The following is a 72,089-nucleotide window of genomic DNA, read 5'->3' on the forward strand; positions in this document are numbered from 1 at the left end:
AAGTCTTTGGCAAATAATAAATCCCTTAATGCACTGTAAATTAGGTAAGGATTGCAATGGCCTTTATACACAAGAGGCAAAACAGAAGCACCACAATATTAATGGCTTGCCCAAGCTCATACCTTTTACCTCAGCTGTCTGGCACACCAGCAGTGCTCATAGGAGAAAGGCAAAACCTGGGAGTAGGATCCTGGCAGGCAAATAAAAGGGAAAAAGTTTTTTCAATACCTTGTTTTAAAATAAACATGCTTCAAATTTAGGGTGCAAATCTTGTGAGATGAGGGAAAGATGCTGATTGATCTTCCCTGGGGATCTGTCCATTGAAGCCTACCCTCTGCCCTCCCTGGCAAGGTCTGGCAAGCTCCCCAGTAATGGGAGCTCTCAGGCACCCGAGTGAGATTCAGGGTGACTTCTTCCAGGGTTACCCTCGCAGCAAGAGGATTTTCAAAAATCACTACCCTTTATCTCCTGGTATAAACATATCATATCCACCCAAGGTTTCAAAGATGCAGATGGAAATAACGCCACAGTGCAATTGCACCTCACCTAATTGCCAGTCAAGAAACTCAACAGAAAGCTGCTCACGCCACACAAAAATGTCCTGGAGGAAGGTCCATAAACATGCATTGCTGTTATCGCTGTATTACTGACAGCACTAATAATAAAACACCTTTTTGTTTTATTAGTAACCTTCTGCTGTCACTGAATGCCATGATTCCCAGCTGCTGCTGCATGGACCCTAGCTCTGGGAGCCATGCCAGGGGGTAGGTGCAGGAGGGAGGCTGCAACCCTGCCAGTGGGTTTTTTTCGGAAAAGTCCAGGTGCCTAAAGCCCAGGTCTGTCACCTGGGAAAGACCATGATACTGGAGCACTGCCCAACTGCCACGAGACCAAGTGGCTCTGTCCCAGGCACAGAGATGTTGGGGCCGCTCAGCCTCCTGCGCTATGTTAAAACTCCCCTCAAAGTAATGAATCACAGAGCCGCAGTTTTCGCTGTGCAACCTTTTCCAGGCTTCTCCTGCTGTTGACGGGAACTATAAAGGCCAGGACTTTCCGCTGACTGCCTGTGGGTTTCAAGGCCTCTTTTTCCTTTCCTTTTCTGGTGCTTCTTTGCCCTGTCTTACATATTCTAATTAGCTTTCCTGGAGGAGTTTTACAAGATGAAGATAAGAAGAAGCTTATCCTAGGCGGTTGTTTGTCTTCGCATTTTCCCTCAGAAAAAAAGAAAAGGACTTTCAAGGACTGAGTTTCCTATCTGAACCATTATTTGAGGGGCTAGAGGACAGAAATGCTCTGGGCGGTCAAGCAGGGAACTTTAAAAGGAATTCATCCAAAATGCAATAAAGAAAATATTTGCAGGGATTTTTGAGGAATTCCAGCATAACCCACTACTGCCTTTTTATTAGCTTCACCAGTGCTTGATGAGGCAGCGACATTCTCCAGGTGACTGACAAAAGCCACTTTTATACCATTATTTAAGAAGCAATGTATGTGTCTGCATGACTGTGTTAACCCACCAGAGAGAAGCTTTTTGAGCCGTGCCTTGAGCTGACTTTTCCTTTTCCCAATCTCACTTTTTGGGGAAGAGAAATATTTGTTTTCCTTCAACAACTAGCTTTTGGAGTCAGCTGAATGTAGCTGGGAAACAGTATGATAAATATTGTTAAGCCACAGGCTAATTTTTTAATAAAAGAATGTGACCTGTGTCTCTCCTTTAACAGATATCCTGACACTTATTAGCGCTGTATCCTGTGAGTTTGATTTCATAGTCTACAGCTTGGCCCACAAATTGCCAAATCTGAACTTGGCTTCCCCTCATACATTCATTGCAGTCCTGGTTCTAGTGTCATGACGGAGGCCAAGTTTGCACATCTTACTGAAGTGGCTTTTGAGCTCAGGAAAAACTGTGGAACTCTCTCCCGCAGCATGTTGTAGAAGTTAAAATATCAAAGGGCTTTAAAGTACAATTAAACAAATTAATGGAAGTTCACAAGGGGCTATTAAACAGGAAGATACAGACATAACCTCTAGTTCAAAAAGTGCCTAGGCTGCAGACTGCCAGAAAGGAGGTAGAAATATGGGGCAAGTATCACTGTAAGACAGCCCTGGTTTTATGCTAAGATATCCTTTTTGGTGAAGCAATGATGCAGTGTCCACTAAAGAGCTAAGTAACCTAGCAGATGTTGAATGCAAAGTTGAGCCCCAAGAGGAGGAAGCCATTCTTCACAACACTGAGCTACAGCACATATATTTTATTCTGCATATGTCCCTGTTGTCATCTCTTTTTTTGAGTTTTGTTTTGATATGTGCAACTGGTGTTCAACTTATAGAAGCCACCCCAAGAACAAGAGAAAAAGCAGGCACGGGAACAGACGAGAGGACTACAATGTCTGCCAAGGTGGTGTCTAGGTGCAAGGCTGCATAGAGAAGTTTTCTATATAAGGAGGAATGGGAGATCTAGGAGGGGATTTTAAGATGGATTGGGGATTGGATGGCGGAGAATTTGGAGGTGTGAGGATGGCATTTGGAAGCATTGGAGCTAGTGAAAAGAAAGGAGGATATTTGGTTATTGGGTGGGAGGATAATGAAGGAATGAGGGGTAATATGGGCACGCTCTCCCTTCTGTCCACATTGCCATTTCTAATCATGGTCATCTTTCTGAAGGGAAGAGAACCAAGTTTCCTTCTTCCCTTATTCTCTTTCTCACACACACACACACACAGATAAATACACATGCCCCTAACTGTCCAGTACTTACTCCTCCTTTCTATTTTTACTACTGGGAACACAGTATCAGATTTTTATTCTAGATAGAGTTTGGGAGAGTAAGAATGTCTTCACTTCCAACTGTGATCTTGACACACTTCAAACCCACTCTGATTGTTTAGCAGCTTCCCACAAAGGAAAAAACCAACAGACTCCATGGCTTGCTCTTTCCCCCATCCCAATTCATCCTGTCTCCCACCATAATGAAGGGAATGCGTATTTGACTCTCTATCTCTGCTCCTTCTTAACTAGCAGGTAAAGTCTTCAGTCCATAAGAAGAGGCTCTTTTTTTTAGGTCCCAATGTTCAAGGCTGAAGATCTGGGAATGCCCCAGTCAGAGATTATGGTCTGGACACCGCATCCCAGAAGATAATAAATGAATCTGGACTGTGTGGTGTCTCCTGGGAGAGAGACTTGTAGCAGTTTCACGGTAAGTAGCAAGAACACAGTTTTTCAAAGATATCACAGGAGAAGATACTTGCATAACACATGGCTGATCAGAATAATTACATATGTTCAAAGAACTAGAGGAAGAACATAAACTGGGTGCCAGAATACACAGGCAAACACTATTTTAGCATAAATAATATTAACCAGAGTACTTTCTCTGCATTATTATGGATTTTGTAAAAGTTGTACATGGTTTTATAAAGGAAAAAAACCCAACCAACCAACTTCAGGAAAGTTTTATGAAGTACAACACACTTACTGGGATTGCTTTTTTGCATGTCCTTCCTTGGAGGGAGAGGAAACTATTATAATATTTTTGTAGCTCAGGAAAAAATACAGAGTATCTACTTTGAGATATTTACTATGAATTTAAGGTCACCATCAAATTTTCATTATATACAAGCTCTCTCTGTATATATTTATATATATTTTGCTAGTCCTTGTAGTATTATGCATGTCTACCAAGTCTACAGAAAAATAGAACCCAAATGCCTTGAAACACAAGAAAAATCCAGAGCTGGAAACTGTTCCAAACTACACCTCAGTCAAAAATCTACATCCAAACAGTCCCTGAAATGTGAGGCACTAAGTAGTTTAGGCCTATTTCCTCTGCTATGAAATCTTCATTATTAGCTGCCATAGAGGTGCTTTAATTTCTGTCCAAGTCTCCTATGGACAAAGCAGACAACTAATGTGGTAAGTTCTGTATCAGATTCTCCTCTCCTTGTTGCTATGCGTCTTTCCCGTGTGCTGCTGACATAATGCCATTTAATTAACCGGAGACTCTGCTAGCTTTTTTCCTTTCTTTTTTCCTTTTCAAGAAAATGGATGTGTGTCAACATTCTTGTAGGAAATGGTTGCATGGTTTTGAACATACAATATTTTCTCCAGAATCAAAGAAATAGTTTTTCATGGGTTGTGGTTTCTGGGGTCGGCAGGGGGGTTTGACTTGGTCAAAAAATTTTCTTCAGCATTACTGGGAGAGGTGAGGGTATAACTGACCTCTCAATAATTGAGAAGGATTAGGAAAGGAATAGAGGGAATCAATATGGCAATGAATATTCATAATACAGAATGCTGTTCTGGGCTATCTGTCCTTTCCTTTCCTTGGCCCTCCATTCAAAAAAGGATCCAGAAAACAAATAATAAAAAGATGAGGACGGTCAGAAATATGGAGTGGCTTCCAGACAGAGAGGGATTCGATAGACTAGGATTCTTCATCTCTGAGGGGAGATGACTGTGAAAGGCTATGACAGAAACCAATGAAGTAATGGATAGTGTTTATTAACTGCTGTTCTCTGGTTATTGCAGTAAAAGGTAAGAGCTACCCATTGAAACTGGCCCGTGAAGGCACCTGATGAAAAAACAGGTTGAAAGCAAAGCAGAGGAAGTACTTTGTATTTTGCCCTGATTTACACCAAACTACTTATTCTGGGGCATCCACTGTGCCCCTATTTCTCTCTCGCCCTTCATGATTTTTTTTCCTTCATATTCTACATTGTTTTGCACATATTGAGTCTACTTGTGACTTCTTCCCTCCACCATGGACTATGGTCCTCTTCTCCTACCTGTACATCCCCTTGCTAATTGGACTGTCTCCCAGGCTGTTGCCTCGCTTTACATCCTACTTCACACCATGTTCCCACCAAACCATCTGTCAGCCATGCTTTACGCAAAAATGCTGTGGAAGTTTTTGACAGACCAACCCTAGGTCTTCCACGTTTTGCTCTAGATATTTCCTAGGGGTTTTCAGAGTAACCAAGGAGGTTTGCCACACAGTTGGGCTTGAGCCAAAACAACTCTGCTGGGTGATTCTTACACTCTTCTGATGGTCCTTCCACTTCCTTTCAGTTTTAGGCTTTCTGAATCTTACTATTTACCCAAAACAACCTTCATTTTGTTGCCTCTGTAGCTGCAGAGAAAAGCTTCCAAATGCAGAGCTTCTGGGTTTGCAGGTGGGCACATTGGAACTAGCCCTGCAGCAGGCATTAGTCCAGTTAGGACAACAGGCATGAGGGAGATTTAGGGGGGGAAAGTGGACAAGGAGGAGACAGTTTAAGTGCCTGTATCACGCTTTGCACTGCTGACTACTCAGGTAGAAACATCTGGCTATGGTAGGATTGGACACAGAGTGGGAACAGTACTCATCCATTTTCTACACAAGCTTTATTCTTGCTTTCACATAGGTGGTAAGAAAGACAGAATCAATGAAATAAAAAAGGAAGGCTCTGGGGGTCTTTGGCATGATCTTTGTGCTATGGATTTTTCAATTCTCTTACATTCTGCACAGTATTTTTAAAGACCATTCCAATCCATCTGGCTGGTGCAACTTGAAAGTATGGTTGCCAAAAGGAAGAAATAAGTATGTGGATGATAAATATTCATAATGCATGAAATACGAAAAGAAACTGTTCCTTCAGAAAGAGAAAACGAGAGAGTAATACCTAAGGTATGGGAGATATTAACAGATACTGTAGTGGTGGCAAGAACATGTCAAGAATTGGTCCACATATGCTATTAATAACTTTTTAGATATCAACCTTTTTGCTGCTCAAATAGGTTTATAGTATGTTTTTAACCAGCTCAGTAGGGAGATGAAGAAAATGGTTCCGTGTGAGGAAAGGCAAATATTTCCAATTCCTCCACAACAAAAGCACAATAATAAAGGCATTTCCCCCTCCTTTATCCTTAGCTTCTCTGCCATAACAAGCCTCTCACATTGGCTCAAATTGCGCATGAGCCAGACTCAAAATCCAAAGTCAAGTACTTAATTTTCTGAGTTTGGAGGTTTGGATTACTTGGTACTACCTGTCTCTACAACCAAACAAATTAATCCCAGAACTTCAAACTCCCTAGTGGCCCACGTATGCACTCGACATTTGAATACTCCCAAATCCATGCTTTCGTTGTAGGTACTAGTGGCCTATGTTATGGTACAATACGCACCAAATCATCAGGTGCACAGCATTTATACACAGTCATCCAATGGCACAGAGATGTGACCTGAGAGACTGGGTGAAAACAGTTAAAGCCTAAACTATGTTTAGAGTGAAGAAATGCAAGAAATATAAAGTGAGTGCCCACATCAAAGTATCTGTGACTACTCTGAATGGCATTTGCACTTCCAGGCTCCCACAGTATTATTTCCTTCAGCATTTGTGGTTGATCTGCAGTCAGACCAAGCAATATACTTCAGGAGTGCATCTGAGGAGATAATCTGCAAAAACAATGGGCTTTTGCTCTGTTTCCTGAACAGCATCATCATCAAAACTTTCTGAAATCAAAACCAAAAACATAGCAAAACACAAAAGGGTCAAGTCCCGGTCAGGCTGGAGCCTGGAGAGTGGCACATGCTGCTCTCCCTCCAACCAATGCTTTCCTACACCTTCTTTAAATTAGTCACCAGGCAAATCTTTCATTGCCTAAATGAGCTGCTGAAGAAATACAAATTAAGATAAAACAATGGACATGATGTTAGAGGAATTAAGCTGGGGTCAGAAGCTGATTTACAAATTACAGTTAAGCAACAAAAAACCTATTAAATTTCACCTGATGCATGTGAGGTGACCCCAGAGGTTCACCTTGTCCTGGGTCTTCTCCATGGCAGTGATCAGTGCTAGTCACTTTGGGATGGGCTGTCCGAGCCTCTAGTAAATGTGTCACTAGGTATGTGAAGAACAGCTCATGCACCTCCTCTTAGATGTATGCAAAGAATGGAATACATTTGCAAGGCACATAGTATTGCAATATTGAAGCATAGCCCATTTTTGCATATTTTTCATCGGCTCTTACAACCCCCCCCCCCCTCCCCGATTCTTTTGAACTAAGACTTGATGAACCTTATTTGAAAGGAAAGCTTAGAATCACCTGTCATCCTCAGCCTTTTTCATTACTATACCTGCCCTGGGATAGCAAATGGAAATTACTTCCTTTTTAGCTCAGTGCTGAGGCTGGAGGATCTCTGCAGTAGGAGCAATCATTTTACTCCACACAGGTACACCCCCTGGCACACAGAACCCCAAATGAAAGGTGCCACTGACGGTAACACATACGATTCACTGCCACAAATGAATCCATGAAGCATGAGACCTGAAAGTAATTTTAAATTTTATTTTCACAATGTTTTGTAATGTTCTGTCTATACTATGTGGTTTTGATCCATTTTGTTCTTTACTACAAAATGTATTCTTAAGATAGAATAACCTTTTGTAGAACTATTTCTGATATTAACTGTAGGAAATATTGCTGGAGCCAGTAGCACCCTAAAAATTGGAAAGAACTTCTGAGGTTTGAACTTCCAGTACCTACATGTCATCTTGTCATTTGTACCCATGCAGTATAAGTGTAGACTGCTACCAGACCAGAACAACAAAAGGCTGCAGCAGGAGTTCCTGGGGGCCATAGCAGGAGTCTATGATCTACTCTGTATTACATGTTCTGAGTCAGTCTCTCCTCTGTTTCTCAAAAAAAACCCCCAACAACTGTGGCTGAGACAAACTGCCCTGCTCTGTCATCATTTTCCATCCTATTTCAGCTCTTCAGGGCAGAGAATAACCAAAACCCGTGTGCGCTTAACTACCATATCCAACTTTGAAATGCAGAAAAACTTCCAGAGGATAATAATTCACTGAGGACTGTCTTATTTTATGTCTCTTGGGTTATATTCTTAACTGGTGTAAGTGACTGCGCCAAACAGTCACTGAACTCAGCTGAGGTCTGCCTATTGCCTGACAACAGGGCTCATGGCTTTCCTCTTGATTTCATTGTCTTCTGCTTTTTATTGCTAAAAAAGGACAAACTGATGCACCTCACCACTATTTTGTATACTTCTTTCAGAGACCACACTCTCTTTTTTCCCTCAGTGAAATCCGCCCTTTGGCTTAATGGTGGTACAGAAGCTAAGCCCTCAGTAGACAGAAAATCTGAGACTGTCTTTGCCAATGGGCCCTCCTGGGGCACCGTTCTTCAGAAAACCCAGTGGTTTCCAGGCAGTCTCAAGCACACGTTCATGACGGGGCTATGGAGAGATGAAGGTTTTTAGCTGTGTCCTTTCCCTTTGGATAACTTGGAGCACCTCACACAAAAAGGAGGTGCTGTATTCCCTCCCCATAGAAGAGCTGCTCCTTCCTCCATATGCTATTAATATTTCCCTTCCCTGAATTTTTCCGTTTTTTTCTTATTGGTCTGCAGTCACCACATATGGGCACAGTATCCCACATGCTAAGTGAACACATGCCACATAGTTAATTACATAACAGCCTGCTAATATTTTCCATGTTATTTTTCCCTCTGTTCCTAAAGCAAAATTATTCCTTGTTAATGGTTTTGTTTTCTTTTTGAACTACCATTTCATTTTTAGCAGATATAGTTACTGATGTGCTAACATTAAACCTATTGATTTTTCTAAAAGGAAGTAACTACATCAAGCACAAAAATACATAACACTTCTGTAAATAAAGGCAGCAAAATATCTAGGAATTACTGAAAATTTCCCAAAACAAATTATAATTCAATTTTCGATGCAGATATGAGAACTAATGACAACCCAAGGATAATCAATGAATTGAACACCACATCTTAGATACAGCGTTGGGCACTTAAGTCATAGGATGCTGTATTTATTGGCTGACTGAGATTCATAAGAAGTTTCTGCCCAAAAGAAAGGAATTTCATTCTTGCACTTGACTCTGAAATAGCCATGAATATTTGTACAATCAAAATTCTTCCCTTACTGATGTGCCGCAGTGGCAATATAATAAAGGGATAAAGACACGCTGAATCAAAATTAATTTTTAATGTGAGGAAAGCCTTTTCCAAAGGAGTTTTATGGTACTCAGCCACTCGTTACTGGTTCAACAGTCAAGAGTAGCTGCTGTACAAAATTGTTCTTCCAAGAAGCATTATTTTGCACTTCAATATTTTGCTATGAGTTTGAGGACCAGCTTATTGTACAGTTGTCTTAAGTTTGCTATATCATAGGAATTTGGAAATTACAAGATAATACCAGGAGAACAGCAGTGTCCAATCTCCACAGGTTGTTGTAGTAAGTCCACCTTCATACAAACAAAGAAAAACACCAACAATGGGTAATGGTAAAGTGGTCTCTTCATAGGATGAATGTCTTCCTAACACTGAATAAAGGCTGACATGAAACAGTAATTCTCTTGTATTTTTTATTCCCATGTGAAAACATGGTGGATTTTCATCTTATCCACAAACTTGAATCACTTGAAAACAATCCAATTCTTTTTTTAGCTTCTTTGGAAGCCTACAAGCCTTTTCACACAAATCGAGTATTGGCCAAGCAGAGGAAGTTGCAGTTAGCAATGTGCAGTTAGCTTTGTAGTTCACTGTATGTTTATCTGTGCACAATCAGCATACTCACTTCTGAGCATTGCATCCTAAGAGATCTCTCATTCCAGGAAATGTGGTAGGCAGCAGAAAGCAAAATAAAAAGATCCTTATTGGAGAAAACCATGAGAAAGAATGGAAGACAGATGGATCTGACCAGCAGTCCCTTGGGCTTCAACCAGACTGTAATTATCTACCGAAGAGCTCACTGATGTTGCAACACCGGAGCCCATCTCAGCTCTGTGCAGCAACCCCATTATTCACAGACATCCCAAACAACTCACCTCCCAGACAGAGAGGAGCCAGTTGGGGTACACGGTCTTGCATCTTTTGCACATTCCTTCAGGCAAAAAATGTCAAAAATTTTTATATAGTTCTAAAACCTATGCATTTTATAAGGTATGCTTTTATATACACACATATGTTTAGGTGTTAAATAACAGTTTTTCCTTCAGTTATGGACTTCAGATCCCCTCCCCTTTCTTCATCTCCTTTAGTCATTGTAGGAGTTCTCCCTGAATAGATGATTTTTCTTCCCTCTATGTTTTTAAAATTACTTCTAACCAGAAATGAGTAAGCTATTCCTGTGAAACCCATCTCGTGGATTTGTAAGATACTACAGTTAGTTAATCAAAACACTTGTCAAAAAAAAGTATTTTTTATCATATTTTTGAAAAAGAACACAAAATTTTACATTTTACAGGGAGAATTTGTATTGTTTCAGGCCCAGAATTTAAAACAAACTAAAAAAATAACTCCAACCCCCACATGTTAGGGCAAAAGAAATAGAAGAAAAAAATCAGCTCTCCCATAGGGTCCTGATCAGCGAATTATAACCTAGCTCAAAAATGTCAGGAACTCTGGATTTTTAAAATGCTTGAAAAGTTCATGTAGATAAAGTCTGCCAATGGAAAAAGTATTTTTGTTTTAGTAGAGCCTAAGAAGTCTTCTGATTTTTATTAATTTGAAGATTATAAAAGATGATGGAATCCATAAATTAAACAAAAATATTAGTCACAAGTAGTCCAACATGTTTTCTCATATGATACATCCCCTTTACATCAAGGTTATTCTCATGATCCATCTTCATCCAGTTTTATTAGACTAGCATTCAGAGTCTTCTGATTAGTTCATTCTTATAGTAATAGCAGTTAAAAAGCAAAGATGTAATAACGCACGCACAAACTTCATGGGACACCCATAAAGCCAAAGATCACAAAGGGATCAGCAATGGCAGAAGAAACCATCTGGCAGTCAGGATTTGTAAACTGCAAAGTGTATTATTTATTTTTATTACCATAGGGTATTAATCAAGGCTACAGATTATTACCTATTTGTTTCGTATCAGTGCCATTCTTGACAGTCGGTAACGCACTAAGTAAAGGTAGTTTATATCAAGGAAAGATAGCAATCTGAAATCAGATACATGAAGGACAAAACACTCCAGGAAACTCAGAGGTGGAGATTGGCAGCTTTTAAAATATATGATTAATACACTCATTTCTTTTGAGTACTTCTGTTATTAATGAGTTAGTGCAAAGAGCAATAATCAGGATTTGTGGCCCATTTGCTAGGTGCTCTGGAAATCCACAAAAAGTTATCAAGGGAAAACTAATGGAGACAGGATTGTGAGCTGGAAATAAACGGGGTGTTGAGGCCAGATTCATTATTAGCGTTACCGAGAGGGCAATGTGAGGAGACATGATGTGAGACAGGATCTCAGACATCCGTTGGCCTTTCCTTCTCTCCCAGAGGAATGGCAACTCCAGACAAGGAAGAGTAAGTGGAGAAAGAGAAGAAATTACAGGGGAGACTTGTCTCTAACTTGTGTCTAAAGAGTGTCTCATTTGCTCCTCCTGCTTCCCAACAGAAAACATTTCCCACCTCTCCGGGTCCTCTGCTACTTCAGTTGCAGCAGACAGGTAAGTTTGACCCACACACATACCATTATCAAGCCAACATCAAGTTTGAATGTGGTTTTGATAAGCAGGTTGTTCTCTCTCTTTCCACGGCCAGAGAAGAAAGAGCTGTGCCAAGATGGAAGTTATTTTATTAAAGATTAGGATTAGCCCTAATATAAGAAGTATTCACAGGTCTCCTCTACTGCTATCTAACCCTGCTGTCTGTACTCTACCAGTCCCTAAGTCCTGAGTGTTAAATCCAGGCTTGCTCCTTAAAGTTGCACTTTCGCACAGCCTCCGGGGTACCTGTCTTGCCAGGGAAGAGCAGGTGGGTACCTACCTCATGTCTGAGCCTGGCTGAGCTCCCCAGATGTGCATTTCCATGTGCATCTGCCTCGCAGGGTTCACCTGGGCATCAGCAGAGACTTCTGTGACTGAGAACAGACCTGGTCTCCCCACTCCTCCCAGGTGTACCAGCACTCGCGTTGATGACACAGCCTGCTGGAAGTGTGTGGTGACCACAGCTGTGCTCCCACCCTCTTTCTCTTCTTCCTCACTTTCTGCCAGTTCTCAGGGTCCGACATTCAATTCTCACCCCTGCCCAATGAGGTAGAAACTCACACCTGCCTCCTCTCCTCATCCCTCAGATGCAATTGTCTTACAGAGAATAGGCCTTCCACAACACACTGACACAGTCCCAGGACCACGCTCCAGAACTGAGTTCTTCCAGTTCTCAGCCCGGGGCCATAGCACCAGAGTGTGTTCCAGAGCACCCAAGTGCTTGCTTGTCTCTTCTGCTGGGCCGAGTCTTAACCAATTTTCTGCAAAGGCATACAGCTGTAGTGGGAAGAGTGAAGAGTAAAGAGTTTGTCACCCGAAACAGTCTCTAATTTAGTGGTTGAAGTTCTTTATATTTGGCTGGGGTGATGCCAAAAGAAAAAGGAGAGACTTGAACTGAGGGCCTCCACCCAGTAGATCAGTGCTGTATCTGCTAGGGAGCTATAAGATAAGATGCTGACAGAAAGGGATTGTTGGATGACTATGGGGAGGGATCTCTCCTTCAGTTTTGAAAGAAAGAGAAAGGAATCTTTCCCACAAGAGAAAGATTTCAGATTCTGCAGCCTGACTCATATGCTATCCAGCATCTCTGAATAAGCTCTGGAGATGGGCAGACACCCACATCCTCTACTTTTCCCTGGGGCTAGCTCCAAGCACACTGCCTGCTCACAACAGAGTCTGCTTGGGATCACAAACTAATTCTTCCCATTCAGAAAAGGACAACATCCCTGAAGAGGATGGGCTCCTGAAAACTAAGCATTACAAACCCCAGGGTTGCCGCGCTTAGCTCCCTTTTCTCTTTTGCTAGGAACTTCACAGCGGATCTCTTTGAGACTCATCCCTCGTCAGAGTTCTTCTAACATGATCTTAAAGACAGTAAATCTCTTATTTGCATCTATGACTAGACAGGTCTGCATCTAAGGGTGGCAGGCATATTGCCAGTTATAAGACTGACCCCAGCTGTGATCTCAGCACCTGTGTGTAAATCAGCAGGAATTATGTGATATGGAAATGCCATAACATGGAATTACTTAAGCACAAAATGGACAAATGACACAACACTCCTAAACGGACTCATTTCCCCCCATTTTCTCCCTTTATGTATCTGCCGTCCTCCTTGTGCAAAGCTGTAGATCTCCCAGGTACATGCTGAAGCCCTAGGAGCTCTTTCATAGCTGTCACTTGACAGCACTAGGTCACTCCCAGCATGATCCAAGGGGTGCCCTTTGCCTGGGCTTGGAGTAACTGCTTTGCACACTTGACATCATTTATCTGTAAGTTTGTAGCTGGAGTTTGGAGTCTTCTGGTTTTAAACAATACTACCCAGTTCTGTATGTTGGATGATTAAGTAGAAATTTCCTGCAGAAATTTAACAAACATTGCTATGCCATATTGTAGGAACATGGCTTTCTTTAAGCCCTTACTTCTAATATTATCCACAATGGGTGAATCATTGTTACTGTAAACTCAGAGGGAACTGAATTTGAAGATTTGAGGACAAAGAACATAAATCTTAAGGAAATCAGGCTTCATTACTTGCATTGCTTATGGAACAGCTTGTTTCTATCTATATTATTTAAGAGTCATATATAGCACCGTCATTTTATTTTTGAGGACATGATTAGGCATCAGAGAAACATGTGCACTATGTTTATGAAGGTGTATGTTTCCATAGTGCATGTAAGGATATTTTCAATGGGCTTAGAGAGGCAGCTCATGTTTTCCTTACACAGCTAAAACATTAGACTTGAATATGGTACCTCAGATTAATGAAAAACATGAAATAATATGATTAGAAACACTGTAATGAAATTGCAGCAGAGCCCAACTGACGTTATCAAGGCAAAACGTTCATGTCCCAGTTCAATATTTAGTGTGTTTAAACCTCCCTGAATGAAAGCATTGCTTGTCTGTTCACATGACTGCTCACATGTTGCTTTTACTGCCACAATTTTTAGTTTGCAAGATATTAATGTAAGAGTCAACAACAACATACAAATACAGGCTAACTGCTTTTAACATGCACAGTACTAAACCATCTTTTCAGCACTGAGGCACAACTGCAAGATGAAGGAGAAGAAAGCTTTTTGTACTTCTTTGCTATCGGAAAGGCTAGCCATTGTGTTACTTTCGCACTTTGCTGAATAAACTAAAAACAAGACTTCAAAAAAGGTGCAACTGCAAATTACTGAGCTGAGGAGCTGCAATTAGAAAGGAAATGAAGAAAATGGACAGTGGGGTGCCTTAATGTGAAATGTGACATTGATAAATCAAAGGAAACCTGGAATTTGAGCAGTAGATATTTCAACTGATTACCAAAGATAACTTGCATTTTTTGTTAGCACAGTTAATTTTGCATTTGCTCAGAAAGATTAAAAGGCCCAATAGCTGCCACATCATTAGAAACAATATATTCGTATAAATAAATAAATAAGAGTTCCCCTTTAATTCCTGCTAAAGGAGGCAAAGACTCCAGTCGGCTATACACCAGGAGTTGCATGGGACAGGAAACAAGGGATTCTTCATTACTGGAACAGAACACTCATAGTTTCCAGAGTAAAGGTCCTAATTTTTCCATAAAACAGACCATATTTAGGGGAAAATCACAGGTTAGGAAATGAAATGTGCCATAAATGAAAACAGAATTAAGAAATTAAACATATGCTAAGCACAGCTAACACAGTTAGAGATTTCTTTTGCAGTAACAGAAATAGAAGAGTTCTGTACCCTAAATATAACAACTGTATACATTTTCTTTTCATTAGCATATTCTTTTTATTGACTCACTGCATTTTTCCAACTGTCTGATTTTTAGAATACAATGCAGCTTAGGGACAAAAGTCAATAGAATTTGGGGGACATAGTATAGATTACTTTAGTTTTCCTAAAATCACGAATTATGAGTATACGTGGTTGTAAAAACTGGCAAAGCCAACCAGAAACCCCTTTGACTGACAAATATTCTGGTCTGTGGAAACAGTTTCCATTTTTAAGATGTTCACAGTTAGCAGCAGTTGCCCAACCATGGTGCCTGAGAAGGGGAATTACCCTATGTATTTTCTTCATAGCACTCTCCACAGTCAACCATCCCTGTCTCTGTGGCCACAGGCGAGAAGATAGATCCCTGGGATGAACTTAATATGTAAACTTCAGAAGATAAACAACTCTAGCTACCTGCAACTTTCAAAATGTTATTAATCTCAAACTATTTGCAGCAGAACCTTTAAGTGAAACATGGATTTTCTGAAGGGACCTGGTCCTTTTTTTCTATCTGATCATATGCAGAAATGATCCTGGGGACAAGGCAATCTTCTGTCATATGCTCAGCTTGTCTGATAGAGGTCCAAAAACCCACAAGATTTTGCCTTTTACAGTGCCTTTTTTGCAGTAAGATGTAGGTCTCAGACATCACTGTAGAAAAAGGTTGATTCATAGTGAGATGCAGAGCACAGTGAGCTATCCCTATGGGAGGAAAATAATCCATGCAAAATTCAAAAGGAACTTATGCTTACTGGGACATCCCATTCTGCCACATTTCTGCTAAACAAAGCATTAGAGAGGATGGGAATGTCTGCTCAGGAGCAAATACAGAAAAAAGCTCAAAGCAGTTTCACAGGCCTCCTTCAAAAATGCATGGGAACCCTTCCACTAGTGCTGTTGTGGAGTGATTTGCTGAAAGGCAGTCACACACAAGGCTTTCTTCACTAGAAGGTCGGTTTGGATATAATTTATACTCTTGGCTTCTTTAAGATGTATGGATTTAATTAGAAGTACAAAAATAACAACTTCCAGCATCATGATGAAGAATGGGGGATGGAGGCCTGGTGAGATTCAAGAACCCTCATGTTTGGTAGAAAGCATGGCAGAGATCATGCCAGTTTCTCAAATCTCCTCAGGCAAAGACAAAGAAATTAGACAACATGCTTTCAGTGTTGCTTATTGGAAGAGGAAAACCAAAAATGTGCTTGGCTTCCAGTTAGCACAGAGATAGGGAGGATGTATTGAGACTGCTTTCTGATGTGAACAGGACTGAGGAATTAAATATTCACCGGTAGGTTGATACCTTGGCATTCCTACAGGGTGCTGACTTCTACCTATAGCAACCTTCTCACTCATCCTATGACACATTATTTATTAGTCATGTACTAATGGTAAGGAGTCAGAAGAAGATGCATTTTCTTCTAAAACTGATGGAGCAGCCTTATGAGACCAGATGAAATACCTCTACATCATCCTAGCTACAATGTCAAAACAAGAGCAGTAAGTAGCTAGACTTTTTCCTGTCCAGCTTCATGCTACCGATTTGAAAGAAAATACCACATTCTCTAATCTGAAGAATGCTACAAAAGTTGTGTCACATCTCTGAGAAGCAGAGGGGAACTCAGCATCAAGCATCTGCTCTACTTGCTTTATTTTGATGGGTCAAGATCATCAGTGTTCATCTGCCAAATCACTGGATTAGCAAGTAGTTTGCAGCTAAGGCAGTATAGGAAGACCCTCTTTGTTTTCAGAAATATCCATTTAGAAAAAGGATTTATAAATAATACAGAAGGTGTGAAATATAAACTTACCCAGGGACCAGTGAAAGCAGACTCTGTTTGGGATTCTGTAGTGGCTAATCAAAGCTGGCATTGCCTGCAGGTGACAATTTAGTACAGCTTAAAAGTATGCAGACCATCAAGTGATTATATAGATTGTTTTTAGGAAGCTGAAAATAACTATGTTGATTTAGGAATACAGTTAGGAAACACTTTTTGAGCATAACAGAGGGATTTTAACAGCAGTTAAGTATGCTCTGCCACAGACAAAATCACAAGGAAGAAACAATGGCAAAATGATAAGTGTAGTTTCTTATGTATCACAGTGAGCTACACTGGTAGAAGAATCAGTCTTACAAGCTTTTGGTAGGTGTACGAATTGCAGTAAAGCAGCACTGGAAAAATCCATGCATCTGTGAGGAATATTACAGAGGTTCAGACTGCAGACTGAGTTTTTCAAATCAGTTAATTAAAAAAATTATGCATATATTTGCACTATTATATGTAAAATGTATAGCATACAAACTAACTCTCTTCTTCACTACAGGATACAAGCAGGTGGCCTTGGTTTTGACACTATGCAAATGGAACAATTAAATAACAGAAGGCAAAATACATGTGTTTTTAAAAAGATTATCATTTAGGAAGTTCAGGGTCTGATACCAAGAATTTCTACAAGATGTCTTTGAAAAGCCTTGTGCAAGGCAAGCTGTAGTTCCCTCTGATTGCCATTTTGGACTTTTTTCCTTTGAATGCTGGCCATCCACAGAGCTTTTAAAATGTCAGTCATTGCTACAGGCATCCTCTAATGGATATTGCAGGAACACAGGGATTTACATCTCATAGTTATCTTTCTCAGCTGAGACCTACAGACACAACTAAAATGCAAATAATAAATATTAATAACTCTTAGGAAGAGTTAAAGTTATCATTTCAGACAGTTAAATATTATCAAAATAGGCCCCTGATGTGCTTGTCCCTGTCTTATATGTATTTTTCTGCTGAGGTATAAGCTTGGCAATGGTCAGTTTAAGTGCATGCCACATATTCTCATTACATGTTCTTCCTGTGGCACAGGATCACAGCAGTTAGTCAGTGGACCAAGCTCTACTCTTAGTTAAGCAAGGTGACTCTGGAGTAAATCCCTTGGATTCAGTTGAATTACACTGGTATATAACTGAGAGGAATTTCCTCTGATGGATATAATTTCCATGCATGATATACGTACGTTCCTCAACAGTAATTAAGACCAGATGGTGCTTCATATTTATACTGTAAGCGTGTGGCTATTGCTTTTCTCTGATACCTCAGAAAGCAGTTTTCTGCTATTCCCATACATGGACGGTACTTTCCCACACATTTGACAGCTAATAAGTTACAAAGATTCCCCTGAACAAGTATCTAATGCAATTTAAAATTGAAAAACTTGGCAAGGAATTAGGCAACAGGTGCCTGGTATCCATCTATCGTGTATTTACAGCTGGAAGAATTACAAGCCGGGTCTTTCTAAAAAAGGTTTGGAACTCAGTGTCTCCAGAGGAATGCACGCCGAGGGCTTGATGCTGGAGTGGGAACGGCACCCGCTTGATGGGGACTGCAACTACAAAAGGAAGTGGGGTGCATGGGATAGGGGGTGAATCTGAACATACGGGTGCGTGCAGGAAGATGAGGTTAATTTACATTTTTAGACTGGCAATCCTGGTACTTTCCACACATGCTTTAGGCTTGGGAAAACTCCAGAAAAGCCAGCCAGGGTCGCCAAATTATTCAAGCTTTAGAAGAGAAACTCTGAAAAACTTTTGATATATATAAAATATATCGAGATATATATTTTAATATAGATACTTGTAACATATGGGTGTGTACACACACATATATACGTGTTTGTGTATATATATTCAGATACGCATATTTTTCATGCTCACAGTCCTTTAATTGCTGCCTCTGAAACTAAAAGAAAAACATCTTACACTGGCAGAAACATTAGTACCACTACAGGAGATAAATAGGATACTGACTGATAATCGCAGTTACCACCTGTGACTCAATTAATTTCTCAGACATAAACCCTGCATAAACACACAATGAAGGACTGTTTCCGTGGGGTGGAATATCTCCCTAGAGAAATTTGCAGAAGCTACATTGAGGATCTTACAAATTTATTACACTCTTTATTTTGTAAGACAAAACCCTCTAATTGTGTCACTCATAAATAACAGCTGTAGTGCAGGATACAGGTTTTTATCAGTAATCACATTTCTGAAAAGACTAGTCTCCACTGAACTGTTGCACCTCTGAACATGAGTGAAATTTCAGAATTAACTTTGCAAACAAGTTCTTTAAGTATTCTGGGCTGAATGAAAACTATATTTGAATAAGCCTAGATTTTTAAACAAGATCCTTTTTTCCTTTTGATTTCTTCATATATTACAGCCAACTGGAGAAAGTCATAGATGCATAATCGGATAACAAATTCTGTGACTTTCATAAAAGTACAAGTAAGGGTTTCTAGAAGACTAAGGAAATGGGTGACTGGTCTTTACTGTAGTGGGTAAACCACCTTTTTTCCACAGATATATACTCAGAGTATGTACTTGTTATATGCCTGCCCAGTATTTAGCCCAAGGGTGGTTTGGATCTGGACTGCAGTTTATAAATACATCTGCAGTACAAAAATCAGAAAAAGCAACAACCGCTGATGAAGAATATGTATGCTTTTCTTTCTAAAACTTTCTAAGGCATCTGCTGGCTCAGTATGAATATTCTGTTTCAAGTGGATGAAAGTATGGACCAATTTTAGAAAGTATCAGGATGAATTCTTAAAGACCAGAATTGCTCTTTTCTACAACATCTTGAAGCTATCTTCCTCCTCTGTCCATCCCCAGGCACAGGTATCCATATGTACTCTTGGGGCTGTGTATGGTCACGGGGAAGCAGACCAGCTACCAACACAGAGACAGTGCCAATGTCCACATCTCACCATCAGCTACCCTCTGCATCTCCTCCCAGCTGTCTTGGTGTAACTTAAATTATCATCTAGGTGAAGAGTGACTAGTTTTAGCTCAATCCAGCAAGAGAAAGGTTTTGCTAGCAGACAAGAAGGCATTTTGAAGACTTTGCCTTCTCAGTACTGCCAGTTCTCATAATTGTAATTAATGTTTGTTTTGCTCAAGGCTCCAGGTTCTGTAGTTGAGAAAATCTCAGCTTTCATTAAAAGAAAAAGTAGGGTTTGTGCCTGCAGAGACAAGTCTGAAAACATGAACTTAAGGCCTGGGAAAAAAAAAGAAAAAAAAAGACAGAAAATAAAAAGTATTTTAAAAGATATTACTTTAAAAAACATGATTTTAAAAAAAGTTAAACACGTGAATTTTTAGGGCTTCAAGTATCATTTCTAAATGTATGAGGCTAGAAACACTAAACCTTACAGCTAAAAAACTCCTTGCAAAGGAAGATAACTTTACTCTTCAGAGCCCATTTGGCTTCCACGGAGCTCACAGATGATCAAACAGAAAAAAATGGTAAGGAAAGAACAAAGAACTTCACTCCTATGACAATCAAATAAATTGGCCCCTAAACTACCATTCACCTGCTCAGACACGTTGCTGAGTGCAGCATGTCAGGGTACCCCATCACTAGAAACCGTCCAAGAGATGGATAGGAAAGTACCAGACACATCCATATGATTTAGGTGCTGCTACGGCAATATAAGCAGAGCAGGGCTTTGCACCCTGCACAACTACTAACTGGGGGATACATCACAACCTGCCTGCTTTACACTGCCATTCACCCGTGACCCACGTGCTGAACCTGGCTCTCCAGTAAAGGATATGAGAGTACCTCTCCTCTGGCTAACGCCTATGCCTTAGTGCGCTGCCTTTCACAGCAATAGGCGACCTGAAAGCCAAAATGACACAAAGATTCAGCAAAAGATGAGTGTGTTTTCATCTTCACAAGGTCAACAAGGATCCCTCCACATAAGTTTCTTCATGCACCACATAATCTCACCTATTATTTGAGACTAAACAGTCAAGCCATTTTTTTTCCTTTCTTCTTTTTCTCTTACAGGCAAGAAGATCGGTTTGTGTTGTGGCCTCCTTGGTGTGTATGTCATTCCCAGTCCTGCTACATAGTCTCACATAAGGTGTTCCCACCTTTGCAGGCTCCAAATTCACCTTGCTGCAGATGAAAGCGTTTACATACACCAGTCCTTACTTTGGGGATACAACGCTTCACGCATCACTGAATGAAACTACTACATGGTGGGGGTTTTTACCCCAGAAACCAACTTCTTTCACAAAACTTTATGACTTCATTTTCTTTCTGGTCCTGGAAGACCTCAGAGGAGATATTATACATGTATGCTACTGGGGGATTGAACACACTATACAAGCACTAGTAGCTTTCAGAAAAGGAGAACTGGGGATGCCTGATCTCATCTATCCGTAATAACTTGGTAGACATCAGCAGGAGATAGGTGTTGCTCAGAGCAGCAGGGAGCACACAGAAAAAATCCCCAGGACAGGATGGATCAGGAAAATCACAGCGTGACCAGTCCTAGCCAGCCAAGGTGCTCTGTGACTCATAAATGCATCCCCAGGAATTGCTCCTCTGTGCAGCTAGAGATGTATCTGGGGAATACACGCACAACCTTTAGTTTACTGGGGATGAGTGAAACAGATGAGGATGAGAACTCCAGTCCCTTGGAAAGGGAGGATCAAAAGGACATGATGATCTGAGGGCTTCTGGGATTTTGGCAAGAGTCTAGAGTCTAAAAGTAACAAAAAATTGTGCAGCACTCATTTCAAGTAAACGAGGAGGTTCTTCTCATTCAAGAGGCTCCAGATTTCATCATTAAAATATTAACATAAAGGACTCATGTTTTTTAGACTCAGACTGGCAAAAAAGTTTGTGGATCGTATGACATTTTGAAGCTGTAGAAAGGCAACCACCACTTTACAAGAGGATGAAAACATCTGCTTCTTACTGTTCCCCCAGCGCACATTGTCTCCACCACTTCCAAATTGTTCCATTTTATCCACGTTTCCAATCAATAACCTTAATTTTGGCACTTCCCAACTGCTGAGTTCTTGATTTCAGGTCTTTAACATTCTCTTAGCTTCTTTGTACATTATAGCTATAACATAAATGATTGATGACTAATGCAAATCATTCACTGGGAATGTTGGCCTCTCCTCACTGAACCGGTATCAATAAATAAATATGGTTATTATTCCACCAGTTTTCAAAAAACCAACTAACTCTTCATAAAACACCCAATGCAATCCTCTTCCAGAAGACTTATCTTAGTCTCTGCCAGCACCTGAAGTTTTACTTTCTAGATCTGAATCTCTGCTCCCTGTGCCTAATTTCTTCTACCTGTTCAAATGTTCTCTTCTTCCTGTTGCTGTGTAAAAGATTCACACAAACAACAGGGGAGCCACTGCCAACGGTGCATTAACTGTACATAAATGCTTTTGATGCACAGTGTAAATTAACTGCAATAAATGAGAAACTTCCTGTCCCTCAACACTTTCCATTACAGTTACCTTATGTATTATTTGTTACCCCAGATGGTAAAAAAAATTTAAACGGACATTTGTTTTTACTGCCAGTGCTCCTGCAAATGAAAGAGAAGAGATACATTGGGATAGATCAGCAAAGTGGTTATGGCAGTGGCAACAGCTAAAGCAGTTGAAATGCTTCAGGTTAACACACCACTGAGGCATGTGGAGAAGGTTTGCACTTTTCTACATCCAATCTGTGTTTACCTTTGTAAATTACATGAACAGGCTTTCTTCACAGTCAAAAGCAACCAACGCTCAGGACTGCTTTCCACACAGGCTATATACGGATTTCCTTTAACTGGCTTAGCAACCAAATCAATTAAATCAACATGTTCCCCCAGCATGGATTCTTTCATGCCCTGCAGTAAAATAAATGTATAAATCTCCTTATCTAGAATAATTCAATCATCTCCAATTTTGGATGCTTGAGGAAAGCGGGCAGGTGGAAAGTTCCAGAGACAGAAGTTCATTGTTACCCCAAAAAATGGAGAGCATGACCAACATTGGCATTATCTTCTCAATATCCCACAGTCAGGTCTAGCCATTTCCATGCCTGTTCTAGATCCTGCCCTTGCTGCTGTGGAACACCACCATTCCATCCCCACAAGGAAGCTTTTAGATATAGCCAAGGCCCGTTCCCTGGCTCTGAGTCCAGCTGGCATGGTTTGGCCATGTTTATACTATTAATCACTTTCATCCTCTAAATCATAGTTAAAGGAACTACCAGCATCCGAGTTGCAGCCAGACTGCTTTGGGAACCAGCCCTGGCCCATGCTAATTCTTAAAGCATGCTTGGGAGTTGTTTGGGAGAGGGCAGGTTGGTGCAGGCCAAAACCATACCCAGAAGCACACTAACAACAGTGCCAATAACTGAGCTTCGGTGCTCAAGCCTTGGCACTGCTTAATTTACAGCTATTTCTGAGCTAAGAACTCCAGGGACTGGTCTGAATTTTGTTAGTAATCTTTCAACTTAGATCTGATCTATTGCTAATAAACTTAATTCTAGTAGTGACCAGACAGTAAAATCTTTTTTCTCCTGCAACACAGGCTGTTGCAAGTTATCAGCATCCAGAGCCAAAAAGCACTGCATGCCCAATCCAAAGGCAATTCAAGTCAGTGAAAGTCTGAAAAATCAATAAAAAGCAAAACAGGGAACATCATTGTGCCACTGTACAATTCCTTCATTCCCCTCTACCTTCAATACTGTGCCCAACTTGAACTGGAAGAGGGACTCAAAGAAAGGAAACAGGAATGATCAAAGGTGTGAAATGGCTTCACATGAGGGATTGCTGAGTAGTCTCTGAGTCTTCCACCTGGACTTGGTATGATGAAGGTCTATAAAATCCAGAGTAGCAAGGAGTGGCTGGATTGTGAATGACTGTTCACTCCCTCTTCCAATGCAAGAACCAGAGCCACCAGAGGAAGTTAAATGAAGCTGGGTTTGCCACATGGAGAAGTGTTTTTTCACCCAGCAATTAGAGAGCCTGTAGAGCTTTTACCAAAGAGCTATGTGGATGCAAAAAGTTTACACAGGCTTGAGGGGAGACTGGACAAGTGCTTGAAATAGAAATCCCCTGGGTTACAAAACAGACAAACTTCATCAGGGCCAGGAAATCCCCAGAGCTGAAAATAGTTGGAGGCTGAAAGAAGAAATTATCACGTATGCTTGCCCTGCTCTGACCCTTGCCTTCTTAGGGGCACTACTGGGAACAGAGCACTGGGCTAGGCAGTCCAGGGGTCTGAACCACCTTGGCCATTTTTACATCCTCACTGGTGACACAGATGGACTCTGGATGAAATATTGTCTCTTCATCATCAGGGCTGAAATCACACTGACAACGTCCCTATGGGAATTGCTCTGTTTTCTGAAGGGTCCTGGCCCTGCACTGCACCAGAAAGAGGCTGTCCCTCCTGAGCACCCCATATCACTTGCAGTTACACTGCGGGGTGGCCAGGTGTCTAAATCAACTCTACCACATCTAAACAACACTAAATTACAGCACCAAAATAGCCAAAACTTAAGGAACAGGGAAACGATCCTGGTGGTTGCACAGTAGGTCATAACCTTGGGTTAACACAGCAAAAATAAACTCAATGTTGTTTTTGCAGTTAGTTTTTTAATGTCTTTCAGAGATAGCGTGTGGATCCTTGCCAACTGTTTGCACTGCAACTTTGAATCTTCCCTGAAATCCCGCCTGATTCAATTTTCTGTTTAAAATTTTGCTTGTGATATTACACAGGATTTGGGAGTAAGGGAATAGGGAAGGGTGAGCTATCACTGCATGTGGGATTTGAAAGGCCATTTCAGTCAGTTTTCTCTTCTGCCACAGGAAACGGTGATTTATTGGTGAAATGCCTAATGCAGCTGGGAAGCTCTGCTGAAGTCTTGAATTTGTGTGAATATTTCCCACATGAGAAAAGCCCAGATGGGAAATAGTCACACAATGGGAGGGAGAAACCTGGAAAGCGGTAATGTCAACAGAGATTTAATAGTAATAGTGTGCAGCAAATTGGACATGCAGTAAAGAGTAATACAGTAGTGAAACAGACCAAAGCCGTTTTGGGTTGAGTCACCAGAAGCTTCATTTCAGATGCTGGAATGTAGCCTTAATTTCTGGGCATGTCGTTACCTGAAAGACTAACTAGCTGGAATGAATTCTGAGAAGGGCAGCAAAACTACTGCAGAAAGAGAGACCTCTTTCTGTGCTAGTAGCACATCCTGACTGGGCAATGAGTGGGGACGCCCAGACTGCACAAGGAGAGAGAGCACAGCTATCTGCAGGATGTGAACACCAAGCTGAGAGGAGACAGCACAGAGCACAGTGCCATGCCACAAAAGACAAAGAAACGTTGCAAAAAAACATGAGATAAAAGTTACGGAGGAGTTTCCTTACAGTGGGATACGTTAGGCTGTGGAATGGCCACCAGAGCAAAGATGCCAACAACTGAGATGTTTTGGACTGTAAAAGGGAAGTAAAAGCACGGCAGGAACATTCTACATTGGTGAAGAGATGGGTTGGAAATGTTAGGGCTTTCCCAGTGCTGAGCTGTACAGCCTAGAGTCATCATCTACTGAGTGAAGATTACAGGAAACACGCAAAGAGAGACCATTAACAGATTTTCAGTCGGTGTGAAATGGCCCAGGCCTATTCAGATCAACCCATCCCTTATGACCACGTACACCACAGCTGAAAATCTACCCTCAGCACACTGGGGAGGAGGAGAGACAGAAAGTCACATTTCCTGGCTTGAATATGCAAAGCAGATACCACACAGTTTAAAATAGCACAATATCCTTGAACAGATATTGCCTCCAAAGTCTTCTACATGACAAATTATTACATCATGCCTACACTGTTATTTCACTTACAACAAACTGCTGAAATACACTCTTGGTACAGAAGAAAAAAATTTACACTGATATCAGTATTCTGATTAAATACTTCTTCAATAGAGCTTTTGTGCTATTATTTTTTACAAAAACCCCCACCCAAACCCCAGTCTTTAAGATTAAATATTAGGGAGTACCCAAATTAGTCACTCTATTCCCTCACCCTTCAAAGAACAGAAAACCAAAATTAATAGAAACCACTAATACATATAAGATTATTGCCCTGAATCTTTGCCATTAACTTTTTCACAGTAGAGACTACCATATGTCCTTCAGCAAGCTCAGCCTGGGTGAAAAGAGTTAACAAACAGCTCCCACATTATCAGGGATCCTCAAAATCCCTACAGATGTCACCTACCAGAAGCAGAAAGCACAGGGTCTGAAGGACAGGGTTAAAGACAGAGTTTGGGCCTTAACACTGAATTTCTTAGATATTTTTGCCTTCTCAGACCACTAGAGTTATCTCAGTAGGCTGTGTGTATGTCTGATTCTCAGTCTTAAGCAGAGTTTGCAAGGTAAATCTCAGCAGTGTGGCTTTATGATGATCCCCTTTGGAAGGCTGAATGTAAGTAAAGCTAGAAATTTAAGAAGTCTGGATCAGCATCAGACGCTGGTGAACACTGTCAGCATCTACTGCTCCTGTTCAAAGCTGGGATAAGGGTGGCTTGTTATCTCTGAGTTTATTATGCTGCAGATCCACAAACTGTATTATGACAAGAGTTACACTTGAAGCTTCAGGAGACATGATTCTGGATATACTGAACTTTATAAGGCATGTGGGCAACTAGGCCCTAGGCTAGCTTCTGCAACTGTTTTCACTTGCATTTCATCCATATTTAAGGATGCATACCTATTTAGTTTCTTCTAGTAGTTTCCAATGAAGAAGAAAGAAAAGGAGGGGGGGGGGGGGGGAGGGGAGAAAAAAGAAAGGAATGGTTTTCCATCGACATTTAAAGAAAAATCTACCTCTTAAGTATTAAGCACTATTACAGCTCCTTACTCCTCCAGTGGCATTCAGCTCCCACATCATCAAGGTCAGCATTTGCTTTTACACACAGGAATAAACCCCTGACCATTTGAAATAACTTTCTGCTGGATATAGGATGCCACTGGCAACATGCTATGGGTCTCCCGCAGGAACAGTGCAACCTTAAAACTTTACCACTTAACATTTCATATTTTATTCACCTATTTCAGCAAGGCTTAGAGGGCTGGTGAAATGTAGCAAGTGTGCAGACTGCTGTTATCTTTTCTCAGAAGCACTGCCTCTACGGGATCCCTGCAAGTCTCCAGGGAGGACTGAAGCCTTACTGTACAATCTTGCAGATTATTTCTGTTTGTGTACTCGACCCCAAACGGGAGGAAATGAAACATAACAATTTTGTGGGCTGTGAAGGGGGGGGCGGGGGGGGGGGGGGTGAAGCGCAGCCCTGTGCCTCAAGCTCGGCTGGGAGGCAGTGACCCGGGTTGAGTGCCAGCTTTGAGAGATCAGATTCATACCACGGTGCTGCGCACTCATCAGTGAATTGCAGAATTACATCTCCTGCCTTTCATTTTCCTCCAGGTGAAACAAAGATGATATCAGCTGAGAGGCCCTCTGAGGTGAAAAAGCCCCTCAGCCTTACAAATATCGTCAGCTGTAATTTTAACATTTCACTCCATCTTCAAATGAGTCTTGTTCTTATACGGGCAAGGCATTATTCTCCTCTACCCTCCTCTAGAATAAATCAGGAACCCTGACAACAGCTTCAGAGGTTAATGTGACAGCTACTCACATTCACTGCAGAAAATCCAGACATATCTTTGTTAAGCAACTAAGAAAGGATTTCTTTCAAGGCTCTGTGGCTTTTGAGCCTTGAAAAATCTTATTAGTCAGATAGGGAGAAAAAAGTATATATAAGCAACCCATTCTAGGAATCTAGCGGCTTGTAAAGAGAAAGAACACAATTATGCCGAGCTACACAGCCAAAAGTTTAACAGATCAGACCCCATGTGCCCTAACACACTTAGTCTAACTCTGACTTGCTGAGCTGCTTTAAGCTCTTTGTCAAAACGGCATGAGCCACAGCAATTCATTTCACAAGCACAAGACACCACTGTAAGGTAAAGCTGATGCAAGCTGGGAGTAGCTGGATCAGTGAGATATGACTCTCAAGTCTAAACAGGGCTTTGGGCTGAGCAGAGCTGGCTTAAAGCAACTTTCTCATCACAAAACAGAATGGATAAACGGAGCAACTAACACACTTTCTCTGACCCTCTGGTCCTTAGCTGCAAAGGTGACCAGTACACTCCACTGTCATCACAAGGCCCTTTTCATATGTCAGCACAGTCATTGCCGAGAAATATTAGTGGTAAAATTCCTTAATAAACTCTAGAGAATGGAGGCTTCCAAATTTTAAAATTTTATTAGGAAGCTATTTTCTCAAAGACTTCATTTTGAAAATTAACCCCAAGGCTTGGAATAGCTCTAAAACCTCAGTGGCTCTTTTAAAAACTGAGAGGCCCTTCTTTTCCCATTTCTTATTTCTTAAACAAACTATTACACAAAAATTCCCTATTTCTTAAGTACTTAGAATTTAAAATTGAATGTTTTTGTCTCAAGAAGCAGTTATACAAATAGAAAGAAACATTTTGCAATGCAGCAGGTTTGCGGCCAGTTTTGTTATAGTATAACACCTGGGCTAATGCCCTCAATTCAGCGGAGTTACAAAACACTTCTAACAGGTTTTCAGGCCAGAAACCTGCCTGCTCCTTCCCCAGTGAGAACTGCCATTGAATAGCGGCTGGAAAGCTGCTGCATGTTTAAGAAACATGAGAGAAAGTTAGAGATAAGACTTAGGCTTCATATCACATCTCTGAAGAAATCTGGAAACCATTCTTCGTCTTATTTACCCATCTACAACTTGGAGTCAGTCCTCCTCCTGCATTGCACAAGTCCTGCACCGTTGCAGAACAATGCACCACTAACCCCGAGTTACCTGTTAACACCAAAACTGTGGCCCGTATATCCTTCCTTTCCCGTCAGTCCCATGGCAGGGTTTTGCTAGTGATGGGAAAACGAAAGCTAACTCCTGCTTGAAAACCCTCCCCAAATCTTCTCGGCTCTTCCGAAACAACCACTGCCTCCTCGTCTCCCTTGTGCAGGATCACACACCCTCCTCCCCCCACGCTGGGCAGTGGATACAGCAGTACGCTTTGCTCTCTGCCCTGGTCCCCTGGGTATTCTTGCAATATAACGATTTATAAGGAGGAGGGTGGTTGTTTCTCTCCTACGTGCCAGGCTGAGGGCTCCGTGGGCTTCCCTCTGGCCGCTCTGAGTCCTGCTGATTTCAGTGGGAGGTGGAAATGCCCTGCACCTTTTTCAAAAGACACAGAAGGTTTCCCCTGGCAAACGATCTCATGAAACATGCACTTTTTACCATTGCAAAATGGTCCAAAATTAACCTTTAAAAGCCATAAATTACCACAGTAAGCCAAGGAATTTGCATTTGTAAAGTACACGCCTGAGGTGCAAAACACATTAACAAAATACACAAATAAACAAAGCTGTTCAAAACCAAATGCAATTATACATTCAGGGCAAGATGCCATGGAAATCCGCGTCAGTTGTGCATGTACGTTTGAAGGCAAAGTTCTGCCCTGAGTCCAAACTATTTTGTTTCCCCCGTAGGGAAAATATACTAGAAAATAGCGGGGCTACCATATTATTTACAGGGCAGCAGTAGCTAAGGAAATGAATAGCTCAAAATACATTTTGCACTGGACATGGCTAGTACGTAAAGGCACACATCTGAGAACTACTTCTTTGCCTGAGAGATGGGTGCTTAAGCGCACACCTCGTCTGTGACCATATTAAATACTGTGTTACTTAAGCAAGGAGGATGCTGGCAGGCACCTTGAGGCAATTTAGGTACTGAACCTCCCATTTTCTTGGGAGGCCTTCCAGCCTGCTCAGGCATTTAGAGTAATTCAACGCATCTGTACAGCTATTATGTACCAGCACCACCCAACCTCCCTGTAGCGGCATTTCTAGAACTCCGAGAAGCTAGTGATGGTCTAAGAACATTGTAATGACATGGAGATTCATTTTAGTAATCTTCTCCGGCAAGCATCCTGGAGACTGACCTGTGGATGGAAGTGTGACCTTGGAGCAGGATAATTTTTCAGATATATATCCTGATATATCAAGGGTGGCTTTGACTACCATACAGCTCAGCCACTCACAACATTTCACTCTCGTGCCTTTCCAGCAAGGACTGTGGGGCCTTCCTGAAGGTAATGGAAAAATGAAACTTTACAGCTGCTGCACGAAGTGCATTCTTCTCCAGCATTGCACCAGTATGTCCTTCAGTGAACCTCATTGCCTTTAGCTTCTGTCGTTAGACACCCATAGCCAGCTTTTACTTCCACATGTCTAACTCTTGTGTTTGGTGTCATTCAGTGCAATTCAGTGATTTTTAACAAATGCTTTGCAAGGCCCGTGGGGGATGGCTTCCACCCTTGTGGACAAGTCCTAGGGGTCTCCAAAAGGTAACTCAGTTTTCAGCTATGCAGCTGAGTCCCCTGAAGCTCCCTGCTCAAGTAATACAGCCTTCCTTATGCCTGAACAAGTGTAGAGACCAGACCCCAGTGCACACTGCCTTCCTACTTTGTATTTGGTCTCCCCAGCCAGGGAATCATTTAATGAACCTAAGGGTGCAATGCAGCTGCAGATGTGTATGAAGCATGAACAAGCTGGAAATTACAACCCCTGGGGAACACCTGCATGAAATATAAATATGCTTTTCAGAAAGCCACTGTCACCGGGCTTGATGACCCTACACAGGGGCCCACACCTACATGGGAAACCTTCTACAGGTCCACAAATCAAAAGTGGCTGGAGGCAAACATTCAGAGAGGGGTGGTGGGAGGGCATCCCAGGCAGGTGTTTGTGTCACACAGCTGCAAGACATGTTTCCAAGTGTGAATTTTGAGGGTCTCTTCTATGAAAATTTGTCTTCTGAAAAGGACTACTAGACCTTTTCAGAGAAAGAAATCCCAGTTTGTTCTCTGTTTAAGCCATGGCTGTAGGAATTGCCTGTGTTTTGAATATGACCCTTTTTCCTGGGGGCTGTCACAAGTAACATAACACCAAGAAGGTAGGTTAGGCTGATTCAAACCCAATGGAGAGAAGCCTAAAATAGTTTTCCTGGCTGGATCAATAGACATTTAGTGCTAACTCTGGTGGGCTTTTCTGGGCCTTGTTTTGGGATTTTTGGGGGGAGGAACAGAAAACATACTGAATTAATTCAACAGACAGAACCACAAATTAAAAAGATTTTTACAAAAGCAGACAGCATCTCACTAGTATGTCTTTGTTTCATACTGTAAACTCCAGGCAGCCATCCTGGTTTGACCATTCAGTTAAAAAAGCTTTACATTTCATCATAACAATGTCCTACATATACTTGTTGTTGCACTTGCTTGGTTGCAGGATAGCTGAAGCTATGTTCCTTTTATCTTTTGCCAGAGTTTACCTCGCCCTCTTCCAGTTGTGAAGGCTGCACCTCCCCTTGGATAGGACTGCTTTCTTTTCTAGGCTGGGATCTAACTGTGATGCCCTCTGTAAGGGCAGATCCAATCTGAGTCTCTGTGGCTACTGGCCTAAGTGTGATCACAGGCATAACGTGGCCCAGCCATCACCCTACAAGTAAAAGTGTACTGAAAAAACTAAACTTTTACAAAAATAGATTTTAAAGAAACAAATAATCTACATGCATGTCCATCTGTCTAGGAAATTATCTCCAGGGGACAACCTGGTGAATCTTCAAGCATCCCCACAGCTCCTTTGGCTCCATTTTGTTTCCTCCTGGCAACTGTCAGCTATTTCTTGAGAAAGCATCTCCCCTGAGCTGTGCCGAGTTCTCCTGCGTATCTGGGATTCAGTCCTCTGATCAAACTGCAATCCCAGGCTGAATGGCAGTTTCAAGGCCAGTGACTGTCTCCTAAGATCTCTCAAATCTTTCAGGAGGAGTGGCTTATTGTAGTACAGTTTTCCTTATGTCTGCTTTTTCCAGAAACCTTTTACTAATGATATTAACAAAATACAGCTCAATAATCCACGCAAAAGGCATGGCCTGTCTCAAAACACAATAAGATGGCAAAAGTCTCTATAGAACTGTTTTTTTCACTGAGGAACCAAAATACATGAGGCTTATCTTAAGGCCCATATGCTTCATCTGGACTTGATTTAGGTGACTAAGTGGGCACAGTATCTTATCAAAACACAGTGCCCAGTTGTGGATGTTGAGCACATAATAACCTGGGACAGTGACAGTGAAAATCAGCTTTGGTGCGTTTTCAGTTGGGCACTAAACACAGAGAGCGCCAAAATTTATAGATTCTTTTGAAAAGCCTGATCTAAATAACTTGGTCAAAACCAAGTGAGTTAATAGCTAAGCTGCAAAAAACATACGCTGCTGGGTTATATACTTTTATTTCTAGCTCAAATTGCTATTTGAATTTGAATTCAAAATGTCTGGCTAGCCTATTTCTCATTTCTACACAGCTTCTTTACTACTGAGGTGGAGACAGGAGAAATTAAAATTCTGACATACCATAAGAGATCCTGTTATGCTGATGTAAAATTGATCAGAAAAAGCCCAGTTCTGGAATTTTCCAGCAAAAATTTGAAGCTTTGGGAGGTAAAGATAATGAGCAGACATGTACTTGTTTATGGGAACTGCAAATAGTGAAATTTGCTTATCAGTGGCAAAAAGGGCAGAATTTGGCCTTACCCTGCATGAAAATAACAGGAAAACACAACAAAACCCATCACAGGAAGTTTAGATTAGATGGGAACTGCAAGCTGCATAGCTCAGATCAGGAATCCCAAACTTCCCAAGAATACAGAGGACCTCGCTTCAAGGGTGTGTGTTCAACCTCTCCTGTGTCACATGACTCAGGGTTATTTGGACCTGGTACTTTGCAGCAAGGCCACAGTAATTTTAAATCAGATTGTACAGAGAATACAACTTCCTGATGGAACTAATACAAACCTGTCGTAGATAATGAAGCACAAATACCCTAGTATTTTCCATTTTTCATAGTATAGTAGAGAGTGAATAAATATAATAGGTCTCCTCCTCCTGGGAACACTGCAGTAAGTTTTCCTTTGAATTTTTTCTGTGTCATTATACACGCATATATGCATTGTACCTTGTAAAGACAGTCATGATGTTTTTACTCTGGGATGGATATAGATGTAGATGACATAGATTTGCAAGGGGTAAATAATCAACTGTGTGATTATATGACTATATGTCCATTCTGTGATCATCTTTAGTACATTGCAGAATGAACCCCTATAGAGCTAACGTTTGTAAAACCGCTTTGTAGTCCTCAGATGAAAGACACTACAGGAGTGCAAGACATTATTATCATTATTCAAACAGTAAGCCTGAAATAAAGCATGAAACTACTGCCAGAGTGACTGTGGGGAGGTGGGAGCAGGGCAGGGGTGCGAGAGAGGGTGAAACAGCAGCTGGCATTCTCATTTGCTGCCATTAGCACGGATCACATATCTCTACGTGGAGAATCATTTTCTAATTCTACCTTGGGAGAGGAGAGGGGGAAAGAGAGGGGCATTCATTCCATGTCATTCAGAAAGGACCTTAAAGACCTATTTATTATGCTGCTTCCTTCAGGGAGTTTGCTATAGGGTTTTGATTTCAGCTACGATATACTGCCTGCTGGAGGAGAAAAAAAACCTTACTGAACCAGTGGTCTCTTTTCCTCCTCTCAACCCTGAATTTCACATCAAGTTATATTGTTCTCTTTCCCCTTTCTGTTTGTAATGTCAAAACATATATGCTCATACACACATACACAGCAAGAAGATCGCAAAGAGCTATGAATATTCCTGCCTCAAGAACCAGGATAGTGGAAGACAGCCTTGATCCTGTCTAGAAAGGCCTGAGAGGAATTTGTTTAACTCTCTCAGCTGGGATTCTCATTTATTTAGATCAGAATTCAGTTTGATTTGTTCAGTCCTTTAAAGCTGAACAGTAGAGTTAAAATGGGACATGATTTTCATTTAATAACACAGTCATCAGAGGTCCCATTCTTTAACATGCACCTCCTGCTCCTAATTGCAGATATCCTTCTTTACAATGGAGCAACAGTTTTAAATATCAATTAATTGTGTCTACAGCTCTTATCCAATAAGGGGTTTAGCAACACATAAGCATTATTCATATATGATAAAGTCAGAGCGAGCAGGAATAATCAGCTTTTGGAGCATCCCCCAAACATTGACAGCAGACATGTTTTGGTATGACCACATGAGAAAGCATCAAAGTTTCAGCCGTGTTTGCCTAACCTTCCTTCTTCATAATGTTGGGAGTGGTGCAAGCCAGGGGTCCTTACACATTTATCCACTGATGCAGTCCTCTACTTTTATATGTTTCCTTTAGGTCACCAGACACTGAGTAGCTGTTGTAAACCCAGGAAATCTAGTGGAGTATTGGGGGGGGTGGGGGGTGGGTGGAGAACAAAATTTCATGACAGACTAAATCCTTATGTGGTTCAAACTGGGTAGCTTCATCTTAAGTCAGTGGAATTGTGCCAGTTTACTTCAGTGAGAAGCTGTGCCCATTTTTTCCAAGCATCTTGCAACTGAATCATGTGCAAGTACAACTCAAGACCGTATCTATATTTAATCACGTGTTAATATTTGACAGAAGTGGATTGTCCCTCATTCAGTGATTCCTCTGTGCTCCTGAATGCAAAAGCCTCAGCCACCTAATCTGTATCAAAGATGCAGGTAAAAATTCCAGGTTGCCATCATAAATTACCAGTGAATACACCAATAGAAGAAATTCTCCTTACAAGTGGGGCAAATACACTCCAGTTAGATATACATTTGCATTGCACCAAATGTCAGAGCCCCTTTGTGGACCTACACAGATGATGCTGAGGTAGGTAAATTACGAACTGTCACTTTTACCATCTCTTTCAACTCACTTGGCCGTGCTGTCTTATCGCTGCACATGGTTTGGCTGCCACATGTTGCGGGATTTCACAGGTCTAACAACCACAGGCTGGACCTCTGATAAGTATTGCAAGAGTTTGTCATACTGGGATTTTACTCCTGTATCTGCCAAAGAAAGAAGGAAAGAGCAAGGAAAAGACTGAGACATCCCAACTTACTGCTTTACATTTTTCCTCCTTCTCTCACTGTATTATTTTTCTTTAAAAGCTGGCTGCAAATAGAAAATGATGTGCTACATCAACAGGATCACAGTTACTGCAAAATGGCTGTTTTGCCTAAATTCTCCGTTTCCTACGCTGTCTCCACTGTCCTGCACCTTTGCACAAGCATAAAGCAAGAAATAGAGTTGCATTTAAAATATAGGCAGTAAGGGGAAATGCAACAGAAGTATCAGGAGAAAGAGAAGGGTTTAATGTAATATGAGATATAAATCAGTTCTACAGGGTTTGCCCTTAAAAGTCCATTATAGGATGTTAATTGTGATTTTATACACTAAGTGACAGGGTGTACTCCTCCTCGGTACTGAATTTATGAATAAAAGACGATCGCCAGCCTGCGTTAAATGCTGGTGAAGGCGTTTCACTGAAGCCCTTGGCTACAGAATTCCATTTCTGCAGCTTCATTCACATTCAAATGTTCACACTGATAACTCAGTTCTCCTCAGCCAGGGGAATAAAGGGGGCTCTGATGCCTGATTCCACTTTCAATTATGCTGCTACAACTCCAGAGTAACTCTGCGGAAGTCAAGTTTCACACCAGTATGAAAATCAGTACAAGAGCGGATTTGGTCCAAAGGCTGCTCTGACAACGTGTCAATCAAGGGGTTTTCTGTCAGACTGGATGGGTCTGAGATGATAGTGTAAAAAAGCAGTGCCCTGGATGGCACTGCAGGATCTCATTAAAAAAAGTGAAACAAACAGGCCTGACCCAATATTTGAGCAAGTGCAAAGAGTTCCCTGGCCCCAACGGGCTGCACACAGCTAAAGCTGACTGGGTGCTTCTGGCAGTGACAGGGGCGAGGAGGGCAACAAGGAGCTCAGAGGGGAGAGGCGGGGGCGGCACTCGGTCTGCTGTCACATCCACCACCCTTCCCCCGAGAGCCAGCTCTGGAAACCTTGGTGAAATGCACGCAGCCTTGAATCATCCAGCACTCTTGCAAACATAAACCCCACAACAGGCCTGAAGTCTGTCTTCAGCCTCACAGCACGGGGCCAGAGTACTGCCCAGAGTTTATAGCCAGATGTCAGCTTTGTAAGCCTTGAAAATATTCCCATTCAAGGTTGTTTTCTTGTACTCAGGCCCTTTTCCAACTTGGGTGTGTAGCTCAAAGACCTCTAAAAGTCTATCTAAAAATTTACCGTCTGTTTGCAAAAATTGGGAGACACTGTTAATGGAAGCCTTCAAGATACTCTATCTGCTCTGATCTATCTGAACAAAAGTTGTGATTATTGTAAGATTTTTCTGTTTCCAGGCTTGGTGTGAAAATTCCATGCAAACTTCAAGGTGACTGAAAGTGACTTTCTAAACCAGAAACTGAAAATTTGGATTCATATTGAGACAATTTGAAAAAGTGGCTGTGTATTAGATGTTTTGATCACTGAAGAACTTCGGCATTAAGAACAATTCACCCTTTCCAGAAAAATCTTTGATCAGCCCTGGCCAAGGGAAGGTCATGTCCCAAATCTGTACTCATGTCTACTCACTGAACTTGATTCTGCATGGGCCAGTCACTTATTACCATTTTTAGTATAAACTATGAAGGATGTGTGTATCCCAGATGCAAGAAACTCCATCAGAGAAGAAAGGTTAAAACAATAAAGTGGGTCTTTAGGTGGGTCTTTATCAAAGTGTCTGCATAAAAGATGGTCTTTCTATGATAAGGTCTGTTTTCTTAAGATTTTCCCAGAAAATTGCCCCAAGCCTGCAAATTCCAAGGAACAAATATTAATCTAAAGTGTAATTAAAGTGGAAATCATGAATTTGGAGACCCATTATCCCACAGCCGGCTGTACTCTTATAATGCAGGCTATAATGCAGCATGATGCATTGTTGTGTCAAATAAGCAAAATCCTATATCTAAATCCATCCAAAATACCTGCTTTTTAGCAGAAATTTCCGACTAACTCAGGGTTTATTCATTTCCCTCCTGTGTAATTAGCTATCAAATTACTTTAGTTCAGAGCAGTTAATGCTATTCTACTTGCAGTTATTGTGTACTCAGAATAATCAGATACTATGTATTTAATAATAATACATTGGAAGAGACTGAGCACAGAGTAAAAATTAATCTATATCCAGTGTTGTAACATACACAGGAGAAAAAGCAGACATGCTAGTGGCCTTGCCTGCACTGTCCAGGAAAACAAGAGCTTTCCAGCTGACTTCAGGGGACTTAGGTCACTGATCAGTTCTATGGAAAGCTTACACAGGAGTTATTGTCACAAACAGCTAAAACAGGAAAGATTTGTGGTGTTTACATGTCCCTCAGTATCAGGAGCATGTATCAAAACTGAATATGTCACTGTATTATAAGGCTAAACTTTCAGCCTCTTTATATATCCAGGCCTAAAGGAGAAAGTGGGACAGAGAAGCTGTCAATCTCCCATTGGCACTTACACCTCTTCTAGTGCTCCACTTTGCCTACATTGCCCTGGCTCGCACCAGTCAGCCAGGACTCTTCCCTTGGCACTCCTGAGCAAGGCAGCAGGGAGAAGCAGCAGCTCTCCCTCCTCTCCTGCCCGTTGGTGATGTAGAGCAGCCCTGTTCCATCCCAGGGTGTAGGCAGCTGGTTATTCAGCAAGATGGTCACAACCCTTTTGGAATTTGGAAGAAAGCATGTGGAGTGTGGATGGGAAGGGGTCAGAGGAGTGATTGGAAACCAGTCTGTGTCTGTTCAGGCCTAGCGCTTCGGTGACCAATTGTTTTAATAAAAGCCTATTTCACTTTACGTACTGTAGATAGGGTTTTTCAGTGAAAAGCACTATCAAAGCCACAGACTTTGGCAAATTCCAATTGCTTTTCTTCTGCATATGTTTAGTTCATGCTAGCTTCCCACCATAAATAAAGTACATTAAATATTGTGGCAGTGGTTATTTCAGTGAATCCAATAGTAAACAAAAATATGTGTTTGTAAGGTAAATCATACAGTACATAAAAAGGAGGCAAGCAGGTAGCATGGAGAGACAGATCACCAAAGAGATTAATTTCTAGCCAGGTATCACTGTACAAGCCCTGAAGAAGAGTAACCTGAATCTGTAAACAGGGTGGATCACAGAAGATAAGAAAAAGAAAGCAAAGCCTCTGACTGTCTCCTTTCCGAAAAAGAACAAGACATGAGTGAAATACTGCTGCCATGAGCAGTCCTGAGAGCCCTGTGGCAGCTGGGAAAGGGATTAGTGGGCTGTCACCCCAGGAGGAATGAGACCATGCAAAGACAGTGGTCCTCTCTCATTCCCCTCCTGCCAGTCTTCTTCCTACTCATCAAGATAATGAGGAGTGAATAGATACTGCTATTACAGATTGAGAATAATGGTATCCACACGTGAATCTGGATTCCCTCATGAAGACCGTGGTTTTGTGTGAGATGTGAGATTCAAATATCCCAAGGAGGCTATTGAGGAAAAACGGTCTAATCCAGAGAAATGCTTCCAGGTAGCAAGAATAGCTGAAAGAAATGAGAAATAACCAACCCAGCCAAGGATGTAAAGGCAAAATGCTACAGTAGGGAAAAAATATATACAAGTGGGGGGGGGGGGGGGGGAGGGGGTACACTTACTATATATCTGTACAGAAAAAAAAAAAAAGAGATGTCATTGTAGGTTGTAAATGGCAAGTCATGGTTTCATGCCAGCTTTAATTTTGCTAGCTGTACAAACACACACAGCATAGACCTCCAAAGGGCTGTACAAGCCACTGCACACCTTGTGTTCACTTATGCTGCATTTTGTGTGTCCGGGCCTTCACTGGTATTGTTTCTTGTGCAATCTTTACATAGTCATCCTCTCATTTTCTGGGTAGATACGTTCTTAGGAGCTTTGCAGCAAGATCTTTGCAGACATTACAGATAATCAGTACGCACACATTGCAGAAGGAGGTAGCTAAGCATTTAACTTTCCATATTTGCAAGTGTGCTGTTAAACCAATTGCTTTCACCTGGAAAGTGGAATCAGCTGCAATGCAATCCTATGAACACAGATAAGGAACAATTCCTGACTGAAGATGCATAACCATACCTTAGCCATGCACAGGGAAAACACTGAAAGGCCAGTGGGCAAATTCTGGCTGTTGTGAGAAACCCACCAAGCAGGAGATGTTATCACTTGGGGTTTACAGAAGGAAATGTAGGCAGGGCAGGACAAGCCTCGGATAGGACTGTAGTTCCATGCCAGATATTCTCAGCACGAAAGGGAAGGGAAAACGGTCCCTCATGCAGCTTTGCTGCTGAATATACAGACGTATGTCAAGGACAGACACATTGAATAAACTAAGGTTAAAAACAGATCCCCATTGGCAACCTGAGCCTGCTGAAATGTGGAGCTCCATTAGCCATGATGGAGTCTCTAAGGAAAGAGCTGGCAAAACTACATCTTTATTCCCACTATAACTTCCAGCCTAGCAGTGACAAGGAAGACTTCAGGTATGCCAGACTCGCACCATTACACAGTCTGAAAACCAGTGTCATTATAAAAGTACTCCACAAGGTCTTTGGGGAAAGCATTCCCGCTAGCGATGACAAAAAGTGAACCCAAACATACCATGTTAGAGGAACTCTCCTGACAACCCCTGCTATACCTTTTGGCAAGTACACAAGTCCTCTGGCTGGTCACAAATGCCTCTGGCATCAGCCCAGCCTGCTGGGTAAACTGAACCATTCATTACAGCAACTCCCAGCCACCAAGGCTCTAACTAATGACATTGCTATTACACAAGGAGCTGACAACAGAGAAGCAATTCAGGATTATGATATCAAAACATCCTGAGAAACCGGAAAACATTAAGGAAATCACCAGAGCAGGGGTTATGAAAGAAATCCTGGGATATAGAAAGAGGGAGCCATCTTTCCAGAGGCTGCATAATAGACAGAAGACTGAGAGCCATGGGGCAGCGGTATAGCCAGAGTAGGTGCAGAACCTCATCCTATGGGAAACTTAAGAGAAATAGTAAGCATGCACTGACCTGATGTCAGCACACATGGGAAACTACTGCATGGGATTTCAGACTGAGACTTAGGAGCCATGCACGTGTCCACGACACATGTGGGTGAGAATCCAGCTTTAGCATATGAAATATCAATATCCCCTAGAAACACCCCTCCTGGTTTTGATGTCCCCGAACCTTTCTGAGAACAGCATCGAGGCATTTCTCCATAGGGGATCAAAGCTGCTGTGCGCCATGGCATGAGGGAGCAGCAACACCTTTGCTTCTTTGCTAAAGGGGCCGCAATGGAGGCAAATCCCAGGGCTGATCAGATCACATGAAACAACTCATACAAGAGGTAACCCCGTGCTTCCAGCTAAATTGGGAAAAGTAACATTACCTCAGGGTGACTGGCAGTCATCCCAGGATATTGGGAATTATCTCATGAGGCTGGTATGTGTTTCACACCTGGGGCTGGAGTCTCATGTGAGATGATCCAAGCAGTATGCTGTTCATGAAAACAGAATTTGGAGTATAAAGCCATATTTTCAAATTTTCAGATCCTACAGCTTCAAAAAACTCAAACCTAAACCTAGGGAAGTGCTGACAGGTGGCTTTTCACTGTCAGTAACCGGACTATATGGTCACAGAATATCACTGCTCTTATATCCATGAGGAAGGTCTTCTGGGGTGCACGAGGGCAAGAGGCAAGCTCAGGGACCTGACGCCATATTCTGTAGGGGGTCATAACCTAACACCCTTTGTTCAACCAACCATCCACTGTGCCCTGCAGCAGCATTTGTGTAATTCAGTGCCAAAAGGGAATGCAAGTGCAATGCATCTTCCCTTGGATGCCTGAGAAAGTAACATCAGCAGCAGAGATAGCCCAGAGATTTATGTCAAAGACACAGAAGACAGAAGTATGTTGCTTATCAAACAGCATGGACCATCACATGCCAACATGAGGCATTTTCCCAAGGACTAGATAGTTACTCAGCATCGACTGAAGGGACAGGGAAACATGATAGCTTCCTGTGAAAAGCCCAGAGAAGGAGCAGTGCAAGGCATACAGGGAAAGGGAACAGAGTGAGAGCCAGCAGCCTCCTTGTCACAAAAAAGCAAAAGACCTGGGATCACAGTGCAAATGGATTTTTACCTTGCTGTCAAATAGCTACATAAAATAAGGGCAAAAGGCAATGTCCAAGTTGCACTGGAATACTTGTTATATGAGGTAGCTACAGATCCAGAATGGCAAGACAAAAGGCAACTGCAAACAGAAGACATCCAGCACGGGAGGACAAATAAAACCAAGGCTAGGGGACATGGGATGAGCCTCAGCCTACAACGCTGGATTCAGAAAAATAGGTTTATGTCACAGCATTTTGGACTGGTAAGTCATGACTTGAGAGTCAAGCCGGCAACATGAGAGGAGCAAGTCTGCTCCCAGCAGCTTTTATATGAAGCTGCTTTAGCCACCTGAGTACCCATCGGCTGCAGTGGCACATGACATAGGCAGACCACATCGTTCTTTGCCCCAATAGCTAGGGGAAAAAAACCCAACAAAACACAGCTGGAAGAAAGAAGGCTCCAGAAGCTGGAAAAGGTGACCACAGAAGTTCTCTACCAGGCCTAATTTTTGTATTATATGTAGCAACCTGCATGGAGGTGGAACAGAGGGGCAGGAATTGTCACCTGGAGGAGCTCATGGGGAGCACCTGGAAGCCAGTCTGTCTGCACCTGGCCAGAGCACCTGTGGCATCTCACATGTAACGAGTTTCAAGCCTGTTTAATATTCTGAGCTTGGAGCGTACTCCCCCTCAGCTAGAATGCAAAATGAGGTGCAATAGCTTATTTCCCTTAAAGAGGTAAGAGGTACTTACTTTCTGCTAGATCGCAAGGGGGAGGAGATAGATGGGGCACAAGGTCTGTGCAGCTCATTGCTTGCACAGGTCTGGGACAGCCAAGCACCATGCATTGCTCAAGGGAGGCTGTAAAGTTACAGTCCTGTTACGGTGTTAAGGAGTGCTGTGATATGAGGGGCTGTTTTTTGAAGAGGACATTAAAGCAATTTCTTGAACACTTGCTCATTAAAAATTCTACTGCTGTTTTAACAAGAGTAGGATGCCATGTCAAGCACTGTGAGCTTTTATTAGGAAATGCAAAATCATGCCAAACATTCCAGGCCTGAGTCTCATATCAAGCCTAAAGATCAGTTTCCTTGATTTGTCAGAAGATCCTGGACCTAGCTTTTAAACCTGTGTTGCCAGTTCAGATCATTTATATAAACAATCTTTGTCTCCAACTTTACCATGTCTCTGCAGAGAAAAAGCCCCACAAATTCAATCTGTAATTCCTTTTACCCTTCACTTCCCAGTCCTACTTAATTTTCTATCCTACTAGCTTTGCTTCTGCTGGGTTTTCTGGTTCTTCTCTTTTCTTTATTACTTCCACAGTCAGTGTACTCCGTCTGCCCCTTTCACGGCCCTGCTGTGAATGCCTGCAAGCAAGGATGAAGACTTTTCCCCCTACATGTCAGGCTTGAAACTGTTGCTGTTGCTGACCTCCTGCTGTTACAGTACACACCTTTCCACTGTAAAGGCAGCAATATGATTGTCTGTCTCAGCCTTTCAGCTGACCAGCAGCTGGGGTTTGAGGTTACTGGAGAAGGAGAAGATGTGCTTGGCCACATAGGCATGCTGCTAGAATGGAGAAGATAGTTGGGAAAGCCCTTGGGAAATCCCAGTGTTTTATTGAAATCAGGACAGACCTCAGTTTCAGCAAATCAGCTGGGAGCCCAAGAATGCCTTGCATGGCTAAGACGATCCCAGTAACACAGCACATCTGGTAACCCTATGGACAGAGTTAAAAAGAAATAAAACTTCCCAGGGAAAAGGTCAGAACTTTGATTAATATCTCCTAGAAAAGCAAAGTGCTTGATGCCAATCTCACAACAGTTTTGCATTACTGCAACTCCATTAATTTTACTGGAGTCACCACAGACTTTCACCACTGCTTGAGCAGTGCTTTCCAATGGGTAAACTTTAGTACTTCATTCCTTGCTCCCCCAACTTTCAAGACATTCACACTCCACAGGTCTGGGAATTTCTCCGGAATAGCTGTCAGGGGGCTTCATAAGTGTATCTTAGTGTGTTTATTCCCAGCTGCTCCACGTCTCATGTACTTTAGTCTCCAGCTCTGGCAGGCATGATCCCGGCAGATGGGTATGCATGGACAGCTCAATATACAGCCCATATCAAATGCCCTATTTATTTATAGATATATAAATACCCATATATTTTTATTTACGCACTGTTGTTTATACGCTTTGATTTGGTCACCCAGACATTAGAAGAGTTCCTACTCCAGAGCCTAGGTACCGTAGCAGATTAGTCATATAATGAAACCAAGATGAGAAGAGCAGTAGCAAGCCAAATGGCTTCTCTTTGCAGTAAAACAGCCTAGGTATTCACCCCAAACCTAATCACACCCCAAATTACTACAGAAAGCTAATTCCTCCAGCTAAAATACTGATGTTCCCAGCTGAAGCTCTCTGCATCCAGCATCTTACCATAAGACATGCTTTCTCTTGCATGCTTCAAAATCACCACCTAGGCTGTGGCTACACAAGAGCTAACTAAGAGTATATAAGAATGACATACCCCTCTGACCTCCTGAGAACGCATGGGTGCTGCACAGGTAGGCTGCAGGCTTGGGTCCAAGGTTTTCTGTGCACCCTAGAGGTTAGGTTCCCATGGAAGTGTGGCAGAATGGCCCCCATACCCAAGATAAAAGTACCTATTTGGTTGTGCCGTACTGTAAGGGAGGGAATAAGCTGCCAAGCTGGGGATTCCCAGAATGAACACCTCATAAGCAATTTTCACGTGTGTTTTCTTTCCTCAGCTCCACGTACAGGAGCACAAAACCAAAAAGTGCATCACTGCAGGCCTGGCTGATAAGTCTTTTCATAACTCATGCTCAGACATTTTGCAGTGGAAGTAGGCAGGGGCTCCAAAGCCAAACTGCAAAGCCAAACTGGAGAAGGAGTGATTCTACAGCTGGGGGTTCAGGTTGGGACCTCAGCACCATCAAACCCTGACAAACATGCAGCTCTAGGGCTCTGTGTCAGACCCTGGGTGGAAGAGAGCACCGTTGCAAGCACTGCAGTCGGGTCAGGCTAGACTTCTCACAGGGAAGCTTGATGGCCCTTTAACACTTGCTGCATGGGAGTAAAACTGCAATCCAGAAGGAAGAACAAAATATTATCCAATTCACAAATTGTGTGTGTTTGGTTTGTTTACTGAACTTTACATTTCCTGCATACTGTACATTGAGCAGCAGAGCTATTGCAGTGGCATATGTATCCAAAGAGCAGGAAACAGACTGCCAACGACCTTCTCAGGGTATCAGCAAAATAAACAAACATAACATGCACATCAGGTGGTCTGAGTGCCAGTGCTGGGATAAACTGAATCTGCAGAGAAAGTGCCGTTGGAATTTCCCTTTAAACCACACCAAGCTGTAAAGCCGCTTGGGTGCAGGGAGCAGTCAAAATCAGATCAGCGTGTGAATGTTTTAAAAAGGGTAGATTAATTCATGTGAGCCAGGCAGCTCAGCTGGAACTGCTGCTCGGCTGCCAGCTTCAGCTGCCTGCCTCCTATAAGCGTGCTTTTCCTTCTCCTGCAAAAGACTTTCTCTGGTGAGAAGGCAAGTGTCCCCAGGAGGCACACTCATGGTGCCGCTGCTGGGCAATGACCTACCAGCGTTAACTCCATAGCTAGTGGAAGCAGATGCAGAGGGTCTGTCCCCGGGGAGCAGAGAAAGGGGATCTGCCCAGCAAGGGTGCTTTTGACCCAGAGCTCGAGTGTGTGATGTTCTCCCCAGGGCTGACCGCTCACAGGCAGGAGAGCTCTTCGGGGCAATCACTTCTCTCAGGGAAGTGAACCTGGCTCTGAGTAAGGGACTCCAGAGGAGTAACACACATACATACATGTGTGTGTATATATATATATATATATATATAATGCGTACATATGGCTAGCGGCTTGAAGTGATTGACTTCTGGGAAAGATGAAAAATGTTACTGAACCCTTGTGGAAAGCCTGAAAGAATTTAATAGAAAATTACAGCCTTTCTCAAGAATTTAATATAGAATTATATAGGACAGTTAAAAACAGCAATAGAAAGGATATTACTCTCTATTAAACTCTATAGGTTTCAGAGAAGTTTAAATAGGGCCTTTTAATGTTTCTGCAGAGATTCCTATTACATCCTGTAGGGCTTTCCCACACGGACCCTAGCAGCCGTCAGGGAAAACCTGGTGCCAGTGAGCTCCTAAGCAAACAAGTCAAGTAATTCTGATAATCTACATTAGACCGAGCTCTGCAACTCTGCTGCAGCTCCATGAACCTCTATGACATTAGAAATGGCTCAGGGAAACTGAGGCTTTGGAAGAGACTTTCCATTCCGGTGCCCAGGTAGCATGTGGTCATCACTACATAACAACCTTTCCTCTTTGCACTGACTGGACCTTACAGGGATGTATAGATGCAATATCTAAACACAAAGAATAACCTTAATTTTGGACTGAAATATGATAATAAACATAGTTGCATGAAGTAGGACAAAGTATCTAGGGATACCAGTGGCTGGGACACCCTCTGGAAAGCAGTCTCTGAGGCATGTGGGCACTAACCTCTGTCTTCAGCCAAAATGCTACCTCTGGCCAAAGCTTTCATTTCAGATTTATTTTTCTCACAGAATAATATGTGTGTACTGGCTTAAGCACTTTAAGTGTGTTGAATTAGATATTTTATGAAAGGTATCCATGTTCATAGCCCTATCTTGATCCATTATAAGAACAGTGGACAAACTATTTTGGGTTACACCACCCCTTTAAAACACCATTACACAGTAAACTACACATATAGTAAAATATATGATTAATTTACCTCTTTTTGCCCATGGAAGATCCATTCTGTGTGTGTTCCATTGCCTTCAGTTTAGTGGTGTTTAAAATTACTAAATAAATATTGCACATTTCCCTCTCAGCAAAGCCATCCTAAAACCTACCTCTCGTCACTCATAGCAACTTGAAAAACTGTTGCCCATCTTCTTCAGTCTGCACAGTCTGACAGTACCTCACAGCTTAAAAGACCGAATGCAAAACCCAGCAGTGCTTACACTAACAGCTGAACACATCAAAGCTTTGCACGAAACCACTCCCTGACCCAGACAGTGGCATATGTCTATGGCAAAGTACTGTTCTGTATAACAACTATTTTTGTTAATCAGGGGGATAGCAAGGGTGGGAAGCAAAGTAGTGAGTTTGCTTAATGCATAGTATTGCAGTTTGGTGATCCTATCATAGTCCAGATAGGTTTTTGTACTATTGTTTGAACCCTGCTAGACTCCTGTCACTGGAATGAACCACAGTATTATATGACTGTGAGTTTCATATGCTCAGATGTTGAAAGGCCCTTCAGTTTCATTGAATGTCTTCTGTTCATAATGTTTTAAACTATCAGAATATAAAAAAGCCCTAATGCTGTACTTCATTGTAAAGTTTTTTATAATCTCTTGATATATTTGTCTTCCCTATCTAATGACAGCCCCAAACCAACTCACCTGGTATTGATTTTCTCTTAGATTGTATGAATTTGGCTTTCTCAGCAATAATGTAATTTTCAAAAGATGCTCATCCCTTCAAGTTTGAAATTCAGTTATTTTTGAAAGTAAAAATCATTTGCTTATGATACCTCAGCGGGCTAACAACAGCAAGATTTAGTGCACAGGCCGCAAATATTTTGCATAATTCACCCAACTCTACATATACCTCACTTGAGAGGTATCTAAACAGAGTGGGTGGAAGCAAAGTATGTAACTGAGCTGTCCTCATACACCAACAGGAGCCAGAGACAAAACTCACCTTAATATCTATGGCAGAGTCTCAAGATGCTTCAAGGATTTACACAGTCATAGAAAATTATTCATGTGAAGCTATTTATTTGCATAAACATGTCTGCAAGATGAGGTTCCAAAAGCTGGAGGAGAGAGGAGATACTGAAGGACCCATTAGACAGACTTGTCTCTGAAACCATGTTTTCCAGATTTATCTGTGGAAGAGCTCTCAGTGTGACTTGCTGGCTAATGCTGTAAAACCAGTTGAAACATTAGCTGTGTCTGAATCTAGTTTTTCTCTGGTTGTCATTCTTTAAAGTCCTACCAAATTCAAATGCTCATTGGAAGTACAACTGCAAGGAGGGGAAAATCCCTCTGCCTGGTGAGAGAACCAGAAGCAAGAGTTCTTCCAGGGGCAGCCTTATCAGCAAATCCATGGAGACTTATCAGAAGATATACATCCAGAGGTTTTCAAGCTGCCTTTTTGTACTTCTCCTTAGGCCTGAAGTTTGATATCATTATGGGACATTTCCAAGGCAGCAGCAGCAGCAGCCACCGCCTAATCTTTTCACAAGATGTAAATCAGTTTCAGTAATTATCATAATAGATGGTTTGCTCATGTTTTCTTGCTGGGCAAAAATACCATGTCTTATAAATTCCTCAGTGCTGTAACATCAAAGCAGCAGGGTCGGCATGCATATCCAGAGGGGAGGGGAGACTAATTTGATGAGGATGTATACGTGATAGACAGAGATTTCATTTAAGAGACCATCCTGAATGGTGTATGCCAGACTGAGCCCTGAAATCCTATAATTGTGCAAGAAAAGCATGTAGACTAGAGGTGCTCGCCCTGGAAGAACTGGAGCGATACCTCATAACCAAACACAGTTAGGAAGAGACAAAACATTTTGAAACAGCACATTAGGGAATTAGAGGGAAGTCAGGAAGATCCTACACTGCTGGCAGCACACAGAGGGAAAGAAGGCTGGCTGAAACTAGGTTTCTGAGGGTCAGAGGGCTCCTTTGGGACTGACAGGGGCACAGGGATGCCATATCTCTCTCCCTTGGGCTGCCACCCTGCAGCCAGGATCAGCAACAGTTAGGCCAAAATGCTCCAGGTCTCCCCATCAGAAGGGTCCCTCCTGGTAGTTTTGTGCAGCTGGATGTAAATTCCAAGAGCCAAACTAGGTCATTAGCCTGTTTCCCATGAATGCAAAAGTGGTGCTAAGTGAATCTGGCATCCCAGCCCCCAGTCCTTCTGTACCTCTCTCTGCAGAAATGGCTTGCAGGTGTAACACCCATGCTGCTTCACACCATTACTTTTGCTCTCTTCAAATTTTACTCCCTTTGACTGAAACTGAGAGAATCCAGGAGACCTGCAGGGATCAGGGCACAGACTCTGCCTTCAGACAGGCAGAGTAGCCTTTCCAAAAGAAATGAACAGCATCACTTCTTCGTTCAGGAAAAACAGCTCTGTGTGTTATACCCCAATGAGCAATAGGTTCACAGCACAGAGAAATGGTAGGAGCAGAGGAAATGAAATTTAACACGAGAGAGGAAAACAAGTAAACATTACATATTTTTTTCAAGGGAGTCCATGTGCAAGTGATTAACTTTTGCTATCGAGGGAGTATAAAGAGGGAGCCAAGATCCTCTGTAACCATTACAAGAACCGAACACAGCAGCAAATATGGAAAATTTCACCAGTTTGGCAGATGCCGTAAAATATTTTTAGCTCAAACACCTTATGTTTGTGGTCCTAACACTGTCCCCAGCCTAGCAATCTGTAATCTCAGGAAACATTGCATTAACTTTCACAGAATCTTACTTGTGACCAACTCTCACAAAGCTGCACCTCTCAAGGAAAATTTACAGCCCGTGAACTGGGTATGTGCCACGGTGCAATGACAAACACTAGCTCGTCTGCAAAGATAGAATGTTCCCATTCTCAGCATCCTTGGGATCGAAGGAGACAGGCTGTTGTTGTTGAGCAGCTGAAGAACGCACACTGCTCAAAGCTCAAGAATGTGGAAATGGCAGAGGTTTTTTATAAGGCCATTAAAAATGACATCTTAACAACATCTGCAATTAAAAATGCTCAGAGTTGGAAGAGATATTAAAAAAAAAACATGTGGATCATAGAACTCATTCCGTTCTTATGACTTATAAATTTGACAGCATAAGCCTAGAAAAATGAGAGAAGTGCCTCTTCCCCTGTCTGTTGTTTAAGCAGCTTCCTCAATTCCAAATTGCAGTGTCAAATGATGGTGCACTGACCCTAGGGTGTCCTCCAGCCCTGTGCAGCAGTCCACTGCTACAGATTTTATTGCAGGAGAAGGGCATCACTTGTTGTATGTCACAATTCTATATGTCATGAATACGATTCATATTCTGCGTAGCCAAATATACCTAAAGAATAACACCAAAAAGTTTTAAAGGGGACTGGATAACTCAAGGGTTTGGTGGAGTACCCGCACTTTTCATTTTCCTGTTGTCAGCTCAGGTACATCCATCAAAAAGCAGTGGGATTTCTGCGAAATGAGGTCTTGGCTCTTCTGGTCTGGGTCTGAGCAGAGCAGGGGCCTCTTCTTAAGACCTGCCATGGTTATTAGCACTATCAAGACCCATTTGTTAGTGATCTGGGCAAACATAGCTTCAATGGGCCATCAGGACACAAAAGCTCAGCTCAAGCCTTCCATCTGATGTGAGGGGACCTCCTACTACCACAGGTTGTGATTTATGTGCTCTATAGCTGAACAGGCATCTTCCTACTCCAAGGCTGGCAGGATGCCACCCTTGTCAGGACTCAAATTCATGCTAAAAACAAAACAAAATAAAAAGAATAATGGCAAAGAGTAAAGGAAAGGGAGTCCTTGGTGGGCTTCCTGGGAGCTACCTGGCAAGTAGGATAAAATGGCAGCTATAAAAAGAACATTCAGATTAAAGAAATGTTGGGATAGGGTTAATACAAGTTTGTTAATTATCTGGTAAGGACCTGCTCAGATGTACTTTGTCTCTGCATGTGCACGCACACAAACACTTGCTTCAGTGCCCTGCTTGAATAATAAGGCACAACAGGGCAATCATTGTTGTACCATAATTGCACTCCTCGGGTGTATGCCAGCCACGAACCCGAAGGAGGAGTGCTATCAGCAGCCTGAGAAGTATGATTATGGCCCAACAAGGCATGCCCTGTTGTGACTTATTACAATTAGAAAAGCTATCTGCGGTGTTGCAAACATTGAGGTGAAGGCGACTAGAAATGCTTTTTAAAAGCCTGTGTTCTGGTAGTGCATATTTAAAATGTTGTACCTGCTGCTAGGACTCCCCATTAGCCAATCATATTGCTCAAGTATCCTTTGAATGACATACTTCATGCCCCATCTCAACTCTATGCTGAAAGATTAGAGGAATTAGCAACATTTTTCAAGTCTCTTTGAGCTCTCAAGAGACCTGCAAAGCAGTAAGTGGTATACAGCCACTGAAAGTACATGCCCCTTGCCAACACCGAAAAGCATTGTCAATATCTGGGGACAATTAACTGCTTTCCTCCCAAACAGATATATTTTTAACAAACAGGTTTCAAGTATAGTTAAGAGACACTAACTGAAAGGAAGAAAATGCTTTTTTTTGCCACATGCTTTCATGGGTGCACATCTATCCATACTTCAGCTTTCAAATGAGGGCCAAATGGGAATGAGGAGACCTACATATTTTACAGAACAGTTGTGAAGATTGATTAGCACCTATAATCATCTCGAGATGTTCAACTGGCAGGCATTACAGGCATGCAAAAGAAAGTATCAGGGAAAGCACAGAAAAGATGTACAATAAGCTGCAAAATAGCCAAGTGGAAGAAATCGTTCACCCTAATGTGACAGAAATTGTTAAAACAAAGACAGTGCCTTTCCTGTGTAGGGTCCCACGCAGAAGCTTTGTAGGGAGTGTTTGTTTAGTAATGCTAAACTTAACTAGGGACTGTGGCAAGGATGCAGGACTAAAACCAGAAATGTAAGGCTCACCAGCTGATGCAGGAGCAGAATGCGTCCTGCATGTTCAGAAGGCTCTTTCACCTTGAATGAGAAGGATAGCTTCAAACAAATGAAGTGATTGTGCACAGGTTTTGATGAAATCTGAGCTCCCTCCAAACCACATTGGAGTAATAGCTGCCTCAAAACAGTCCTCGTAAGAAAACAGAGCTAACACAGACATTGCAGCTTCAGCCAGTTTGGGGAAAAATAATAAAAAAGGGGGGGGGGGACGGGACGACTTCATACGATATTAAATTCAGAGAGCTTTACAGCCAACATCTGGACATTGGGACAGCTGGACCAGTGTTGTGTAATGCCTGCGAAGTGCAGAATAAAAAAAAAAGTAAGAAGTTGCCCTGTGATACCTCATCATCAGCCAGTCAAAACACGTTGGAGCTAATGTATATTAATCACTGGAAACCTTAGATAAGTTCAGTAAACATTGCCTATTACAATATGTTTTTAAAAAAGTCTTTGAAATGGCACCGTGCTCAGGAGTCTTATCCAGAGCTCACTGAAATATGCTGGAATGTTTCCATTCACCTCAGTAAGTTTTGTGCATTGAGCTTTTTCAAGCTCAGGCAACAGTTCAAAAATAACTTTACAGCATTATTCCAATTGTTTATTTGTGTACGAACAGCATTGAAAGAGTACACATGGCCAAGGAGAAAAAGAACACTAAGGAATATTTTTAAATTGCCATCACCAAAACCACTGACAATATAAAAATTCAACTATTTATGATGTTGTAACACTGGCTTTAATAGGGCTAGTGTTGGAGAAACTATGTATAATATAATCAACAAACTAACAAACCCCAAGGCTCTCCTGAGGATTTTAATATGCAGAATTTTTAAAATATTAAACAAACAATAATAGTAAAAATGAGGATATGATTAAATAGTTTTACCAATCATTCCTGAAAGTTTCCCTCCAAGATTTGTTCAAACTGTTTTGTAGTCAGTGCACAAGCTGCAGAAAACATGACATATATTTTAATGGGACCTACTAGGATAAAAATAAAGCTGTTTGTCCACTGTTGCCTGACTTTGGGTTCATTGAGTTAGGCTGAGTAGATTTGAAATGAATCAAGATGTTTAACATCTGCCTCCTGTTATTAGGATATTATCTTCCTATTTATAAACAAATGCTTTGTCGGGGTTAGGCTGCAGATTCCATTACTCTGTGGACTCATGTTTCCTTAGCAATCTGAATTTCAGGCCACGAGTAAAAGGTGCATTATAAGTCTTCTGAAATCTATCAATGAATGCGGGAAAAAATAACTAATTAACAGACAGTACAGTCTGTTTGCTTGGTGTTACACAGTAGCATCTGACCATATGCTACAAGACACCATGTTAATGCAAAACCAGATTTTTGATTAAAATTAGCTCATGAAAAGTATTTCGCTGTGTTTTAGTTAGAACAAATGATCTTATGTTTGTGTGCATGGTCATCACATCTTGTCAAGGCTCTCATGCTTTTAAGCTCATATATCTCTCTAGCTACTGACATATGTGCTTGGAAATCCCAGCACTTCCATAAACACGGTAAATACAAAACACCTCCTTTGTTCTCCTAGTTCCTCTGTCTTTACTCCCTTTCCATGGTAGCTTATGTTAATCTCTTCTTCAATCTACTTCCAGTCTGTGTGTTAGCTTGGATTCCTCCTTTCTTCTTTACAATCAGTCTCTTGCTCTACTCTGCTCTTTTCCAGTTAATATATTGAAACTGGACCCCTTTTCTCCACCTTTACTGACAGCCTGGTTTGTGTCTCTGTTCTCTCTCACTCACCCTAATGTAACACTTTCCTCTCTGGCCTTCCTGACTGCATGTCTTTTGCTCCCTGTTACCCTGCATTCTGCAGAAAAATAATCTTCCCTAGCATACCACCCCACCCCCCCCCCCCCGCAAAAGCTAGCACTGCTTCCCTCCTTTGAAACTTTCTTCCAGAACAGACTTCTGCCCCTTCCAGCTATGTTCTGTGTCCTGTCTCCATCTTAACCTGCTTTAGTCAGTACTTAACAGTACCCGAATGCCTATGATTGATATAGCTTTATGGCTCACATTTATAGTTTTTCTGTTAGTGTCCAGAGTATGTTCATGGTCAAAAACCTTAAAATACATGACTTCACAGCGTAATACTGCACAACATACAGGTAAGAATTTATACGGATACATTTGCCCCCTACTTCATTACAAAGAATCAGGATCTTAGAAAATAAGGATTTCAAAAAGAGAAATATTTTTTTGAGAATGGGCTTTTATGAGATCACCTATGCCAACCAGAAGGGATCATGATTAAAGCAGAAATAAGAAATATCTACATCAACCCAGACATTTTCTAACCTGTTCCTAAAACATGTAATTCCGCCATCTCCATTCCAGAGACCAGCATTGGCACCTCCTCCAAAGTCATAACCAAACTGTCCTTGCTCCAGTGTCAGCCCGTCAATTCTTGCTGTACCAGAGAGGACACAGAGAGCTGTTTATTCCCATTCACTTCTGGAGCAACTTTTAATGTACTGAAAGGCTGTGATCATCTTTCTCTCTAAGTCTTCTCTTCTTTAGACTAAATAAACCCAAATCTTTCAGTCTTTCCTCAGGAGGTCATGCTTTCTAGGCCTCTGAATATTCATGATTTTTCTTCTTTGGGCTATCACTAATTGGTTCCCTTCCTTCTTAAAGCTGAAACTAAAGCCAATTTAGCAATGAATAGAAATAATTTCAGAGCTGATTTACTCTATTACAGTAAATGAAAGATACTTCTTCAAACAACTTGCATCCCCCACTTGATTACTGAAGTATTACTTGATATAAAGCTGGAGTGAGCACCTTAATACCAAAGGTAACGTTACTAAACATGATAATGCAGGTGCAGTAACAAAGCAATAATTCATAGCCAATACTTAATTTTTTTCCTTTTCCCTCTTTTTTCCCACATTTTACATTGTTAAAAAGATTTATTCATTACCTGAAGTTATCCACCATTAAAATTTCAAATGCAAAGAGATTTTGGCTTACAGATTCAATGGGAGTGGTTCTATGTGTTTCATTAATGAAGCTAAATTGAATTTAATTCACTGATTTCGTGCATAAACCATCTTGGTATATCCTTGGATTTTTAATTCAAAGAATAATTGCAGAGCTTATTTCTTAGCCAATGTAAGAAATGTTAATGCAAACCTTGTATATATAAAATTAATATTTTCTGATGATTATTTAATTCAATTGAGCAATGGAAAACTTACAAATCTGGTGTTGATTACCTCATGTCCTAAGCAGGAAAAATATATAACACATTCAACCTAATATATGGCTATAAACATGATTAATGTATTTTCAGAATATCCCACACAAGCATTATTTTCCCAAGATGACATTTTAATGATATTCAACATGCAGTATGTTGCACATGTTGAAAATCTGTCATGTCTCTTTAAATATCTTGATGTATGCACATACATGCATACACTCCCCATGGCATGTATTCTCTCACTGAATTAATTTACATACCTAGGAGGGCCATGTCTATACCTGTTTTCACAGCCAGGGAGTTCAGCAAATGCATTTCCCTAAGTTTGGTTAATCACTCAAAGTTTTGAGACACTTTTGAGTTAATCATCCAAGTGTCTTCAGCACAGCTTAGGTACTAAACGATCCTGTGTGTGTAACCCATGCTTCTCTTGGCAATGCCACTCAAAATGTTTTGATTTTGGCCCTCCTCATCACAAAACAAGCAGCACATCGGTTGTGTGGTTCCCTCAAGGCTACTGTTCCTGTAGTGCTGGCCTGGCCGAAGTTCACACCAAGTTTTGAACACAGTCTTTGGGCCACTTTCGTCTCTTTCTCGGTGCCATTTAATACTATTTAACTACTCAGCACGTTCTCAAAAGGATCTGGTTCCTTCTTTTAATCAGAATGGTCAAAAACAAGGGCTAAAAACTAAGTCATCTCTTGGACACAAGCACAGAGCCTCTGATCTGCCTTTGGCTGAGACTAACTTCCACCTGCCCTGTGTCTGTACAGGAGACATGAGCCCAGGAAGATCTCTCCTGCCTGGCATGCTTGGTGCCCCACGGGTGTTTATTTTAAAATGCAAAGTGGTTAGGCCTCTGCCTGGCGGAAAGCAGTACAAAAGCAGCAGAAGTGCTGAGCTGCTTTACATACCAAGACAGAGTGACGGGGGAAAAAAGCTGCCAAACATCATTTAACCTACGCCTACTTTACCTCTACGTATTCCAGCTTCTGAATTATGACTCTCTTGGCAACAGTGGGCGATGCCATGATGCAAACGCAGAAATACAAAGGTGGTACAGTGAAACAAGGACTACTGTCCCTCTTAGCAACTTCGCACTGTTACACCATTTGGCCCAGCAAGGCTCTCCCCCCATCAGAGATGGTGTTAAACTCTGACCAAGCGGAGCATGGGTTTGGTTCATGGAAATCACACTCAAAACTCACGAGCTGCTTGGTTTTTTTGCAAGGCAGTCACCTCAGCCGGCCGATGCCCCGGGAGACCGTGTGTCATCACCAGATTGCTGTGCTGGCACAAAAGGTTAAAACTGCCCAACTGCCACCCGCTGCCCGAACTCGGGGGAAACAAACCCAAACGGGGCTTGGAGGCAACGAGGCCAGTAACCAAGTTCTCCTGCTGGCTGGCTGAGTGGGTGGTTTTTTGGCACTCCCAGGCCGTTCGTAGAAGATGTATCCCCTCCTGAAGGGTGGGAAGGATCCCTGTCCCAGGAAATAACTCAGGGAGCGAATCCGATGCGTGGAGGTTATTTCCTGCCTTGGAGAGATAGCAAAGGGAAGCTGCTCCAGACCAGTGGCTGGAGGGGTGCGCTGGCGTTTGTGCCAGATGGAGCCAACCATGGGGTAGTTTAACTCCACAGCAAGATTTACACCACTGAGTCCATTTCTCAATGCAACAGAAACAGGAAGGAGAGCTTCAGTTTACTAGGAAATGGTCTTATTCAGGCAGTGGCATAAACCATTTGATCTCTTTGTTGTCAAAGTTTACTTGCTCAGGAACTCGATTATCACCTAATCAAACGCCATCTGATTCTCTTATTACTTAGAAAATGAAGGAGAGCATTTTTCTCCTAACAAAAGTTTGACTCGTTATAAGACATGAATAATCTTTTACGAAAACTTCAAGCTTGTTTATGACACAGAAACATTAAAAGCAGGTGGGGAAGTAGAGTATAACCAGCCAAAAGCCACTGATGTCTGAATGTGTCATGTAAAATCTCTATAGGAAGACAAAAATAAATAAAAAATCATACATGTATCACAATCACAGATGCATAACTGATGTGGTGTAACTATATTCAGTGCGGCCCATTTTTAGCCCCAGATGGGCCTAAAATGCACAACCTAGATTTGGTGGAGAGGAGATGGATGTGAAGAAGATACCAACTATCAAGACATAAAGAAGGATGGCCCCTATGCCATCAAAGTACCCAGTCCCAGGAAAACCCACAACAGCATTTTGCCCAGTTCATGCTGTAGAGAAAATAGAGAAGTACCTGGGAGCACCTGGGAATTGGAGGGTCACTGAACACTGGGACAGGTTTCCCAGGGAAGTTATGGAGTCTCTACACTTGAGATATTCAAAACCAAAACCAGGCACAACCCTGAGCCACCCACTGCAGATGACCCTGCTTTGAGCAGAGGGGTTGGACTAGGCAACCTCCAGAAGCCCCTTCTGACCTCTGTGGTTCTGTGAAAGAGCCATCAAAGAAAACTGGACTTATATTCAACACCTGATCTTAAGGACTGTGTGTGGAGGTAGGTGCAAAATGCAAGCCATGTACAGCTTAGCAAAGGAAGGGAAGGACCTCCCTTGTTGATGGTGTGAGGTGCTGGGAAGGATAAGAAGGTGAAGGAAGCCTGGCCCATCATAGCCACTGGCTCTGCAGAGGTGGCAAATAAAGGTGTGGATAGGACAGTCTTCACAAAGGTGTTCCAGGTGCACACAAGTCATTCTAGTGAAGCTGCAAATGGCTGCCGTGGGGGACTAGTGGAGCCCAGTGCTGGCTATCAGGCAGAAATCCCTTCTGGCAGGCAGAAAGGAGCAATTTTCCTGCAAGGAGTGAGCAGCCGAGAGAAATTTTGCAGCTCTGGGCGAACCTCAACCATTGCCAAGCTGCTCCCTCCCGTCAGCCCACTGCTTCCCCCCTCCTCACTTTCTCCTGTACTTCAACCACCTGGAGCTGCAGCCCTTCCCTTGGGGTCCTCCCCAGCCTTGGAAATGGGGTGCTGTTTGGCTTGGCAAGGGCAGTTTTACTATCAGTCAGACTCATTACCAAGGAGGGTGTTCACTCCCTGACTTGTGAAGGTCACAACAGGCGGCCGTATGGGCTCCAGATTGGGGTTCACACAAGACCCCGTCACACATCGCTCAGCTCTGCTCCCTCCTGTCGCCCCCACTTCTCCCTCCCATGCGTCCTGCTCCCTCCTCCCCCAGCACAGCCATGCTGCACAGACAGCTGCCCGTTACTACTCAGTAGTTGCTTGAATCCCACTAAATGCTTGTCAAAGTGCCCAGAGAGCTGAAAGTGAGCTCTTTAAATTACATTTGTTGAAAGATCCCTGGTGCCTGTTCCTGCTTTTCGTTTTCAGCAACTCTCTGAAATCATAGTTTGTTTTACAGTGATGTTTTGTTTTTCTTTTCCTGCATCCAACCTATAAGTCATGGATGATGCATATTAAACACATTAAATGGGTTTCAGTGGGGCTGCGCACCATGTGTGTGTAACGCTGAGGTCTGGGACAACAGCATTTTCATGTTTACTTTCTACATGGGAAGCTGTATGGTGGGCTGCTCCCTCATGCACAACACTGGATAGACATTTGGCCCCATTTTAAACCTAAGAAAGAGGTTGCATGGGGGGAGGCAAAAAAACACTAAGGACACTGCTGAGGAGGAGGAGGAAGAACCATAGTCTACTTGACAGGTTAGAGCAAAGCCTGGAAATCAGGACTGCTTGGATTGGTGCCTGACCACAGCTGACAACGGGCAAGTCTCTTCACTTCTGTGCTTCTGCTTCCCCATCTGTGAAATGAGGAGAATAAACAAATTCGGTACCCTTTCCTCAGGGAAGGTATACAGAGTTTGGAAAGTGTTTTGAGCTCCCCACACAGAACCACTTCTTTGTATGCAAGGAGCTGTCATATATTTTTAGAAGAGTTTTTTAATTAGAAGAAGAATAGCTCCCTTCCTTTAAGAAAAACTGAGATATTTTTTTCTTATTAAACATTTATGACCATGCACCATTTTTTTTTTAATCCTGTTCCTTTCCAGTTTTGCTATTAATATGTCATAAGAAAATCAGGGATTGTGTCCAAATCCCAATTCATGAGATTGGAATTAATATCTCCATTAAAATGAAAAAGGGGGAGCAATGGGGGGAAGTCTCGGAAGCCCTGGCGGGTGGTAATAGTTGGACTCAGCTCTCCCATCCCAGTGACTCATTCTGGGAATGCATAGTGCCTCTGTCGTCTTCAGACATTTAACACCTCCCTAACAAGATTTAGCATCAGTTGGGATGTGTGAACAAATAATATTAAGCAACTTGAGACTTCCTAGAACATCTGTCTCTAAGCCGTGTTAGGGCCTGATTCTGTCAGAGGCGGGTGGGAGTAGGAGTGGCTACATGTTGGGCTTTTTGTTATTAATACCAGCAGTGGGGAATTTCGGTTACAAGTCATCCCTCCCAGATCATGTTTCTGAAGATGTAAAGAAGAAAACAAGGTTCAGAAGACAGCACCCTGCCAAAAGGAAGAATATTTTAGGAAGATCTTTCTGACTCTATCCAGATTATGTGTAAATTTAAGTTACTAAGAGAAAATGAGAACCATTTGTTTAAAGTTCAAATCCTGTCTGGCCTTTACTAGGCTAGGTTTCAAGCATCCTGTTTTGCCTAATCTCTGTTTCTCAATCCATCACCTTGATGCAACTTCCCCATGAGAGATCTCCATAGCTCTACACAAGCAGTTGGACTTCAGAACAAAAACATCAGTGCTGGAGCTCTCTTCTGGCAACTTTTGTGTGTTGTCAAGTGTTTAAGCACAAGCAGAGTATGAGATACCCCTAAGCTGTGTGGTTTCAAGTATCTCAGGCTGAGTAGGTGTCAGAAAATTGAGTTCAAACCAAACCCTTTTTTCAAACTTTTCTGACTTTTATCTTCAAGGGAGTCCCATAGGCTGAGTTTGGGCTGTGGATTCCAAAAATCTGATGGTGCCTCAGCTCGCCTTTGTAATTTGGCTGTCGTGGCTCTACCACAGTGTAAATTTACAGCAGTCCCACCTCGACTGTGTTGAGACAGAAATCTCATATTCAAGAGTACACGGGACAGGTTGGAAACAAGTATTGACTATACATTTTTAAAAAAAATCCAAATTTTTCAACAGTTTTTCTCCTGGATATTGTAAGTAGTTTCCAGATCTGAATTGCATAAAAGCAATCCAGAATTTATATGTAGGTAATAAAATGGTTCTGAAGGTTAGCTGTTGATTGGGAAAACTTGAGGATCCTATAACAAAAACCTAATGAAAGCAGTGTGGTTTCCTGACATTTCCAGTGTACTATAATTCATTCTGCGTAATTTATAAGCCCTCAATTTATTTTTCAAAGTTCTGAAAGCTCAACATTGCATTGATATATTCCCCATGAAACTTGCTTCAACATATCTTTGGCTTTTTGATAGGGACCTCTAAAAGGTTAGCCAGACTATAGGCACTGAAGGAAAGTCCATGCTTCTAATAATCCCTACTCCTGCTTTCTGGGGAAAGCCTTGCCTGCCCTTTTTTTTTTTTGGCCATCAGCCCAAATGCAGTCTTGCCCATGGGCCTCCTGTATGGACCTTCAGGGAGAAAGCAGACATACCACCCCCCTTAACAAATTACAAGGAGCAGCACACATCCTTTTTTAAACAACAGCCTTTAAGGCAACTTTGGTTGGGCACGCACAATGCAGCCACACTCAAAAAAATCAGTCAGCTATCTTCTGGTGACACTCACAATAACAAGAAGCACGCCCAGCCAGTCAGAGAAGCAAGGTATACGAGAGATACTGATGAAACAACTCCCACCCATCAGACAAGGTCAGAATCAAAAGGGAAATTATTAAGGACTGCAGCCATTGTCAGTCACCTACCAGGTGAAGAGATGAACATACTCATGAACTTGTTTGCCATTGCTAATGATTTTTTTTCACAACATATACCCTCTTTCATTTCACAAATATGAAATCAGACCCATTTCATTTGAGAAAACCTTTGCTGCCAGCATTTTGTCAAGTTAGATGGTAGCCTGTAGGAACACTGATATTTTTACAGGCTATGGAGATTTAGGAAGACAAACTGTTGCAGCCTCTGATAATCAAACGGTCTTGTAGTGATGAGAAGATGGGACAATAAATCAGTGGCTTCCACTATCAACTGCCATGCTGAGGGGAAAAATGTCTGTCTTTCCAACGTGGTTTTACAAACCAGAACATGAAAGGGAGGACACAGTCCAGTCTAAATAATGGGAGCTGAGCAGCCATTTGGTAAACTCCAAAAGCCTGCATCTGTGCTGACGGGTGGGGAGTACTTGCTGCCTCCCTCCATGCCTGGGCTTTTCTTCATCCCTTCACTGAAAGCACAGTACACCTCATGGTGCATCTGCTGTGCCTATGCTGGGTGACTGGTGTTGCTGTAAACACATGCCCACCCTTCACTGAAACACCCCTCCCTCACCCGTGGAGCACCGAGAGGAGAAAGCCTTCTGATTACTCGTGAGCACCCTCATCTCACGCCATCAGCCCACAGATGAGACTGATGGACTTACCTACCCCATGGTCCTGCTGAAATGCTTTTAATTGACTTAGAGGTCTTTGAGGTCCTGAATGCTACTGACCGTTGCTGATGATCACTGAGTGATTACTGAGATGGGTGAGGTTTTCCTGAAAGCCCTGACTCCTGAAGTCATCTGGTTACATGAGGATTCCAGTTTTCATTTTAAAAGAAAAGATTTCTAGCCCTGGTAGGTGCAGAAAAGTCCTCAAAATGTGGTATCTAAGGGATCCAAACACATTATCCAACACAAAGAAATGAAATTATTTCAAGTCTTACTTTTTAAAATCTTACTATTTTACTATCAGACTTACAATTAATTTTTTAAACTCCTGACATAATATGCTCAGGAGTGGAAGTATTTGCTCCTTGACCTCAGAAAAGGCTTGTAATAATGACAAGTTATTTCATTAAGATATAGCAGCCATTGTACTACAGCAGCCACCTCTAAAATCTTTTCAATTGCCTGAGGTAACTAAATAAAGATACTTCATTATTCACAGATTGCTTAAGTATTCTCTATATTAAGTGCAGGGAAGTTTAGATAACATCTAATTGCAAAGAGAAGCACTGGAAAGTTTCTGAGGGTGGCAGCTGCATACCTAAATGACATTTATTTATTTAGAAGTGCTTAAGACATGCCTTTCACTTATCCTAGGCAGACGCAGAGCCTTGAAATCAAAACGCATGCAATATCATTTGGCCCAGTGCCTGTACTTGGAAGAACTTTTTCAGCACACCCAAACTAAGATACTCCTTTCCCAGTTTCTATCACTTAATCATTCTTCTTCTGCAGACACCACCCAGAGTAAAAAACTGGGATAAGCAGAGAAAACCTTGCTTAACTACAAGGCTGCAGATGATTCTATTAAACATGTTACCAAAATAATAAGAAAAAACTAAAAATTAATTCCCTGAGTTTTGTCTGCCATGATTAATTTCAGAGGTAATTGTTCTGCAGCTGTATAGAACTCTGGACATGGGGATTCTTGACTGAAACACTGACACAACTCTAGCAATGGCAATGAGGCTGTGATGTAGAAACATTATGAGCAAGGCAACGGGGTAGCCCACAACTTACTGTCGAGAATCCTTAGCAAAACTCTGTGGCCACAAGACTTAGCTTCAGAATTAACACTTAGAGCACAGGAAAGCATGTTATGGTCATTGAACTGGGATGACCCACTAAATGCAAGCCACAGAATCAGTGATTTTTGTGCTTTCTATCACACACTTCATGCTGAGCTGGATTTTTTCAGTGGTGAACATGCTAATACAGGCAAGGCCATACCCACAAAGTTCTCTATCATCCCACCCTTATTACACAAATAGGTTTGAGGCCTCTTTCAAAAGCGCCTCTAACAATGCCTTTTAAAAATCTCTTCCCTTCCCCCAACCCCAGAGAAGCGTATATCAAAAGAAGATTTTCAATACTGCAACCCTAACCCTCTCTCTCAGAAGGAGGCACTTTGTGTTTCAGATAAGCTGGACCACATTTGGCATTGCTTCAGCCCTACTTGGAATATGCACATTTAGTGGTAGTTTGTTAAGTATAGAAATCTTTACCATTACTCATTTTCGGTAAGGCACCTTTCCAAGGGAAGGGAGTTTGCACTGCTCCCTGCCCGTTTACAAGGAGTCAAGGAGCGCTGTATTCAGCAGCGTACAAAGCAAAGCCTTTCGCTCCAGGCAGGCACACACACATGATTCCAATATCCTCGCTCTGAATTTGGAAGCCACAGCTGCTACTTTAGAACACAGCAACTGAAAACACCCCAGGGCGAGAGCAAGCAAGAGGCCGAGATCCTGTATGTAGAGCCATGACAACGGCATGGTTCGGAGTCCTGCTGCAACCAGCAGCCATTGGTGTAGCACACCATATGGTGCTGGGAGAGCTCTCTAAGACAAGTGGACATGCAGCGAGTAAAAAGAAAATTAAATCAGCCTAATTCTCATCAAGGGGAGCAGTAAGGAGAAGAAGCCATGGCAGAGGGCCACCCTTATCAAGTGATTGACTCTGGACAGGAAAGCGATACTTCTCTATAAAGGAAGCACTGCAGGAGATTTATGCTGCTGAGCAGTTGGTTCTCAAAGAAATGTCCCCCATAGCACCAGAGAAAACACATAGCTAGTTGCAGAATCAGGCTCTTAACAAGTAAGGACAAATAAGGGCAGCACCAGAGCATCGTTTCCCACTTATCATCTCCTGCTTCTCCAGACCTTACTGACTTCTGTGGAGCCTCTCTACTCAGTTCATTTGGTGTCTTTGCTAAACCACTCAGTGATACTGCAGGGAGAGAAGAGTCTACAACATCAGGACGTGTTCAGGCAAGCCCAATGTGAGCTTGTTTGGCCTGATACTCTGTAAAACACTAAATGTACTGGAAGTCCTTCAAAATAGTTGTGCACTTTATTCATAACCAAGAGTGTATGGCTTTAATAAGTTCTGCTTTGGAGCACTTTCTGGTGTGCTGTGGGTCTGAGAATTCTCTGTGGTTTGTGGTCACTTGTTTTTCTAATATTTTGGTCAGTGTCCAAACTCACTAGTGTTGCTGGCTATACCCATGTAATTTCTGCTACAATTGAATTTTCCACACAGCGCAACTTTATAGCCCTCTGGTGTTCCCTGACACACGAAAAGAGGTTACTGCCAGTTTGACCAACTTCTGTGTATTCATGCTTTCAAAAGGCAGAATAACATTAACTGAGTCTCTTCAAAATCCTGTAAAAGTGCTTCAGAGTGGTTTAGTCTTCCCAACAGGAACCAAATTTTTTCATCTGCTCCTTTTTGACAGCACGTTTTCTAAGGTGTGGTGGAGCTCACAGGGAAAGTTGGGATGTGACACTCAAGAGTCTCATTTTAAGGGACGTAACTACAGTTGATCAAACCCCAAAGGCCTTCCTCCGAAGGATGCTGGGCGGAGGGGCTGCGCGGGGGGGGCCCCGTCACCCCGGTGTCACAGTGCCAGCAGCCGGCAGTGCAGCAGTCACAATGCCCCGGGGCAGTATAAAAGGGGCAGCCTCCCGCGCCCCGCTGCCAGAGATGGCCCGGGGACAGACCGAAGACATGCGAGAGGACGTCCTTGAGGAGCCGGTGGAATTACTTGGCGGGGGCTGAGGGAGGAAGACTGGAGACTGGAACAGGCTGCTGGAGGGTCTCTACCGCAACACCATTTCTCAGCAGGGCCACGTTCAAAGCCCATCTGATGGATGGAAATCCTGCTTCAGCCTTCGGGGAACAGACGCAAGCCCCTCAGGAGATGAGAAGAACCACCGAGCCCCGGTGCTGCCCGAGGTTGCCGGTTGCCTTTTCAGCTGGATCAGCAGCGGCAAGACCATGGGAATGCCTTCTTGAGGAGCACTGCAGAGCTCACCATCCTCATCCCCTGCGGAGCCAGGGGCAGCAGCCGTAAGAAATGGGATGCAGAGATGTTGCCAGGGGTCGCAGTCCTTTGGAGCACCCACTGGTGGCCCAAAGGCGCAGAAAGGATTCTTGCCCCCAAGGCTGATCAGGCTGGGGGCGTTTGGCCACTTTCAGAAGCCCCCGAGATGGCTCCAGGTTGAGGGAGAACAGGGCTTGGGCATCTTCCGGCAGGCGTGACCAGCCTGTGGGACGAGGAGGCGGGTCTTGCTCATGTGCTCAGGGAATAGCCGATCGCCACCTCTGGGGTCAGGAAGGAATTTTCCCCCGGGGCAGATTGGCACTGGTCCCCGGGGGTTTTTTGCCTTCCTCTGCAGCACTGAGCATGACCACTTGTCAGGGCTCCTCCGGTCCGTTGTGGCTAGGTTACTGCCTGCTGCTCGTGCACCGCGAAGATGGCCTCTCGTGCCCTGCAGCTGGGGGGAGGAAGGCTTTTTTTCCCCCACGGTGGCCTAGCAAGTGCCCCCAGGGGTTTTTTGCCTTCCTCTGCAGCACTGAGCACGGCTGCTTTGGGCCATTGTGGCTAGGTGCCCGCTGCTCATGCTCCACGAAGGTGGCCCTCGTGCCCCGCATCCGGGGGGAGGAAGCTTTCTGACTCCCGGGTGGGCTCCAAGGGATGCTCCCGGGGGTTGCTTCTTGTCCTCTGTAGCACTGAGCACAGCCCCTTGTCCGGGCTCCTCTGGGCCCTTTTGGCTAGCTCCTTGCCTGCTGCTCCTGCACCTCCAAGGCACCGCTCGTGCCCTGCCTCTCTCGGGCTCTCTTGTCCAGTGCCAGTCTGTAAACGGGAGCGAGCTCTGCTCCTCCCTTGGCTCCATTTCCCCAGGGCTTCTTGCTTCTGCAGAACAGCCTGTGCTCGGAAGGGCTCCAGGCTTGCTGCCCCATCAGGAGCTGCCGCTGTTCAGCTCTCCCGGCGTGCAATACAAGCGCAGGGCAGGTGTGAGAGTGCTTTTCAAGCATCACTGCCCAAGAAGCACAGCAGCGGAGCAAGTTCTGGAAGGCAAAAAAATATGCTTGTCATCGCTACGTGTCATACTTTGGCAAATACCCCACGGTACGACACACCTCTCCTGCTGCTGCTTCTGCTGCTTCTGCTTCTTCTTCTGCGTGTGTGGTCAGTCCTGACCCTCATTCTTCACGTTCTCGCTCTTCAGGACACAGGGACTGCTTGGCCTGTATTCTTGCTGCTACTTTCTGTAGCTCTGTGACTTGCCTTTGCCACTTTGCAAAGGATGTTTTTTCAAGCTCACCTGAAGAGCGCGTCAGCCTGCTCCTGGCTGCACGTGCATGTTGAGTTAATGCTTGTGAGCATCAGCTCTGAAACAGAGTCAGAAAATAAAAATAACGTCCTGTTTCCACATGTAATCTTTGTGTTATGTGTCCTCAAAAGGGTTTTTTGGAGCTGAAACCCTCTGGCATTTCAGGGAAATAACAGTCTCGTCGTCATTCGACTCATGGTGAGTGCAGGCAATAAACGGAACAGAACAGAACAGAACCGTTATGCTGTGCTGTGCCCAGAGTTCCGCATGAGAAGCTCGGACCTAGGTCGGAGGGCTCCATCCAGGAGAGCCGCTCTCTGCAGCGCAGGTGCCAGGCCCATCCAGGAGACAGGGGCAGGGACGGGCACACCTACAACATGGCTCAGGCAGGGACTGAAGGCCCCAGGCTGAGCTGAGACATGTCCCCTGGGCCCTTGGCAGGAGACAGGCAGGGTGGGGGTCCCAGGGGAGGCCGGGCCCAGCCATTGAGGCCTATGAGCACCCCCAGGACCCTGACGGAAGCAGACTTGCACGGCTCATACGCCCTCCTTTAGACAGGGATGGTTGGCCACCTGGGAGACAGAGTTTTGGGCCAGGTGGACCTTTGCTCTGGTGGAGTACTGTTGTTCTCAGGCTCGTGTGTTTTAGCATGTTTTTGCACAGGAAACAGGTCAGACGCTTCTAAAAATGAGTCCAAGGAGCAAAAATAAAAGCCAGGGGTAATGAACAGGTATTGCTCACCTCCAAAAGGTTTGCAACCCTTTCGTTGAGGAGCATGTCCTGCTTCAGACTGAGGCCTTGATCTCTGAGCCTCACGAGTGTCAGAGATGCGGGGGGTTGCCATCCTGTGGCAACCCAGCTAAACTGGATGAACACAGAAGACTTTCAAAAACCACACTTCACACTTGCTTTCTGCAGATTTGTGTGGATGGTCCACTTATCTCGGGACGATCCACAGCTCTCACCCCCATCAGAACACGTGACAGAGGCCATGCCTAGGATGGGTCATGACTGCCCATTCAGTGCCTTCTGCTAGTGCAGGGCTGGGCAGAAACATCATCAGAGATTTCCTCAGCATATACTGGTAGGGAAAGGAGGAGGTAGGAAGAAGAATATACTAGACTATTTCAGCTGGAAGGGACCTACAATAACCATCTAGTCCAACTGCCTGACCACTTCAGGACTGACCAAAAGTTAAAGCATGATATTAAGGGCACTGTCAAAATAAATGCCTCTTCAACACTGACAGGCATGGGGCATCAACCACCTCTCCAGGAAGCCTGTCGAGGGTTTGATGGCCCTCTCAATAAAGAAATGTTTCATCATGACAAGTCCAAACCTCCCCTGATGGACACAGCTTTGAGCCATTCCTACGCATGCTGGCAGTGGGTACCAGGGAGAAGAGATCAGCACCTCCCTCTCCACATCCCCTCCTCCGGAAGCTGTCGAGAGCAGTGAGGTCGCCCCTCAGCCTCCTTCTCTCCAAACTAGACAAACCCCATGTCCTTAGTTACTCCTTAGAGGACATGCCTTCCAGCCCCTTCCCAGCTTTGTTGCCCTCCTCTGGATGCACTTAAATACCTTAACATCCTTTTAAAATTGTGTAGCTTAATCCCTCACAGTACAGCTATTAGTACAGCTAAGTTAATTATTTCAGGATGTGCTACTTCAGCATTCATTTGCCTTGCACGGCCCTTTGCAAAGAGGAAAGCATGGTCTTAAAATGCACTGGCTACCAGTTTGTTTTCAAGCATAAATCAAAGCATAGGTTTTAGCTCATAAATCCCATGTTGTTTGAAATCCTTGCTACTTAAAGACTGTCTTTCTCCTCAAAGACCTCTGGACGGAGTGCACTCCTGGCAAGGGAATTAATGTCTAGCCTTGCTCTGCCTGCTCATCTCTCAGATCCATGTTTGGACACATGCAAGGGCCTGTCCCGTCATACTGAACTTGCATCACAACGTGGAGATTCTATAACTGAGCAGACATAGTCTGGCAGATTTCTGCACTCACTGTACCAGTTTTGCAAAGTAATTACCATGTGTGTGCTAGAAGACTCTTTTTCATAGGTTTTTTATTAATTAAAGAAAAAAAAGAAGTTCCTTTTTATCTGAATGACATCATCAGTAATTTCACCACACCGACATTCTCAGGTGGTTTCAAGTGGGCATATAAAAAAAGCAAAATCTTCAGTTCTTCTTGGCAGCTACTTTGCCAGGGTGTAGGGCCTCTTAAAGAGAGGCAGTTGCCTCTTAGCATCGGATGGCCACCTGGCCAGCCTCCTCTACTTGTATCAGCATTACCAGCAACAACCTTCCTCTTCACTAAAGGCCTGCAGAATTCATTTTAAAAGTCATCAGCAACCTTTGTTCACACTCTGGGAGAGTAAAGCATGTCCCCACAGACAGCAGTGCCACAAACTGCATTGCACTGACCCACCAGCATTCCATCCCTTGCAGCTTTTTCAGCATCTGGGCTGATTTGGCATTTTGTCCCATGAAACTTCTAAAATAGAAGCTCAGTTAATGTCAGCTGTGGATAATTTCTTCCCTAGGAGGCAGACATCCATTCTGAAAGTGACTGGACTGACACCACCAGCTTCATGTTCAGAGCCCACCCACACAGGTCAACCGGTGCTCAGCTAGCCAGCAGAGTTCTGGATCTGCTGATGGTGACTGTGTGGAGCTGGAGTCCTGCAGCCTGCCGATTGGTGAAAGCCCCCTTAACACAACTCTCGGGCTCCACCCTTCATGCTTTGCTGTCATCAAATGTAGGAAACAGCAAAGTTCATGGTCAGATCTTTTAAATTTAGTTGCAGAAAATCATCATTCAAGGTATGTATGTTTCCTTGTCTACATCATCTGGATTTCATGGCAACCATAAGGCAGAAAAAAGATCTATCTCATGGTTCTACACCCCCATCCTCCCTCCCAGCTGAAGCTCTGGCAGAAGAAATATCCCCTACATCAATAAACCCTGTGTGAAGAACTGCAGGGTAGAAATAGGTAACACGACTTCAGGTGGAGTGCCATGAGCTTCTGCTATGGTTTGGAAACATCAGAATAGGCAAATGTTCCTGGACGCACGAGTAGATCACAAGGTGACTATGAGTTACGAAATGTGATGCAGGCAAATGCATCCTTATGTGTCAGGCAAGGAAGGCAAGCATTGTGCAAAGCCCTGGTGACAACTCACTCATACCACTATGGACATTTCTCATTCCTTGTGTTCAAGAAAGACAAATTCTGTCTGGAATGAAGGCAAACACAGACAGAGCAGTTGATTAGAGGCATGGAGGGCCTACAGAAGATGACGATGACTGGAAGGAGCAAGAGAAAGGCTGAGAGGGCTACCATTACTTTCAAGGATGATCTCAAGGATGAAGGCCAAACGACGAATAGAGCTATTGAAGTGTAAGGAAAAATATGGTAAAGAACACAAAACAATTGAGGACTTCTTTCCAAGAAGAAGACCTCAACATAAACAGTGCAGTAGCAAATGTCCCTTGGTGTATTGGTAAGGAACAGTGAGGAAATCATGCATGCTCTCTACATCTCTGCAAAGTTCATGCAGAGAGGACCAAACCCCTTGCTTTTGCCTCTGGCATCACCACAACCAAATGAATATCTATGCTATAAATACCTTTATTTACGTAGTCTGAATATACATATGAATTTTGGCACCAATATATAAAATTACAAGAATAGTACCTTCCTTACTGTTTCAGTACTCAAAATACCAAATCCTAAAGGAAAAGTATATTTGCTAGGCTTTAGCTTTAAGCTAAGATCTGAAGATCTTCCCACAAAGCGAGGTAGGCAAATAACTCTCAGAAAGGCTAAAGTCACAAATGAGCTGTGGAAGTTTTACCCCAGGGCTGAAGTGCATTATGGTGGCTGGCTGCCAGGTGCCCATCAAGCTGCTCTATCACTCCCCCCTCCCCAACAAAACAAGGGGAGAAAATACAATGAAAGGCTTGTGGGCTGAGGGAGATCACTCAGCAATTACCATCACAGCTAAACCAGACTAGACTTGGAGAAATTAATTTAATTTATTGCCAGTCAAATCAGAGTAGGATAATGAGAAATAAGAACATACCTAAAAACACCTTCCCCCTACCCCTCCCTTCTTCCCAGGCTCAACCTCACTCTCGACTTCTCTATCTCCTCCCCTCATACAGCACAGGGGGACAAGGAAAGGGGGTTGCGGTCAGTTCATAGCATGTTGTCTCTGCCACTCCTTCCTCCTCATGCTCTTCCCCTTCTCCAGCATGGAGTCCCTCCCACAGGAGACAGTGCGTCATGATAGTCTCCAATGTGGGTCCTTCCCATGGGCTGCAGTTCTTGGAAGAACTGCTCCAGCATGGGTCCTTTCTATGGGCTACGGTCCTTCAGGAACAAACTAGCGTGGGTCCCTTGCAGGGCTACAGGTTCTGCTAGAAAACCTGCTCTAGCATGGGCTCCTCTCCATGGGGCTGCAGTTCCTGCCAGAAGCCTGCTCCGGCACAGGGTCACAACTTCCTTCAGGGCACATCCACCTGCTCTGGCGTGGGGTCCTCTACAGGCTGCAGGATGGATATCTGCTCCACCGTGGACCTCCATGGGCTGCAGGGGAACAGCCTGCCTCACCATGGTCTTCATGACGGGCTTCAGGGTAATGTCTACTTTGCCACCTGGAGCCCCTCTTCCCCCTCCTTCTTCACTGACCTTGGTGTCTGCATAGTTGTTTCTCTCACGTATTCTTGCTCCTCTCCTCCAGCTGCTGTTGTGTGGCATTTTTTTATCCTTTCTTAAATACGTTATCATACAGAGCCACTAGCAATGTTGCTGATGGGTTCAGCTTTGGCTAGTGGCAGGTCTGTCTTGGAGCTGGCTGGAACTAGCTCTGTCCAACATGGGAGCAGCTTCTGGCATCTTCTCACAGAAGCCACCCCTGCAGTCCTCCCTGTTACCAAAACCTTGCCATGGAAACCCAATACATCAAGCTTCCACACAGTGCCATGTAGATAAGGCAATGCTACTGCCAGCTGCACAGCAGGCTTGACCAGCAACATTTCAAGCCCTGCTGCAGCACACTGGTTAGTGACTGGTGCTCAACTGTGAGGAACATGGTAGCTCATGAGGTCCTAGGAGCTATTCCTCCACAACTCCTAAAATAGCCTTTGCTAATCCTCACATGAGTGTTCTCTGTTTCACCAATTCATTCAAAAAAAACCAAAGAAACTGCAGCTCTTTGTAGCAAGAGAGGTCCTCTCCATCTGCTTGTAACTGCTTTACTCAACAGAACTTTACACCCAAATATAGCAAATGATAAAGGAGACCCACATTATTTCTGCCAAAACTTTCATATCCCTTCACCTTGCATGTGGCTGGAAGAGCTTCAATCTCTGTACAAATTTGTCCACCTGTGAACAGCTCCTCTAGAACCCTAAATCAACAAACCATTCCTGTATGAATGCTGAGTTCAGTGGTGTTAGATGCTCTCAGTCCAAGGGTTTTTAGCTGCTTTATTAAAACACTGGCTTTTGTTATTTGGGTTGGGTTTTTTAAATGCCCACAGAGCCCCAAAGACTGCATTCCAACACATTAAAATGTATTATATTATTGCAATATTTGTAGTAGCACTTATTAAAACTGTGTTCAGGGAGTTGGGATCATAAATCCTCCTGGTCTGCATCCATACCTGAGCTGGAGTATGTTTATGTTTGATAGATGGGCTGTAAAATGAGTGCACATTCTCACGTGTGAAGTGTGAATAGTTTCTCCACTTATTTATTGCAGCTGATGCTATGTGGGGCCTGGGACAGATCCTGTGTTCCAGACAGAAATGACAGAAGGGGAAATGACGGTGAAAAAAAAGTGCGTTGTCAGAGCGCCTGAATAAACATCAATTAAATCTTCCAATTTATTTCCTTGGACTTTGAATCAAGTAAACAGTTCTAAAAACCATTCTTGATCTCCATGCATTCAATTACTGTAGCTGCTAGACTATTTTGGCACCAAAAACTTCCCAGTGCTGGACCCCATTCTGAAGGGCTGAAAAGATGCATAAAATAGTGCTCAGTTAAACCCAACCCACATGCCCAGAAAACAGAAACAGGGAGATGTGGAAAAGATTAGGCTTGAACAAACGTGCAAAATATACTATGCTCTCTGTGCTAGAAATTTTCACTCTGAAGCTACTGTTCTTATTACAGCTGGAGAACAGTACAAGTGATGATTAGAGGGAGCTTTTAACCTCAAACTATTGCCCCTTCTGTAAGGCTGGGCTTTCATTCTTACACAAGGGCATCTTCAAGGACCGTGCTTGGTTAAGCTCTCTGAAGTTAAGTAAACCAGCATCTTTCATAAACATTAAAATCCTTCACTCTCTTATAAAGCAAAGGAAGACAAACAAGGCAGTGACATGAGATGATGATAATCAGGAAGGCAGTTGAGGGAGATCTCACTATCTGCAACTTGCTTGTAAATGTGTTGTTCAATCTTACCAACATCAAGTGTGTTGCATTTTGGCTGAAGTAAGCAAGCACGGAGAAATGAGTAGGATGAAACAAGACTCTTCATCGAAGCAAATCACAATAAGAGAGTGTTTTACCTCCTTCAAAATAAGATAGGGAAAACACACCACAATTTAAGAATGTTCCCTGCCTTTCAGAAACGAAGGTGCAGTAAGCAAGAACCAGCCATTTTAGAGTTACAACTCTTCTGTCAAATTTCAAAGGACAGACTTTAAATGGCACTGCCACAAGGGCATGTGGCTGGAAAGGTACATGAAAAATAGAGGGGAGCTGATGCCTTGGGAGCAGATGATGACACAGGAATGTAGTGTAGGCAAGAGAGGATGGCTTCCAGGTTGTGCCTACATATTTTCATTTCATTTGAAAATCATTAGGGCTCTATACATTTATCTCTTACTTCCTCCTCTAAGCTCCCTCTGAGTAAATAGTATATTTACAA

The sequence above is a fragment of the Accipiter gentilis genome, chromosome 14 (genome assembly GCF_929443795.1).
Source record: "Accipiter gentilis chromosome 14, bAccGen1.1, whole genome shotgun sequence".
Taxonomy (NCBI): Eukaryota; Metazoa; Chordata; class Aves; order Accipitriformes; family Accipitridae; genus Astur; species Astur gentilis.